At 37.4% G+C, this 72,089-nt stretch overlaps 1 long non-coding RNA gene and 1 pseudogene across 1 annotated transcript; both read left to right on the top strand.

Annotated features, from left to right (window-relative positions):
• The first annotated feature begins 13,042 nt into the window (after positions 1-13,042).
• Positions 13,043-27,844, top strand: LOC129534427 (uncharacterized). The gene is made up of 4 exons (XR_010134329.1): positions 13,043-13,186; positions 19,044-19,222; positions 20,255-20,610; positions 27,705-27,844. It is a non-coding gene; the product is annotated as an uncharacterized lncRNA (long non-coding RNA).
• A 28,414-nt stretch (positions 27,845-56,258) lies between these two features.
• On the top strand, positions 56,259-56,858 carry LOC101131830 (peroxiredoxin-2-like; annotated as a pseudogene).
• Positions 56,859-72,089: the final 15,231 nt, after the last annotated feature.

A 72,089-nucleotide genomic window follows, 5' to 3' on the forward strand; every position in this document is an offset into this window, starting at 1 on the left:
CATATGAAATTGTCATTTTTGTAACTCAAAATGGCCAAATGTTGGTAACTTCAAGTTTTAATAATATATTTCATAGAGAAGCATATAAGTATAGAAAAAATAACATCCATAGAAAGGTCTGAAATTTATTAAAATTAAGTTAAAAAGGCAGTCATGCCCTATTCTTGCCACTTTTCTTTTTTATTGTAACTATTCTAAAAAATACACTGTATATTAACTTTTCCTTTTATGAAATTTATTATAAACTAGTTGTTTTTCATAGACTCAACTTGCTCCAAACACTTATATTTATTTTAGTATTCAAATTGTGGAAACACCTTTCAAGTTCAACTTTAAGAAGCTCCTTTGTTATTTAAGCACCTTTTTTTTTCTTTTTTTGAGACAGAGACTCGCACTGTTGCCCGGGCTGGAGTTTTGTGGTGTGATCTCGGCTCACTGCAACCTCCGCCTCCCAGGTTCAAGCAATTCTCCTTGCCTCAGCCTCCCAAGTAGCTGGGATTACAGGCACCTGCCACCACACGCAGCTAATTTTTTTTTCTTTTTTTTGGTATTTTTAGTAGAGATGGGGTTTCACTATGTTGGCCAGGCTGGTCTCGAACTCCTGGCCTCGTGATCTGCCCACCTTGGGCTCCCAAAGTGCTGGGACCACAGGCGTGAGCCACCACGCGCAGCCTATTTAAGCACTTTTAAAAAAAGTATTCTTGACTTTTCAAAACAACAATGTATTACAGACCCATCTGGATATATTCCTCATTCAAAACACAGATTCAGCCACTGTCACACTCACCTGGTTCCTTTGGAGGGAGAATGGTATTGGAGACTAAAATCTGGGAACTAAAATGCATATCAGATTATTATAAGTGAAAACCATTAGTGGGAAAAATGCTTCTGTTGTGAAGATATTATTTAAACTTTTAAACACTTTTTTCTATACATCAATTGTCCACTTCTTTGGTGACAATGAGATACTTGACATTAAGATGTCTGACATCTTAATGACTGTCTGACAGTGCCCACTGATATAGCACATTACAGGATGTGACTATAAGCAATGGTGGCTGAGGTGAGATGGAGGGCGAGATCGTTGAGAGTGAGGATTTTGAGGAACTGAGCGTCCAGGGATGAATGGATAATTTGTGCAACATCATCAAGAATGATGATGAAATTAGCAGTAGAGAAGATGGTAAACCAGGAGATAAAATCTTCAGTGAGTTAAGAGGAGTGACTGAAGTTCTGTAGATGACTGTAACAAGATGGAATAGTGAGTTATATTCATATATAATGCACATCATAGGATTTGTGGTCTTTGAGGAAGGAGGAAAAAGAGTTGATCTAAGAGAATACTTACATATCATATTACCAATATGATAGGTGAAATGATATTTAATTGTGCTTATATTCATTTCTTTGATTAATAATGAAGCTTAAAATATGCATTTGAATTTTAATTCTTTTATAAATTGTTGGTTTATTATATTGTTGTCCATCAATTTTTTTTTATTGATTCCTTTTTTTTTTTTTTTTGAGATGGAGTTTCGCTCTTTTGCCCAGGCTGGAGTGCAGTGGCGCAATCTCAGCTCACTGCAACCTCTGCCTTCTGGGTTCAAGTGATTCTCCTGCCCCAGCCTCCCGAGTAGCTGGGACTTCAGGTGTGTGCCACCATGACTGGCTAATTTTTGTATTTTTAATAGAGACAGGGTTTCACCATGTTGGCCAGGCTGGTCTCAAACTTCTGACCTCAAATGATCTGCCCACCTCAGCCTCCCAAAATACTGGGATTACAGGTGTGAGCCACCACGCCCAGACTATGTTTCTATTATTGATTCTTAAGAGCATTTTTATTATATAAGAGATGTTCAACTTTATCTGCCGTAGTTTCCTGGATTGTATGTGTGCATGTATGTGGGTGTATGTATGTACATAAAGGAATTTGTTATGGGAATTTGGCCCTCTGCAATTGTGGGAGCTAAGCATCTGAATCTGATGCTGGAGCTTGAAATCCACAGAGCAGACAGTTGGGACAGGAGGATGACTATAAGGTAGGACAGAGCAAGAAAAAGATGGAACCCACAGGCAAAATCTGGAGTCACTGGGACTAACAAAAGCCTCGGTCTATTATTATTGCATTATATAGTGCCAAAACTTGGGTGAGGTAGATGTGGCTTCTAGGTTGCAAATTTAGGTAGGTCCATGCTTTCTGGTTTGCGCGAGCATGGGGCAGTACTTACACAAATCTAAGAGTGAGGGCCCCCTTAACTTTTATGTCCTAGGTGCCTGGCTTTTCTCACTCTAGTCCTGGTCCTGTCTCAGGTTTTGATGGTATCCTGCAGAAGCTAGTCACCTTTGTTATGGCCCAAGAGTCACATACACCTGGCCCAGTAGTCCGAGAAGCTGAAGGAGAAGGTGCAACAGTTGTAGGTCCAGCTGCTGCCTCCCTCATAACAACAGAGTGAACCAGCAGATAAGAGATAAAGTGTGTGAGCTACAAAATGTCCGTTGCTTCACCTCCAGCCCCAAATCTCATCCAAGCTTCTCCCTGAAAATGTATAAGAAAGGGAATTCCAGGAAGTGTAGTTTAGCCTTGCCAAGCTGACACATCACAAAGCCACCAGAGGGCAAAAATTAATTCCACTGAAATTCACCTAGTCATTCACTTAAACATCCAATAATTTTTTTTGGAACTTGACTAAGTGTTTTATCTAGAATAATATATTAGAACAGGGGTCCCCAACCCTGTACCAGTCCATAGAACTGGGCCACACAGCAGGAGGTGAGCGGCGGACCCAGTGAGCAAAGCTTCATCTGTATTTACAGCTGCTCTCCACCGCTCATGTTAGCCTGAGCTCCGCCTTCTGTCTGATCAGCGGCAACACTGGATTCTCAAAGAAGCACAAACCGTATCGTGAATTGCGCATTCGAGGGATCTAGGTTGCGTGCTCCTTATGAGAATCTAATGCCTGATGCTCTGTCAGGGTCTCCTATAACCCCCATATGAGACCATCTAGCTGCAGGAAAACAAGCTCAGGATTCCCACTGATTCTATATTATGGTGAGTTCCATAATTATTTCATTATATATTACAATTTCAAACAATAGAAACAAAGTGCACAATAAATGTAATACACTTGAATCATCCCAAAACCATCCCCCACTCCACCTATGGTCCATGGAAAAATTGTCTTCTGTGAAACCAGTCCCTGGTGCCAAAAAGGCTGGGGATCACTGTATTAGAAGGGGAACTAAAAATATTCTTTAAGTGTAATAAAATTTCTCTACTCACTAGCTATTAAGATACATCAAAAAGCTATAGTTGATATTACCACTATAGACAGAGACAGGCCAATTATTCTAGAGAAATTACAAAAAGATAACCGTGTGTATATAAAAATTTTGCCTAAAATAAGACAGGTATTTTAACTAACTGAGCAAAATAATGATTTTTTCAACAAAGGATATTGGGACAATATTTTAGCCACTGGAAAAAAAAATTAATCCCTATCTCCATCCTCATACAGAAATCAATCCCTTATGAATCACAAAATTTAAATGCAAAAAGTAACATAATAAAATTATTAGAATTGAGTATTTTTCTAAGCATGTTATGACATAAAAGCTATAAGTGTAAAATTGACTACATAAAACTTTGACTACATAAGCTACAAATTTTCACAATTAAAGAATACTATACACAAAACTGAAAGATAAGTAAAAAATTCAGGAAATTATTTTAATTAAATATGGCAGACAAAATTGACCATCCTAATATGTATTTTTAAAAATACGATCTTTAAAATCAATAATAGAAAAGAAGATGACTAAGAACATAATATACTGACAATTCACAAAAGATTAAAAATTCACATTAATATTTTAAGCTTCACTATTAACCAAAGAAACATAAAGCAATTACATATCATTTTCACTCAGGTGGACAACAATGAAAAAGTTGATGAAACTTGGTGTTTGCAACAGTAAACAGTGTTAGCAAAGTAAATGAAGTAGATCATGCATTGCTTTGGGAGTAAACTGAAAAAGCTCTTCTGGGGGGCAGTTAAGTAATACGTATCAAAAATATAAATGAATAGTCTTTTTGTCTCAGAAACACCACACCTAATAATTTATCTTCAAGAGACAATTGCACCAATCTGTCAATATGTATACTGAAAGTTGTTTATGGAAGTTTTATTTATAATAACAAAACATGACAAACATTGTATATCCATCAACCTAAATGTACATACATCCAATATAATCTTATGCAGTCATTTAAACGTATTTTTGACATTAAACACTCATAATATATTGTGGAATGAAAATATATTGCATAATACGATCCTACATATGAAACTTGGAAACACAATTTTATATGTGCTTATGTATGCACAGAGATGGAAGGATGCATACAAACAAGCTAAAAGTGGTTGAGTGGAAAGCTGCCAAGTGATTTTTAACTTTTGTCATTTTCCTTTTTGATCTTTTTATTAAACAGTAAATAATTGTAATCTTTACAATGAGCAAAGCAATACATTATTTTCATTTCAAGTAAAAATGCAGCTGTATTAAAATATTTTTAACTTCTCTTGGCAGATGTTCAAAGGTATAGAAACAACTTGAGGACTGGTAACATCTCTATTGGGTCATTTATGCCACTTCCTGGGTTAGTATATATTCAATTCCTATGGCTTTCAAAGAAAATATGACCTGTCATAAACACCAAATGTACAGAGGCAGGATAGATTCTCCAATATCTGCCATGAAAGAGCATCAAAAATAGATTCTGATTTGCCTGTCACTATCATGAAAAGTAAAATGGAAAGATTACTTGGTGTTTAACTTCAGACATCTGATATCAATTGGGCAGAATCCATCTTTCAGTTTAGAGTCGTTATCCCTCAGCCTGCTTTCAGGCCTAATCCCTTTTAAAAAAATCTTAACAGTTTCCAGAGTTTGGTCTTTTTCCAATTTTCAGGACATAAGCCTTTGGGAAAACTTTAGATCTAATCTTCCCTTACTGCCTTTCCCTTTCCTAAAAGAACAGAGTATTTCTTCACATGTTGGATTTTTGTGGTTATCATTTATCACTTTAGGCTTTCAACCACAAGTTCACCCATTATTTTGTAGACTTCTTAGTCTTTGCTGCAGTGTATAGGAGCATTCTTAAAATAGTTTTCTAGACTAGGACAACCTAAAAAGTAACATAAAAAGCTTCGGAATTATTAAAAATTATCCAATGATAAACTCCAGTGATGTAAATAAAAACAAAGCATTATATACGAGAGACATGGTTCTTTGAGCAATGAGTCATGTTATAAAATATTGCATTCGTTCTATATGAGAGGTGAGCTGTGTTTAGACCAAGGAAAAGTAATAGGCATACCCTGATTGATTTTAACAAGCCTTTAGATTCTCCTTCACCACCACCACCTACTCACCTCTTGGCAGTTTTGTCTATAAGCTAAAAAGATTAAGTCTGGACCTACCCACTGGTGGTGGGTGCATAACAAGCTGAAAGATTACCCATTAAGAATTGCTCCTCAGAAGCCTCTCAAGGGCTGATTTCATTTAATAGCTCTGACCTGGATAAAGAAATTGAGATTTCATCACATTTGCTCATGACACTAAGTTAGCTGGGGCACATAACACCTTCTAGAATTTCCTTGATATATTTGAGAATGGTTTATAGACCATGTTGCAAAACAGTTCATTTAGGGACTAACTTAGGCTGCTCTGGGATGGAGAAAATCCACACATATGCAGCCAAGTTCTGAGAGTCTTATCAATCACTGTGAGCACAAGGCAAGAATGCAGCCTTTATGAAAAATACAAGATAAAATTTCAACATATCCAGAAAATCATTCATCCTTGATTCTTGGCACCGGTTTCTATATTCTCTTTTCAGTGCAGGAATGAGAGTGAATCTGGGCAGGGGATTCAAGTTGATTTAAAAATGAGAGAAATAGATCCTTTGAGAAGAAGCTAATAATCTTGCTTTACTTGCATTAAAGACTGAGAAGATAATATCTTTGGGAGACACTCACTGTATCAACAGAATTTGGCTAGAAAAAAATTAAGCTAAACAAACACTGGAATGGGCCAAAAAGAATTATTGAAGTATTTTTGTCCTTTGAGATCAATTAAATGAAGAGAAGTGGTCATTTGTTTGGAAGTAACAAGGTGAATTGCAATCCTTTTGAAGTTCATTGCCTGCTCAGAGATTCTAGCAAATAACTTAGTTACTGTGGGTAAGATTGAAAAATGCAATGAATTTTGAAAATGTAATACATATTAAATTATTTCAATAGATAGCATTCTTTTGTCAAAACATTGGGTTCAATTAATATCTCTCAATCACCAGTGATATTCAAGACACTATATTATTGATTTTTTGATACAAAAATTTGTTACATTCATGGTAACTTCCTTAAAGAAACTTAAAATTTTAAAAAGAACATAGAATATATATATATGCTAATGTATCAAAGCAATGTGTGATAAGTACCTTATCACAAGATAATACCAAATAGTACTACAGTTTAATAAAAGACCAACTTCTTAAATTATAATCGTGAACTAATAGCAAATGCTTGCATAACACTTACCATGTTTCAGTCATTGTTCTAAGACCTTTCCATAGAGTAGCTCATGTAATCTTCAAAACAACCCCATAAAGTTGTTATTGTACCCATTTTATAAATGAGGAATCTGAGGCATGGAAAGTCAAGTAACTTAACCATTCTTATACAGCTCTCTGATAATTAAAACTCAGAGAGCAGTTGGTCAATCTAGAAAACTGGCAGAAATTTTGACCAGCAAAGTTGGAATAAGATTAAAGAAAGGAAAGAGGGCTCTGACAGAGCTCATCAAGAAAAGAGGGTGATGTTAAGAAGAGTGTGTATTAGGAAATGAGTGGTTCTAGTTATCTAGGAATGGTGTTCTTATTATGCGAGACTGAAAAGAGACACTGGGCTAGATGGTGGTGGGTCTTGGATGTGAGAGTAAAGGGTTTAGACTTAATTAAGTAGTCACTGAAAGAGCAAAGAAGCTTTTAAAAAAGAGGCACTTTAGTAAAAATGGATTTAAGGAAGACAAATTTGTGACAGAATGAGAGAAGTGGAAAAATCAGAAAGTTAAAAGTTACTGATAATCTATAATTAAAATTATGGAAATTTACTAATTCCAGAAGCACTTGGGTATTTTTTATGATTTTGTAATCAAGAATTAGCAGTATGGAATAACATGCGCAATAACATTCTATTGACAGAACATTATTCCAGGAATGAAAAAAACTGGGTTTCTTCTGGCATTTTAAACCTAACTAATTTATAGTAGATGCTTGGAGAGCTGTGTTGTGAAAGACTGTGAGGCCACCTCCAATGACAGGAAAGAGTGGAGAGTGCCCAAGTAAATGTCAGTGATGTTTCATCTGCACTCTTTGCCTTAATGCCTAAAGTTGTGATGGGTATGGAAGATTTATGTATCATTTTACCAAAGTTGTGCTCATGTTAAAGTTAATCCAAATAAAACATAGTACATAGAAAGATGACTGAGTATACTGAAAATATTACCAAAAAATGTACCCAGAGAACTGGATTTGAATTGAACCTTGTTGTTTACTATTTGAATGTCTAGAGTAGGGCACTTAGCCTCCTGAACTGCAAGAGTTGTTTTATGAATTATCTCAAGTAGGAACTACATAAAGCTCTTTGTAAACTGTAAAACACTGGTGAAGTAAAAGCTTTAGATAGTAATTTACCATATTAATTTATATATTGTCAAAATTTAAATTTGTGTATTTTTGAGAATTTTGCTTGTTGATAGCATGCTAGGCTTAAGCATACTAGGTTTTTCAGCTTTAAGCTTCTTTTTTGCAGAATTGGGTGTTATGGAAGAAAAATCTATCTTTTTTTGACGGGTAAACTCTACAATCCCATAATTAAAAACTACATCCTTCATAAACCCAATGCCTTGTCATAGATCAGGTGGCAATCTCTAGCTAAAAAGTGGACATAGGCAATACACTATTATTTGTCCAATAGAAACTCTCTTTTTTAGGTTCAAAGGAGCTTTTGTTAATTAAATATTTGAGACTACCTGTGCAATACCAATACCATTGGTAGATCTTTTAGTTTTTTTTAAAATATCAATTTATAAAAAATCAGTTTGGTGGGAAGAAAATACTAAGTTGATCTGCCAATTGAATAACATTTAGACTAGTAACCCCTGTTAGGCAAGTCCCAAGTTTATCAAATTATCTTAGTCCCAATATAAACAGTTGTAATTGCTTCACTTAGTACCTTAGCACTTGTGTAGTTATGAAAAACATCATTTAATAGCAGCAGCGAGGAGAGCAGAGGGAATTAGCTGTTCCCATGATGCCATATTTGGCTTACCTGATGAAATACAAAGATATAATCCAAGTTCTAGCAGCAAATAAAATATTTAACTGCCAAGCATGACTCATAGCTTCCACATCTTTAATGACTATTTGAAACATCAGTAGTAAGACTCTATTTTTAGAAGCTAACAAATGTTAAATAATTGTGGTTTGCATTATTTTCTAGAGGAAAAGGCTTGAAAATATACCCTCTAATTCTAGTATATTTTACCTGTGTCTGCACATAAAAGGTTTGATAGGATTTAGCCAGAGAGCAGAAGCAGAATAACAAGACCAGTAAGTTTCTATCTGTAAGCATTTTGTTGCTATGATTCCAATAGTTGAATGGAGTCTCTGGTTCATTATTGGATTTACGGAGCTTTAGTGTGGTAGACATACAGCCTAAAAAGTATATAAATTATAAATTATTATTAAAACCTAGATATGCACCTGCCTTGGCCTCCCAAAGTGCTGGGATTATGGGCGTGAGCCACCGCACCCAGCAAAACCTGGTCTCTACTACAAATACAAAAATTAACCAGGCGCAGTGGCACACGCCTGTAGTCCCAGCTACTCAGGAGGCTGAGGCAGGAGAAACACTTGAACTTGGGAGGCAGAGGTTGCGGTGAGCCAAGACCAAGCCACTGCATTCCAGCCTGGGCGACAGAGCAAGACTCTGTCTCAAAAAAAAAACAAAAACCATAACAACAACAAAAAACCTAGATATGCAAAGTCTCCTAGTCACATAATGATAGTATTCACTTATAACCATATTTCCTTTTCACAAATAGCAATCTAATCTTCATGTTGAATGACTGAATGTTTCATTACATGTAAATTTTATTTTATTATATGATCCCTTATTGTTGGTTGCTTAGGTCCAACTTTGAGAGATGGTAACTGTCCTGTACACACAGTTTTACATCCATCCATTTCTGGGCCCAGTTGTGCTCTGACCAGTAGAGTATGTATGACTGTTTACACAGCAACTCCAACTCTACATGTAACCATTCTTTTTAAAATCTTTTTGTAAACTTTTAAGTTCAGGGGTACATGTGCAGTTTGCTACATAGGTAAACTTGAGTCATGGGGGTTTGTTGCACAGATTATTTCATCACTCAGATATTAAGCCTAATACTCAGTAGTTATTTTTCCTGATCCTCTCCCTTCTCCCACTCTCTACCCTCCAACAGGCCCGAGTATGTGTTGTTTCTCTCAATGTGTGCATGTGTTCTCATCATTCAGTTCCTGCTTATAAGTGAGAACATGCGGTATTTGATTTTCTGTTCCTGCATTCGTTTGCTAAGGATAATTGCCTCCAGCTCCATCCACGTTCCTGCAAAAGACATAGTCTCATTCTTTTGTTTTGGCCTCATAGTATTCCATGGTGTATATGTACCACATTTTCTATATTATTCCAGTCTACCGCTGATGGGCATTTAGGTTGATTCCATATCTTTGCAATTGTGAGTAGTGCTGCAATGAATATACACATGCATGTGTCTTTATGACAGAATGATGTACATTCCTTTGGGTATATAACCAGTAATGGTATTGCTGGGTCAAATGGTAGTTCTGTTTTTAGGTCTTTGAGGAATGGCCACCCTGTTTTCCACAATGGTTGAACTAATTTACACTCCTACCAACGGTGTATAAGTGTTCCTTTTTCTCCAAAGCCTCACTAGCATCTGGTTTTTGTTTTGTTTTGTTTTGTTTTAAATAAAAGCCATTCTGACTGGTGTGAGATGGTATCTCATTGTGGTTTTGATTTGTATTTCTCTAATGCCGAGTGATATTGAGCTTTTTTTCATATGCTTGTTGGCTGCATGCATGTTTGTCTTTTTTTGAAAAGTGTCTGTTCATGTCCTTTGCCCACTTTTCAATGGGGTTGTTTATTTTTTTTCTTGTAAATGTGTTTAATTTCCTAGATGCTGGATATTAGACCTTTGTCAGATGTATAGTTTGCAAAGATTTTCTCCCATTCTGTAGGTTATCTGTTTATTCTGTTGATAGTTTCTTTTGCTGTGCTGAAGCTCTTTAGTCTAATTAGATACCATTTGTCAATTTTTGCTTTGATTGTAATTAGTTTTAGCGTCTTTGTCATGAAATCTTTGCCCATACCTATGACAAGAATGGTATTGCCTAGGTTGTCTTCTGGGATTTTTATAGTTTTGGGCTTCACATTTAAGTCTTTAATCTAATTTACATTAATTTTTGTATATGGTATAATAAAGGAGTCCAGTTTCAACCTTCTGCATATTTCTAGCCAGTTATCCCAGCACTATTTACTGAATATGAAGTCCTTTTCCCATTGCTTGTTTCTATCAACTTAGTCAAAGATCAGATGGCAGTGCAGAAACTTTTTAGTTTAGTTAAGTTTCATTTATTTATTTTTGTTTTTGTTGCATTTGTTTTTGGAGTCTTAGTCACAAATTCTCTGCATAGGCCACTGTCCAGAAGAATTTTCCCTATATTATGCTCTAAAACTTTAAGGTTTTCAGGTCTTAGATTTAAGTCTTCAGTCCATCTTGAGTTAATTTTTGTATACGGTGAGAGACTAAGATCTAGTTTCACTCTTCTGCATGTGGCTCTCCGATTTTCTCAGCACCATTTATTGAATAGAGTATTTTTTCCACAGTATATGTTTTTGTCTGCTTTTTTGAAGATCACTTGGTTGTAGGTATTTGGCTTTATTTCTAGGTTCTCCGGTATGTTCCATTGGTCCATTATACCAGCACCATGCTGTTCTCATTACCATCACCTTGTAGTATAATTTGAAGTCAGGTAATGTGATGCCTCTAGATTGGTTCTTTTTACTTAGGATTACTTTTGTTATTCAGGATCTTTTTTGGTTCCATGTGAATTTTAGGATTGTTTTTTCTAATTCTGTGAAAAATGACATTGGTATTTTGATAGGAATTGCTTTGAATCTAGATTGCTTTGGGCAATATGGTTATTTTCACAATATTGCTTCTTCCAATCCATGAGCACGGGATGTTTTTCCATTTGTTTGTGTCATCTACAATTTCCTTAATCAGAGTTTTGTAGTTCTTCTTATAGAGATTTTTTCACCTCCTTGGTTAAGCATATTCCTGAGTATTTTATTTCTTTTACAGCTTTTGTTAATGGGATTGACTTCTTGATTTGAGTCTCCGTTTCATTGTTATTGGTGTATAGAAGTGCTACAGATTTGTGTACACTGATTTTGTAACATGAGACTTTACTATTAATAAATTCATTTAGCAAATCTAGGAGTCTTTTGGAGCAGTCTTTAGAGTTTTCTAGGTATAAGATTATATAACTGGCAAACAGAGATTATTTGACTTTCACTCATCCAGTCTGGATGCCCTTTTTTTATTTCTCTTGTGTGACTGCTCTGGCTAGGCCTGCCAGTACTGTGTTGAATAGAAGTAGTGAAAGTGTGTTGCTACTCTGCTACTCTTTTTTATTAATGATTTTAAGGGTATTAACCCTACTTTTAGAATGTAAGTTTCATAAGGGTAGGGACCTATCTGTTTCTTCTCTCTATACTCGGTAAATAAAACAATGTCCACACACAGTAGGCATTCAATTAATACTTATTTTTTAGAAATATTTTATTATTTGGGGGGGCGCAGTGGCTTACGCCTGTAATCCCAGCACATTGGGAGGCCTAGGCGGGTAGATCACAAGGTCAGGAGATTGAGACCATCCTGGCTAACACAGTGAAACCCTGTCTCTACTAAAAATGCAAAAAATTAGCCAGGCACAGCGGCGGGCGCCTGTCGTCCCAGCTACTCGGGAGGCTGAAGCAGAAGAATGGCGTGAACCCGGGAGGCAGAGCTTGCAGTGAGCCGAGATCACGCCACTGCACTCCAGCCTGGGCGACAGAGTGAGACTCCGTCTCAAAAAAAAAAAAAATCATTATTTACTATTATGGTTAATTTTATTATTATCTATAATAATAACCACATCAACTACAGTGAAGGATTTCCCTCCTGCCTCATACTTGCTGGCAAAATAATTAAGCCATTGAGACCAAGACTAGGAGCAGATTTGCCACTAGGTCATGTGAACTGTAGTAGAGTAAAGGAGGGAATGGGGGAACTCTTCAGCTTGCAGCAAAGTAAACTCAGAGCCCCAGGTCTGTGCTCCAAGCAAACGGGCTCTGTGGTGGTTTCAGAGGGCAGATCTGGGGCCAGTGCCAGAAGGTAGAGGGAGGTAGCTATCACCTACATGTGTAACTTGCAGAGCTGAATGACTGCAGTGGACTGCCTCAAGAGACGGTTAGTTAATTAGAAAACATATCTAATAGTAGCAGTCAGCTACTTATGAGCTCTTACTGTATGCTTGAAGCTGAGTTTATCATACAGAATCTAATTTAATTATCATAACAACTCTATTAGACATACTATCACCTCCAGTCTACAGATGAAGAAACTGAGGCTCAAAATTTGGACAATAGTATTTTGCCAAAGGTCCCATAGCACGTAAGTGGTGATGTGGGATTTGAACCAAGGCTGTCTGTGTTCAAAGCCAGAGCTCTGATCCACTATATTAAACAACCTCTACTGCCTTTCAGAAGCACCTCATATGTCCAAGGCACTGTGCTTCAGATGCTACCTCACTGAGTCCACTGACAACATATTAAGGTAGATGTTACTATCCATATCTTACAGATTTCGGAACTGAGGTTTGGAGGGATAAGTGGCTTGCTGCAAGTTCCACAAGACAGAGAGGCCAGATTTCAATCCAGTCAGTCTGACTCCACCCATGACAATCCAGAAGAGGCTAGAGGCTCATTGACCAGGCATTCTAGAAGGGATTCCTGCAGTGAGTGGAGGCTCCTTCATTCTTTCACTCAAAAACCTTACAGGGCCGGGTGTGGTGACTCACACCTGTATCCCAGCACTTTGGGAAGCCGAGGTGGGAGGATTGCTTGAGCCTAGGAGCCTGAGACCAGCCCAGGCAACATAGTGAGACCCCATCTTTACAAACAAAAAATTTAGCCAGTCTTGGTGGTGTGCTCCTGTAGCCCAAGCCACTTGGGAGGCTGAGGTGGGAGGATCACTTTAGCTTAGGAGGTCTAGGCTGCAGTGAGCCATGATCAGGCTGCTGCACTCCAGTTGGACAACAGAACGAGACCCTGTCACGGCCCTTGTGCAGTATGTCTGCCAGTTGAGCTCTGGATCTTGTAGGACATTCAGGGCCATGTTGCAGGTTCCAATGGCCATATCCTGCTTTCCTAAGTGGAATATTTTGGCCGGGTGATACAGGATGGGAGGTTGGTTCTTGGCGATCTCGAAGGCCTTGCCAAAGCAGTCCAGAGGGTCGGTCTCCGAGTACTCACAGTATGGATGCCCATGGTGGTGATGGATAAGGGGTCCTTCCTCTCCAGTAGCATTCTGTTGCAACATCAGGCCAGGGCTCGGTAGTGGGGGGGGCGGTCCTCAGACTTGAGCACTTGCTGGAGCAGGGCCAGCATGCAGTTGAAGCTGGGCAGCCTTTTCTGCTTCTCTCTGCCCAGCTCCAGGAAGATACCATCTAGCCTGATGAAGAGCATTGCCATAGTGAAGTACCAGCCCCTTTTCTCTTCCATTTGGATCTGCTTCCCCCTTTGGCACCATCCCTCCACCTTCCTGAGAAAGCCCCTTTGGGCATATTGAGCCCAGCTCAGCTGAAGCTCAAGACCCCCGTGAACTGTTCTGCCATTATTATTCTTGCCAACCTTGCTGTGCATTCAGAACGACTGGGGCTTCAATTAATATTTATTATTAAACACGTTACAAATAGTTTTTTTCCCAATTTTTACATTACATTTTAACATTGTTAATTGGTACGTATTGAATTTATAGAAATTGTAAGTCAATGTGTTCTTTACACCTTTTAGTAAATATCTGTTTCTGAAAAACAGAAAAATCTCATTTCTGTTCTTAAGATTATCTGAGATTTTTAATACAATTTCATTAGCATAACTAATGCTTCAGAGCCCTGGCTGGTGGAGGAGGGGTGAGTGAAGGAAGACATAGGCTTTAATTATAGGCTGCCACTTACAAGCTGGTCAAATTATTTCACCTCTCAGCCTGAGATTTCTTATCTGAATATTAGAGTATTAATTATTCCTGCTCAGATAATCACTGTGAGAATTAAATAAATGAGAATCTTTGTAAAGTACTTAGTACAATATGCAGAATATGCAGTCTAGTAATAATGTTACCTTGGTTCTGATAATAATGATGACAATAACTTCTCTACATTTCAATCTTCATCTGTAAAATGAAAATAATGATGCCTACCTCATGTGAGTATTGCCTGGAACATACTAAACACTCAATAAGTGACAGTTATAAAAAATAAAAATTAAAAATTACACAAAACAAGAGTGATTTTAGAATTCTCTCTCTCTCTCTCTCTCACACACACACACACACACACACACACACCCACACAGAGAGAGATTCCGATATGCTTACATCCTTAGGAAAGATAATCGAGCCTTCAGATCCCTACCTCCTCTCCATTGAAGATGACTGTTTTAACATTTTTAAAAATAAAATCTACTAATCTTTCCCTTTGAAGGAATCTGCCTTTGAAGTCAAGCTAAAGAAGTCTATACTCATACTAAAATTTGTAAAAAAAAATACTCATCAATCCTTTATTGTAGTTTTCTAACTTTTTTTTCAGTTAATTTCTAATTCAGATGGAATACATTATGGTAAAAATTATGAGGTTTCCAGTTGATTAGCAAAGTGTCCCAAGTGTCTTTTTGTTGCTAATAGTACTTCAAACTTTATTAAATTATTTCCAGAGAACATTATATCATCATACATTTTCCACATTTAGTAAGTATATTTTAGGTATTTATTTTTGTGTTGTTATAAATAAGACTTTTAACTATTATATTTTGACTAATTATTGATATTTAAAATATTTTTTTGTGTTTAAAAGGTCTGTTGTCTTACCCATAACTTTTTAATAAATTACTTTTAATATTTTTTCAATTAATGGAAGCTTTCAAGTATGTAATTATATTACTTGCAAATTATAATCATATTTGCAACTTTTTGTCTAAAATAACTTTGACTTGAACTTCCATTACTTTGTTAAATAATAATGGAGATAAATATTCCTGATACTCTCCTCAGTGTCCTCCCATCAAGCGTGACATTGGCTGTTGGTTGGAAATAGATTTCCACCTCTCCCGCACAATAAAGAAATATGTTATATTTCTATGTTATTGAGAATTTTAATCAGATATAAATTTTAAATGTCATCTTTTTTTTTGAAATCTATCAAGATCTGTCTTTCCTTTTCCCACCCATTTGTATAATAAGATGTATTTTCATCTTGCTAATTGTATTAGTCCATTATCATGCTACTAATAAAGGCATACTGGAGACTGGGTAATTGATACAGGAAAGACTCACAGTTTTGTGTGGCTGAGGAGGCCTCAGGACACTTACAATCATGGTGGAAGGCACCCCTTCACAGGGTGGCAGTAGAGAGAATGAGAGCCAAGTGAAGGGCGAAAACCCTTATGAAACCATCAGATCTTATGAGAACTCACTCACTATCATGAGAACAACATAGAGGAAATCACCCCCATGATTCAGTTATCTCCACGTGGTCCCGCCCTTGACATTTAGGGATTATTACAATTCAAGATAAGATTTGGGTTGGGACACAGAGCCAAACCATATCACTAACCAATGCTAATATTAAACAATACTCAATGGTACTGAAATACATCTCTTGTGGTGATTGGGTTTTTGTTGTTATATTGCAGAATTGTATTTTAAGATTTTTGCATCTACATTCAAAACTATATATTTTGTCAAATTTTTTTATTATATACCAAACTCAAAAGTGTTTTCTTTATCTCTATATTCTTCATCTTCATTCTCTCTTTGTCAGGTTTTGGAATTAAGGTTATAATTGCTTTCAAAAAATTGGAAGTTTCCTTTTCCTTTCTGTTCTGGAAGTGTGTACAAATAGCATGAGACTAATTGTTCTTTGTGAGTTTTAATGAATTTGGACAAAAATCTTTCTGAGCCTAATGCTATGTTTTCAAGATTGTTCTTTCAAAACTGTCATTTTGTTATATTATTAATTTGTGCAAGTTATTGTCTTTTTAAAGTAGAAAATTATTGTAATTTATATTTTTCTTAAAAATTATTCTTTCAGAATTTCAAATGCAGTTAGAAAATAAAATATTAGTAGTGTGTATAGTTGTAACTGGCTTTATTACACAAGGTTATACAAGAAAAGGGAAGAACACAAGCAAGAATTAGCACATTTGCAAGAGAAGGGATAGGGAATAAAGTCAGTCCAGAAACTGGACTTAGAGGGATTGGAAATGCCAATGACTCATAGGTCCTAAATGAGAAGATGCAAAACTTTAAAAGCTTTTAACTAAGAAAAGCTTGTGAATACTTAGCCTTGAGGAAAATACCATATTAAGATTGTGGCCTTTCTTCCTAAGTCTGGTGCCCTCAAGGAAGATGCTTTAAATTGAGAGAGAGAAAAAAAAAGGTATGAGGGTAAGGAGAAAAGCAACAATCTGAGCTCGATAATTATATCTAGAAACATGAATTTCATTAGCTTTCTATTGCTACGTCATAAATTAACACAAATTTAGCAGCTTTGAACAAGGTTTGTCCCAGTTCCATCGACCAGAAGTGTAGCCAGATTATCTGCTCAGCTCTCACATGACTACAATTAAGATATTGGTCTCATCTGAGGCTCAAGTTTCATTTCCCAAATCACTGGTTGTTGGCAGAATCAGCTCCTTGATGTTGGAAGACTGAGGTCCTCACTTCCTTACTGGCTGTCAGCTGGGGGTTGCTTTCAGCTCCTAGAGGCTGCTCTCAGGTCCTTGCAGGTGGTTCCCTCCATCTGCAAAACCAGCAGTGGGGAATCCTCCCTATGTAGAATTTCTCTGACTTTAGAAAGGGCCCTTGAGGGACTCACCTGATTATGTCAGGCCCACCCTGAAAAATCTCCCTCTTTTTTCTTTTTAGAGACAGGGTCTTGCTCTGTCACCCAGGCTACAGTACAGTGGTGTGATCTTCACTCACTGCAGCCCTGAACTCCTGGACTCAAGTGATCCTCTTGCCTTGGCCTCCCAAAGTGCTGGGATTACAGGCATGAGCTACTACACCCAACATAATCTTCCTTTTGATTAACTTAAAAGTCAATTGATTAATAACCTAATCACGGAAATAATGCCTCATGATATTCACAGGTCTGCTTAAACTCAGGGAGGTGGCATTATATAAAGCATGCACACCACAAGGCAGGAATCTTGAGGGCCATCTTAGAATTCTGCCTACCCCTGGAGCTGACAGGAATAAATAAGTTAGAAACCTGCTAAGGTATGGAGAGAATTTTGTCTATGAAACAACAAAAATAAAACAAAAATTTAAAAATATGTTTTGAGACTCCTAATTTGCACAAGCAATAAATACTGGATGTCACAAGCCCAGGACCCAGAACCACACAGAAGATTATAGAGCCTCAGTCGACCCAGGTCTCCAAATGTTTGCATGGAGTAGGTGCCCAACCTTCCCACAACCCCTCCCAGGTCACTCTCCAGACTTAATGCACATGAGAGCTGAGTGTGTTGAGCCATGAGATGTTTGATTTAGCATTCCCAGGTGCTAGTATCACCATAAGCAAAACAATACTCTGAGGACAGTGAAGCGACTAAGTAGAAGGAGCTTCGGGTTCCTAGATGACCCAGTGAAGTCAAGTTACATACCTTCACTGGACTGTCTTTCCTGTAGTGTTTAAGGCTTTGAATTCTTAGAACTCTCTTTCTTTTACAGTAGTTTTGCCTAATTTTTATAACTCTCTTTTGTAGTAGTCTTGTCTATACCCCAACTAATAAATACATTTTCTTCTAAATAACTTTTATAGTTTTGTATTTGTACCACTCATTCAGGAAATCTTAGGTACTACCTTTAACTTCTTATCTATATCTGCCTTGAATTGTTATTTACATCTTTTATTGTTAATTACTTTTCCAAATGTTTATACCATTTCCCTCTAAAATTTTAAGTCCTGTAAAGAACAGAAACCATCTCATATATTTTTATATTACGTGATCCTTAATACTGTTCCCTAGAAACAGATGAGTTCAGTATATGTAATTTTTGGCTACTCTAAAGCTCTTGTTTTCTTTTCTAGTTGCTTATAATTCAAGTTTCTGTCTCCAAATACATAATATTTTCTTCTCTTGAAACAATGACATGAACAAAATATGTTATTAGTCTAAGTTTTAAAAACTGCATTTTTAGTTTTTTTTGGTCTATTTATGTTTTGATAATGGTATTCCTGCCTTTAATAGTGAATGTATTCAGAGCTTATCCAGCCACAATGGCAATATTTTATGAGCAAAGACAGTCTTAGATAAATCTCTAACAGAACCTCCCCAATTATTTTGAAAATATTCCTTCCCAATCACTTAACAGGACTGTATTCCATAAGAGAGAATGCGACCTAGCAGTACTAGGAAGGATAAATTGATCTATCAGGATAAAGGGCACATTTTTTATCCTCTCAAATGCGATGAAAACAAATTTACATTTACTCTATGAAGACTTCAGTTACATGAAATCAAATATTCAGTTGAAGTTTTTAAAAATTAATTTGATTTCACCATTGGGTGTTACTTTCTGATTTCATGAAGGTGTTCTCCTTGATATGACATACGTAGACAGCTCCAAAGGACAGAAGACATGAGTTTGGAAACCAACCGAGATGTCTCCAGGTGGCTCAGGGTCCCCATCAAGGTGGAACCAAATGCACCACTCGCTCAGGCTGCTGATAGCCCCCATCCATGAACTCTTTCAGGGTCCTTAATTTCAGGTTGGTTACAAAGACCAATAAAATGCTGCATTTTTATATATAAAATTTACTTTGAGCAAAGATCCTAAATTTATGAGGTATAATTTACTGAGATTATTGGATATAAATTACCTATGTAACAATGATTTAAGTAGAAAAAACAATAAATCATATTTTTAACTTCTCACATAACTTATTCTTTTATTATTATGCAATGCCAGTATATATTTTGCTTTAGTTTTCTGAGAAAAAAAACAAACATTATTTAGCTGTAAAATTTGGTGGACATGCTGAAACATAAATTGAGGTTTCATCTGGATGAATGAAAGGATTTTTGAATAATTATAACTGTTTTAATCAGTTGCTGCTTTCCAGCAAGTACTGATCATATTTCAGTTGGGTGGGGTGGGAGGACTTATCTTTTTACCTATTAGGTTATATAAGTTAATTCACTAAGTCAGTGTATCAACTGCATAAGGTTTCTTTCCTCTAATAAGTACTAAAAGGCTTCAGTATTTAGTATTTTCTGGAATATGGATTTATTACACTCTTTTGGTTTTCTTTTTTTGTTTTACCATGTATATATTCGCAGTTTTAGACTTTGATCTGAATGTTATTTCAAACTATAGTGCCACCTAGTGTTTATGCAATTTATCTGGGCCACCCTTTCTAAGAAATAAAGTGATAAGAAGGATAAGTATTTTAAAATATGAAAGCAACATTATTTCCCAAATTTTTCATATCAATAGGTTCTAAGCAAACTAAACTTATGTCTTAAATAAAACCAACCTTCTACTTTTAACTAAAAAAAGCCAACCAGCTATTTTTAGTAAGCTTCCCCTAGGTCATGCTTAGTATTCTACAGACTTAACTGAAATGTTTGGAATTCAGAGTGTCACACATTGTCAAGTTCCAAGTAGCTTGTTAGCAGACACAGTACTTAAAATCATAGACTGCTGGAACTGGAGTGTCTTAGCTGAATGGAGATAAGGGACAATGGTGAATAATGAGCATCATTATAAGTATGCCACACTCTTGTTTTCTTTTCACCAGCTTCCTTATTTGTCCACGTGATTTCAAATTCCGCAACCACATGTAACTATTCCAAAAGTCAAAGAGGAGAGATTTTAAATAAATAAAACACTTACCTGAAGATAAGATGTTATCTAAGAAAATAATTGATCCTGGCCGGGCGCCGTGGCTCACGCATGTAATCCCAGCACTTTGGGAGGTCGAAGCGGGCAGATCACCTGAGGTCGGGAGTTCGAGACCAGCCGGACTAACATGGAGAAACCCCGTCTCTACTAAAAATACAAAATTAGCTGGGTGTGGTGGCGCATGCCTGTAATTCCGGCTACTCAGGAGGCTGAGACAGGAGAATCGCTTGAACCTGGGACGCCGAGGTTGTGGTGAGTCGAGATTGCACCACTGCACTCCATTCTGGGCAAAAAGAGCAAAACTCCATCTCAAATAATAATAATAATAATAATAATAATAATAATAATAATAATTGATCCTAAAGTTAATTCTTTACAGACATCAATCCTTTAGAAAGAGATACCAGAATATTTGCTCCTTCTTTTTTAGAAGAAAATGTATCACTTAGTTAGAACTGATGATGAACCTTCAGCCTAACTTTAGATGTCATAGAAACTAGAAAGATTATTTCAGAAACTTCTGATTGTTGTTTTGGTAACTTCTCACCTTCTTTTTGGTTGATGGTTCTTGATATTGTTTCAGTTGGAACACTTTTGTCTCAAATGGTAGAAAACCCATACAATCAGTTGCCTGTGTAATAAAAAACTTACAGGGCTGGTTTGATCATAACTTTGGCTATGTTTCTTCAAGTTCTCTTAGCTCTGCTCTCCTTCCTGTAGGTTTTGCCCTCCAGCTGGCTTTTCATAGCCTGATAATACAGTCAATCCATTACCCCTGCTGTTACTTCCTACTGAGGAAGGGAAAGCTTCTCCTTCCTTCCCCTTGAACAAAGCTCTAGGCAGGGCTTCACTCTAATTGGACAAATTAGATCATGTGTTTCATTCTGGGACCAGGTCAGGAGAATGGGATTATGCTAAATGGTTTAATACCATTAGCAGTTTTCCTTGGGGTACAACTGGTATGAATTGCAACAAAAACTCATGCCTGAGAGACTCAAGGTTCTGTTAAGAAGTGGGACAGGTATATTTCATTCTTTTCTAGAAATGTGACAATCCTACTTAACTGTAGTCAGGTCATTAGTTCAATCATGGCTTATTCACTTTAGTAATTCCAAAACACAGGGCTTCATACAAAGTAGGTGTTTAATAAATGTATTTTTAAAGATAAATTAATGAGAAGTTACATGATGAATTAATAATGGCTTATTTGCTATGACTTAATCTTCTTGGTTTAGAAATGTCTTCCTAAAGCAATGGATTGAGAAAGTGGTCATATTTAAATGGAAGCAAAAATTATTTTGGTTATTTTTGCTATTGATTGTGATAATAGCTACCATATGTTGTTATTACCCTATACAACTAAACTGAAAGTTGGAAACCTGATTCATGGAAGAAACTTTACCCTAAATATGGGGATTAAAGTATAAGGAAGTGGAAGACAGCATAAAATGTTCATGTTATTACTTTTCAAAATTTGTTTCAGATGTCATCACAAGAAGTAAAAACAATAAATCTGGATATATTCATTGAAAGTATGTGACTAAAATCATGTTGATATCATCTTTTAGCTGAGTCAATGTTAACAAATAAAGTTGGAAACCTGAGACTTTTTAGGTTGCTAATGTAAGGTATTACTTTGCTGGCAAGCCACAGTGAATAAAACCAACCACATCTTTTAGTATAGTCCAAAGATATGGTCACATAGAAGTAGCTTTATGTTAAGCCTAGCCCACAGTATCATACCGACCATGTCTTCAGAGATGAGATGTCCTCTGCATCAACTGTTCGCAATACTTTTTCCAGTGAGTCATCTGTTATAATTGACTGCTGTAAATATGAAGGAAGTATACAAAATGTAAAGCCCGGAGTTTAGTTTATTCAAGGAAGAGCTAGCCATCTATGTAGCTAGAACCCCAAAAGTAGTTTCCAGTTTTGTTCCTCAGACACCCAAAATTTGGCGTAGCTTCACAGACTGACATGATGAAGAGATTAATAGTGGACATGTTTCCACCTTTTTACCTCTTTTGTCTGTTTTATAAATTCAAATTTTGTATGTTGAGATTCTGCATCTAGTTTAAAAAAAAAAAAACTTTGTGGCTAAAAAGTTTTGATGGTCACTGACATGCACTACAGTTGAGTACCCATGCCTGGAGGGGAGAGCAGCAATAACTATGGTAAGGCGGTGAACATTTCAGTACCACAGGAATGCCGAGGTCTATACGTTAACAAAACACTTAATGGAAAGAATATTCTCAGTTCATCATCTGGATGGATTATTTGCCACTCTAATATTACCTGTATATGACTCTAAATTCTCAAGTAAACATATGGAATATTACATGATTTCTAAAACAAAAAGCCATCTGATGTTATATATCATTACAGATCTGCCAATGATTTCTGTGTGGGTCGATAGAACTTCTTGAAAGAGTTCAGCACATTGGGTTAGTGGCTCTCTGTGGCATTGTGACACAGGAGATTTAAGTTCTCCTTTAAAAAATCTCTCCTAGTGACTTGTGACTATTTTCAGAAATTCTCATGTTAAAAATTCACTTTTCTGGATTAAGACATTGTCTTCTGTTAAAATGCAAATAATTCCACTCAGAAAATATAATGTTTTACAAAATACATATTAAAGTTTCAAAAATGAAATTAAGAAATACCTGCAATTAAATTCATTTTAGTGTATGAGTTCCTGCTTATCTTCAATAGCAAAAAATTGAATCTTGCCAAATTGAAATAACTCTGTCACTTCTGATTTTAAATTTAATATTTTTTGGGGGGGACTCACTACTCAGCCATTCAAGATTCTTTCCCACCTTCTTCTTTCTCTGTAGAGAAATCTGGGTTTATGGAGGTTTATGTAAGGGAATTGTGGTGCATTTTCAAGGGTGCATATCTGGCTTATGGTACACCTGCTCTCTTATGCCTTCACTTGAGGTGTAACTAGTCCCACTAGATCTTGAACATTGACTTCACCTCATTCCATGTGCCACTGATGCTTGCAGTCCTGCTGTGACCTCCAGTTGCCTATTCCATGCATTTTGTGTACTTCTCAAGCCAATCACAGGCTCTTTAGTCTGTCAATCCTCTCAGACACTTCTCTGCCCTCTTGGGGACCGGGAACTTTTGACTGGCTTCCCCACAGCAAACTGAGGTGAGTAGGAATCCGGGTGGCTTCCCTCAGGCCTATGGCCTAGATGAGAGCTATAAAAAGTGCGCTATGTAAACCCAGTCTTAGTATACAAATTATTTAAATTATTAGTTACTGACTCATTTGGATTGCTATAACATAACACCATAGTCTAGGCAGAAAGAAATAGCTAACACTTATTTCTTGTAGTTCTGGGGCTGCAAAGCCCAACATTGAGGTGCTGGCAGATTTGGTGTCTGCTGAGGGCACATTTCCTGATTCATATGTGGTGCTTTTTACTGTGTCCTCACATTGTGGAAGAGGCAAGGCAGTTTTTTGGGGCCTCTTTTACAAAGGTACTAATCCCATTCCTGAGGGCTCTGTCGTCATGACCCAATCACCTCCCCAAAGACTCCACCTCTTAATATCACCACCTTGAAGTGAGGATTTCAACATAAAATTCTGGGGGGACATAAACCTGCAGAGCATCACATTTGTTCTCTGTGAAATTAAGTACAGAAATTGACAGTAAGAGTTTAGAACTTTCCGTAATAATTTAACTTAGTAATTAAAACTTGAATTTAAAAATTAAAGAGCTTGTTTTAAAACAATTCAGGAGTTTCATTTCATGTATATGGTCATTTATTTTATTATTTTTATAAAAAAAATAACTTCCCCTTTACCACAGTAAGCTTAAGAAGCCCTGGTCTGGACTATTCCTTTTTCCTGCTCAGGCACCATGTTGGACCTGACATGGGGCTTCTCTGTGAAACATGTGTTGCCCCCAGCTTCATCCTCGGAAGTTGCATCTGCCCACCCTCAGCCAGGCAGTGAGTGCCACTGACTCACTGAGAGAAAAACCACAGGCAAACCAAGAAAGTATGTAAAAAGAAACCTCAGTTAATGTCTGAAATTATTATCCACCTCATCATCTGTGATTTCCCTGGACAAAAATTACTGTAGAGAGGAAAAGAGCTACATAAACTTGGAAAGTCATTTTACCTCTAGGGAGCTTTATTTTCTCAATAACAGAAGGAGAATAAGCCCCATTTCATGGAATGTTGGAAGGGAAAACATAAGGAAACTTAACACAGGGCCTGGCACAGAAATGTTAATTGCCTATAAGGTAAGTAGAGTTTCTAAAACATTTTGCATTTCAACAGTTTTCTATCCATGTATAAAACATAAACATTTATTCATATAATCTTAATGTTATGGAGAATGTTGAAAGTTGATAATTATACAGGGTTATAGTTGTAAGAATCGTATTTATATACACAGTAGTCCCCTGTTAGCCATAGGGATATGTTCCAAGGTACCCAGCAGATGCTGGAAACCATAGACAATAATGAAACCTATATATACTATGATTTTTCCTATATATACATATTTATGATAAAGTTTCATTATAAATTAGGCTCAGTAAGAGATTAACAATAACTAATAATGAAATAGAATAATTATAACAATATACTGCAGCAACAGTTATGTGGCTATGATCTCTCTCTTTCCCTCTCTTTTTCAAAATCTTAATTTTTTTACTGTGGTTGATCACTGGTAACTGAAAGAGCAGAAAGTGAAACCTTGGATAAGGAGTGACTAGAATTGTAAGAATTAAATAAGAGAAGAAATGTACATTGGTTAAGCCTTGTACATAGTAGGTGTTTAATTAATGATAGTGCCCGCATACACACACTCATTTACCCACTCACGTACACACATATGTATATATTCATACATACCTACCATACTCAGATACAAGATTCCGAAGCTGTTTTCTTTTAGTTGGTAAACTACAAAAGCACTTAGACCTGCACATCTGTCGTGGATGACATTTTGCTGATATATTTAGTGAATGGGTTTATTAAGTAGAAACAAGGGGAAGAAAAGACTGCTGTTTCCTAATGATTTTGTTCTTCAGCTTTCAAACAGTGACTCTAAATTTGCATTTTTTTCCTGTCTTGCCATGGTGTGATTTTTGCAAAGTAATTATGGTAGTGAAAGTTGGTTTAGACCTCAGAGGTTAAATATTTCACTTAAATACTGCTGTGTTTTAATTAAATATAACCCTGGAGAACAGTGTTTAGTTGCACAGATGAAATGGGCTAAGCCTTGGGGCACTGTGACTCCAGTGGAGAAAATTGAACAGCAGAGTCAATTGGGCACAAGCTATGAGAAGAGTGAAGCAATTTATCAGGCCGACTGGAAGTTAATTATTTAGGCAAAACGTAATACGTCATAGTATGACAAACACATCGAGCTACATGGGGCAAATACATAAATGTGATGACTATTGATTACCACCAAATGAAGGCTTTGGCTGTTTAATCAGTTATGTATTAGTTTTTAGCACTTTAAAATCAGTTAAAATCTAGTGCAATTTTAAAAAAAAGGGTTAGAAACAGAGAGACCAAATAATTTCAATGTAAGCAATTAAGTTTGGGTCATATAGTCCCAGAAAGTATGGTGCCAGAGTAATGACTGAGTTGGGCTGAGTTTTATAGGAAAGATTCCTCAATGGTATAAATAAGACCAGTAAACAAAGTAACAAAGACAGTCATTGTCTTCCCTTTATATATCTCTCATGCCTCAAAATTTACACGCAGTGCTAGACAACACATACTTTCACATTAATACTGGGAATAAAGTGCTGCCGGAAAATGGAAATGGTGCAGACGAGAAAGCTCCACATTATTAGGGACCTGTTTTAAAATGTACCCAGCATTTGTTTTGATGAGGTATAGTAAGACACACAGACATGGAAACGGCTGCTATGAAGAAAGACTGTTTCATATTCACAGGTCCTGGGTGATGATGTTGACTTTCTAGGAGTCCAGGCACACCACGTGGGGCCACATGGGGAAGCAACCAGGGTTAGTCAGGGGACAGAGAAAGAGTGAGGGGAAAGTGTGGGTAAGAGCCTTTATTGTGGTTTCTGCAGGAAGAAATAGGACAGACAGGAGAAGCAGGCTTGGGATTGACTAACAGAATAATTTCAGTGGGCTTGTAGAGAGTGGAGAGACTGTTCCAAGTTGTCTGATACTTTGTCCTGAGGGGATTGGGGGAGGAAGCAGTGGCTTGATGTGAGTCAGTTCAGTTCAATAAAGGAGGTAGTTGGGGGGTGTGGGCTCTGGATTGGTTGGTTTGTGTATGAAAGGCATACTTGCAGATCAGGCTTCTACTATCTTTAGGAATTGGCTAGTTCTAGGTGGGGAAGGCTCCCCATAGGGGAAGTGAGGCTCCAGATGCCACGTCATTAAGAATAGAGAAAATTAAAAAATATAATTAATATAGGACCTTCCAGTCTCTGTGTTCTGGAGATATGCAAAATGTTAAAATATTGAAAACACCAGGGCTAACATCCCTCAATATGTCACCTCAACTGTGATAAGGGCTGTCTTTACCTCTACGCTCTGTTAACCATTCAAAGATGCTATCTGAGCTTTGCAGATGCTGGCAATGCATTCTTCTTAACTACAGATTATTTTGCAGCTCTGCTGCTAATCATGTTTTCTTCAATAGCAAGAAGGCTTAAAAAAGTTAAATAATGAGAAAATGACTCTTTAGACGCCAGTGATCCTGCTGAAGTTCTCTTGAAAACTCTTCACTTATGGAGCAATGCCTAGGAAGGCCGTCCACTGAGGGTGTCAGTGATGGTATTAAGAGATCAAGCATTGTTGAGGAAAGATGAACATCCCATTGTGGCACAAATGGAATACATTCTAGAAATTAGGGTTTTCATACTCCAAAGAACTGAAGAATATCTTTAGACTGAACTAGATGGAAATGATTTTCAGATCACTGTTTTATACTTCATACACAGAATAAATGATGAGCTAAACTGTAGCTAAATATACAATTTCAGAGGTGTATTTTACTTTCATTTACTTAATGCAATCACTAAAATGCCTATGGTTACATTTGTGCCAAATTTTCAGTTATAAAATTTGATTTTCAGCAGATTAAATTTAGTAATAAAATGTTCTCTATGCTAAAGAATAAAAGGAAAGTCCTTGGGCAATAGTGTTTTTTCAATCACTGGTTTTTGAAATGCATTTGGTTGTAATAAACACAACCGCATATGGTAAAATATGACAACTACTTTTTCATTGTTAGCATTTTCATCTGTAAATAAGGTTGAAATTTAGCCAACAATTATTTTTCTCAAGAGGTTAAGAAGTGAAAACACAACATTTATTTTTTTTTTTCACAGAAATTGACACCACATTGATCACATCTGAGCTCTGGAAAAATAACAAAGAACCAGTCCTTTATCTCCAAGGGTGCTGCTGTCAAACAGTAACTATTCCCTACCTGACCACTGTGTGGTGCTGCTTACTTTTAAATTGTGTGTGCGTGCGTGTGTGTGTGTGTGTGTGTGTGTGTGTGTGTGTGTGTGTGTGTGTGTGTGTATCTGGGTGTGTGCGCATATGTAGGCTTGTCTGCGTGTGCATCTTTGCTTTGTACATTTAGATATTTCTGATTTCAAAATGTAGCATACATTCAAGTTTGGAAACATCAAGTGCTGAGATTCTATTTAATGACTACAGATTGAAATTGACCAAATAATTAATCTCAAGCTTGAAATTGCATTTACTTCCTGCTTAACAAATGACCACCATGATGGTAGCAGAACTCAACCTAAGCATATTGCTAATTAATCTGATTTTACAAATAGACATAGATTTGGTGCAGAAACATTGCAAATAAAGAATTTTCCAAAATCTGGAAGCATTTAACTCTTTGCTTCTTCCCAATCGACATTCCGATGTTTCACTATTTTTGTGAAAGTAGGATTAAACAAAACAAACAAAATTTTTCTACATGGGTGATAATACAGACTTTCTAGTTAGAGTTTGGTAGAAAACGAAAAAAAACCCCACAAGCCTACTGCACTGGCTTAAACTAACAACGAGTAATTTAAAGGCTACAGCAATAGCTTAAGGAACATGAAGAAAGAAGATGCATTTTTGAAGGTGGGAGCTGGGAATTGACAGTACTCAGGAAACAATAGAACTGCTATCTCTATTCATCTGAAGTCGTATTTCCTCATTTATTCAATTTGGTTTTCTCCGTTAACGTTTGGCCTGCTTCTGGCTTTCATGTGCCATGTCACTATACCTGGCCCTGCTTCTATCTGACCTTTCAGTTTAACCCCCAGCCCCTAAATTATTGTAGTGTAGGTGTCTCCGTGGTCAATTTTTAGGGAGAGACAGTGTGGTCAATCAGTGGATTGATGCCTTTCTATTATGTAGTCATCATGAAACTCTTAAAAATGCTAATCAATTCAGTGCAGTTCAACAGAAAGTATTAAGTCATCAAACTGAAATGAAGAAAAAGACCTGAGTAGTATTAGAATACTCTTGATAATATAGTTCAACCCTTTATACTGGAATAAGATCAATCCTAATATATATAAAACCAGATAGTCTATTCAAACTATATCACTTTATGTAAAGAAATGTATTATGGAAACTCTCCAATTTTTACCTCATGGGATTTTATTGTGCTTAAATACAAAAAAGAAGAGAGGAAGGCATTTTTTCATAGGCAAATAATCTAAAAAGAATTTCATAGTAGAAAAGTATTCTTTGGCATCAGGAGTTTTATTGCCCATCTTTGGGAAAAGTACACAGAAGAATCTAGTGATTGAATGACCAGGTTATTTGCCTATTTCCCTTAGGAATCTGAGGCTAATGATGTGGGGACAGAGGGAGTATTTGTTTAAAGATGTCTTCCTCTCCAGATTCAACTCCAGAGAGGTTGGATAACTTTAAAGGACCTGGTAAAATACCCTACTTTAAATAAATTTCTAAAGGAAAAGGCATCATGAATATTGCTAGGTTGAGCGAGTCAACTGCTAATGCACAGATGGTGAATCTGGTTCTGCCTTCTTCACCATATCCTCCCTACTCAAATTTCTGCCATGGCACCTCTGGGACAGGTGACGGAATAAAGGAATTGCCTCCTCAGTGTTGGGGACAAAAGAGATGCCATGGCTACCACTGCTGGTTCCTCATCAACATTTTCTTTTGCCTCTTACGTTGATGGTAGAAAAGAAAGGAAAAATATATGTACATATTGTTATTAAAAATGTAAGCCCATTGATGGGGCTATAACATTTATTTTAGATAATGGCACTTCTACCAGATAACAGGAATTGCTCATTTCTAGAAAGAGCTCTGAACGATAAATCAGTGTTTCTAATTTTGTTCCATCACAAACAGACTTTGCTAATTAAGGGGCAGGTCTCCTCATTTCCCTAGGCCTGAGTTTTCTTTCCTGTAATATATTCAAGTCGTTTCCTGCTCTCATCATGCATGTTTTAATACTTTTCATTATTCCCATGGAACCTTCTTAAGGTGGCTGTACCCATCACCAAAGCAGATGAAAAGCTTACTTTTCTAGCCCAAATAAAGATGTAGTTTTGGAGCAGTAGACCTGTCAGTGTTAGCTTTATAAGAACAAATAAATTAAACAAACAAACAGCCTCCCTCCCCACATAAGATGGGCTTATGTCAATCATTTGTTTATTTTGAAAAGAGGAAAGAGGATCCAGGCAATTACTTGCTATTCAATGAAATTAAATCATCTCCATCCTCCCTTTCTCTCTCCTTCACCAGCACACACCATGATTCCAAGCAAACTATGCATCTGAAACCCATATGGAAAGTCAGGAGAGTGCAAAGAGTGTAAGGATGTAGACCCTGAGTCCAGGCTGCCTAATTTCACAGCCAAGCTCTGTTGTTTGCTACCCTTTCACCCTGGACAAATTGCTTAACTCTGGCCACGTTCTCCCCATCTGGGAAATGAGGATAATAATGGAACCTTCATCAAAGGATGGTTGTGAGAATGAATAAAAGCACTCGGAATAGTGCCTGGTACATAGTAAGTGCTGTGTAAGTGTCCTATAATTAATATAAGCAGTTCTATAATTGTTATCTGAATTAACTGGTAAGGAAAGGGTTAAGAGTCAGTGGGCTTTGCTATGGTCTGGGAATGCTTCAAACAAAGAAAAATGAATTACAGACAGACTTTCTCTGGCTTCCTATGTTTTTCCCATTTTTTCCTATATTTCCTATTTTTTCCCATGTTGCCATGCCCCTCAAATTTGTCCTTTCCTAACAAAACATCATCTGATTGGCAAGTAGCTTCTCATCTTCAGTAAGTCCCCAAAAACAAAGATGAGAGAATATTTGTAGGCAACCCCAGATGATTGCCTTCTTTACTTGATCACCTACTTTAGCCCCTTGTTTTATGGATAATCACCTACCTCTGCTGAAGAAAAGGGAAGGAGGAGAGCTGAAGGAGCCACTTCCCATGCAGGGCAGTGCACAGCATGGAGAAGGCACTGTCTCAGATATTCTAAGCAGAGGGGAGCAGAGAATACAGGAGAGAGCACCCAAAAGCAGACAAGGAGGAAGAAGCATAGAAGTTATAAGAATTTCCCACCAATAGCTCCAATAATCATAAAGGCTGGGAACTGAGAGATATCAGTGGAGCAGGGATCTGTTGTGTCCTCAGCATTTATAGTAGCTCAGATAGACAGTGTCCTAGAGACCTAACCTACTGCACAACTAACTCATGAGGGTCTCGTGAAGAAGATGCTCAAGAAGACAGAAGAAATAGGCTGAGATGGGTTAACTCTTCAACAAGGAGGGATATGTGGAGGGAAAAAAATGCAGCTGCCAACTGTTTAATCACTTGCAGGTACTGTAATTTTTCAATATTTTATTTAGCTGTCTAATAAAGGTGGTTATCATTTTGTCCATATTGCTTTGGAGTTATTCTCACACAATGTCTCTTTGTTCAAAATTCTGATGTAAGAACTCTAATTAGTTTTTGAAGAACTACCTGAATCTGGAGGGACTCTAATGATCAGCAGCTGGTTGCTCTGCTGGTGCCCAGAGAGAGAAGGCCTGCCCCTAATTGGATTTACCTGCATGATTTAGTTATAAGAAAAGAACTAAAGGAGAAGCGCTTTTATAGAAAAATCACATAACATGCTATAGAAAATACGTGAAAAAAGGACAGGTATGTGTGCATAAGAGACATAGTCAAATATCAAAGCTGGGCTTTCTGTTGTATTTATAAAGTTTAATATTGATACCATACTCGACAGAGATTTCATAGTTACCTAGCCTAATTCCTCATTTTTTTAGATGAGGAAACTGAGGCACAGCATGGTTTAAACATTTGCTCAACGTCATCCAGTCTAATAAGTGGTCTTTGTCCTACTTAAGGCTTTTTACACCGTTATCCCACCATCTCTTGTGGATGTTGTTTAATCTTTGTCTTTGGTGGAAAAAGGGTTGTTTTTCTCTTTGCTTTTATTGTGTAAGCTGAAAGACATTTCAGTAGAACATACTAATGAAAGTTGCTGTTAGCTATTTTCTAAGTGAAATTCTTTTAGAATAAGTATTTCAAAGATATTTTCCAGTTAGAAAAGATCTTTGCAATTATGTGTGAGGCAGACACGCATTTTGAACATCCCAGGACTCATTTCCTATGGAGAACTCAGGATATGGGCCAGGAGGCTGGAGCAAAAGCAGCAACACTTTGTCAGAAAGGAAAGTGTGTTGATGAGTGGGCCAGGGTAAATATGTGGGGAAATGCACACTTCAAAACTAGCTGAAGGGAAGGTGTGTTTGCTCATCTCAGAATGGCCAAATTAAGGGTACGACTAGGCCAAGTGACTTAGACTTGTCTGAAACAAGAAGTAGCTTATCCAACTACCTTTCAGGAAAGTGTCTCTTCAAGTTTGTTGGCTTGTCTCTTCAATGCTCTGTGACTCTTCAAGTTTGCTTGGGCTTTTAAAATAGGATTACCAAGGAGTCTGACAGCAATGGGAATAATGAAGTGCCCAGAATAAGCAGCAAGGTGGCTTATGTCACATTGTATGCAGCATCATGGATAAGAGGTGATTTATCCCTTTCATCAGACCAAGCTCTTCACAGGCAAGAAAACTTATTCAAACTGTGGCCATAATCGCTAGAACATAAATAAAACTCCAAGGCAACCCAAAACACCCTCGACCAAGTATAATTTAAAATTAGACTGCATTCATGTGATTTTAAAAATAGACAAATGTTTCAGGAAACCCAATATTTTATACACAGTCTATAAATGATATCATGGTCTTCACAACTTTGATATGCAAATTTCAGTTGATGAAAATGTTGCTATATTTTCCCAGGGCTTATGGGAAACATGAAAAGAATCGTAAGCCACTTGAAGCCAAGGAAACTTCAGAAAGGGCGGGAGTGTTGATATTTCCTGAGGTTCTGTGGGAAATATCAGAAGGGAGTCCCTGTATAATGTAAACAAGATAGAAATTTTAAGAAGAAAAACAATTTGAGGTTCTGCGTTTAATTATTGTCTTACTTTTGAAGAGTCTCAAGCTTCTTTTATTTTTCCTGATGCAAAATATGCATGTGTGTAGTCTCTGCAAACCCGATCTTTCTTTTTACGACCTATAGTGGGTAAGAAGCATGAAGTGGGTCATTTTTAGACCAAAAAAATGCCTCATAAATTTGTCTTTTATTATATAATAACAAAACTCCCAAAAGGTTTTATTTGTTAGTTTAGTTGAAGAAAAACTGATATTGTATGTTATATTTATCTACCAAGTAAAGCCTTTAATGAGATCATTGAAAAAGACTTCCTAATTCCACTGTGCTTATTTTTTTTTAAATAAAATTAGGGGAAAGGCTCTCATTGTAACCTCTGCCCCCTGTTGTAAATCGACCTTGCATACGCCTGTCTGGTATGTGAACCGTGAAAAATCTTTATGGAACTCTTTCAACCCTCTCTCTTTGCTCGTTGTGGTACTTAACGTCTACAATGAATGATACACATGTAAAAGGCAAACGACAACACTGCTCATTAATTAGAGCACATGATATGAATTTGTAAGAAGATTGAGGCTATGAGGATTCATATGGGTAAGTTGTGGGCAATCGGTTTATGTAGCGATCTTTGTTTTTTCTATGACAAAGTAGTAAGGGACATGTTGCAAATACCAATAGGACTATGTTCTAGGGATCTTTTTTCTTGGCTCAAAAATCAGTTAAAAAGCCAGAATGATGGTAGCTGTTGCCAATATTATGAAACTCCAAACAAATTTTCCAGTTTTTTTCTTAAGCCTTTTTTTAGGGGAAGTTTTTTTTTTTGGTTTTTTTTTTTTTTTTTTTTTTAGATGGTGTTTCACTCTTGTCACCCAGGCTGGAGTGCAATGGCACAGTCCTGGCTCACTGCAACCTCCCTCTCCCGGGTTCGAGCAATTCTCCTGCCTCAGCCTCCCGAGTAGCTGGGACTACAGGCACACACCACCATGTCCAGCTAACTTTTTTTGTAATTTTAGTACAGATGGGGTTTCACCATGTTGGCCAGGCTGGTCTTGCACTCTTGATCTCGGGTGATCCGCCTGCCTCAGCCTCCCAAAGCGCTGGGATTACAGGCATGAGCCACCGCGCCCGGCCCCGGGGGGAAGCTTTTTAATGGAGTGACAGAATGAATATATTTCTCAACTGCCAGTTTTTTAACTCTGTATTCTTTTTTTTGGGACTTAAAACTACGCTATCAACTTGGTTTATTTGAAATAAAATTTTTTTTGACTTTTTAGAGGTTAAGTAGTTTAAATGACTCTGTTTCCTTTTTCAATGTAACTTGGAAAACAAAAACAAATACAAACAAAACAAAACAAAACAAAAACCTGAGCAGATTCTTTCAGAACATCCCTCAAGCAAATTTAGGTACTACAGACACCACACCAAAACGCACTATTTAAACGACAAAATGTGCTAAGGTTAATAATCAGTGTAAACAGAGTCTTGAAATGGAAATAGAATAATCAAATGAATACAACAGGATGATCTTTACTGTGTGGTTGTTCACAGGGTGATTTCTGGTGTTAGACTCCAGGTGTTTGAATTCTGATCTGGCATCCACTACTGTACAATTCTGGGCTAGTTAAATCCCTGTAAGTGTCAGGGTGAAATGGAATAACAAGGACTTCCTGAATGGGCTGGGAGGACTAAATGAGATGATGTATCTAATGCATCTAACATGGTACTTTGTTTATAGTTACCATTATTCTATTATTGCTTTTTAAGGTTAGTGATATACACATTCATATGGTTAACTGTTTATCTTGAAATCCTCATAATTCTAGAAGTCTGTATTGGCAGCTACACTATGTCATATTTTATTTCTGTTTTCAGATGAAGAAGAAAGACAGAATGGATAACAATTTATTTGGTCATTGAGTTAAATATTAAAATATTTTAAAAGTATCTGATATTGGGGCATAACACAATTTGGAATATGAGTCAGTATTCATTATATCTTGTGACTAAATTTGTCAAGAAGCTCAACAATTGCATTTTTCCCTTTCCTTTTTTTTTAGTTTTGCAGAATAAGCTGATCATTTTGCTTTTTAAGTGTCATTTGATAGGAATATGTCTATACTATACTTCTGGCAAAAATTTACCCTCTCTTTTATGGTAAAATATATTCAATTCAGCCAACTACTTTGTGGCCAAACCATCTCTCTGTACTCACCAGACAAATGTTGAATCAGAAAACAGAATGGCCATATTACAAGTCCTTGGCTCAATAAAAATAAACCAAGCCAAAAAAAAGGCAAAGGCAAAGAAATTTCTGTGAGAGTTGATTGGATTTATTTCAGCTAATTTTGCATTCGTTTCACAATCATTTTTACATTCTACACTATAGAAATAAAAATGATTAATTCTGAAAAATCTTGCTCTGTGAAGGGGCTGATGATGGGCACCCACTGCATGGGCCTTCCACAGTGGCCCAGGGCTCTCTAGCAATGCCACTGTTAATTGTTGGTGGCTCTCAACCACTTTCCAGCAAGTACCTCTTTTTCCTTTCTCCTGTTTTCTATCTCATTCCTCTACATTCCTTAATCAATAAGTATTTCCTAAATGCAAGAGACCAGCTCCTGTCATCAAAAAGCTTATTATTGAATAGATGTGCCTTGCAGTGATCCTGATGGACTCCTTCATGCGGCTGTCATTCTCCAATCAAAATGGTTTGCGACCCATCAAGTTTATCTACATTTTATGGGTCAATTAAGTGCCTACTGGGTAGCACTTTTGTAGTATGAGAATCAGCAACGAGAGAGAGCATATTTTTTCATGATTACATTTTCTGGAGGGAAAACTTAAAAGATGCCATTTTATTTTCCTATATGTAAAACTGTGTTTCCAATGGAAATGAATTTAGCAATCCAAGAGAGCTTTTGTAACTGCCAATAGAGTTCCAGGTTGCTTGGCAATGCAAATAAAGATCAGAAACCATCCCCACCCAACAAAATGAAAAACAACAAAAACAAAAACAAACCAAGAAACCCCATATGTGTATCATTCCAGAGATGCACAGTTGAAAGGAGCCCAGAATAAAGCTTTGAATGAGAAACAAAAAAATGTGAGGGCAACACATGAAATGTGTTTCATTTTTTTAAAGCAAAAACAAAATAAACAAAAACCAAGTTGTTAATGTATTATTTCCCATCAGAAGGGAAAATACCAATAATGGGTTTGAGGGTTGTGGTGCCAAGTTCTCTAGGGTTATAAACTAGACTGATGCAAAGCAGATGAAATTTCATCTGCGGCTTACAAATGAAAGCTTTTTAATGGGGAAATGGAACATTTCTGCCCCATAGATGTGCTGAGACCTCAGGTTCAATAGAAGTTCAAGTCCTCTTTTTCTCAGCATGCCAGAAGCAGGCACCTTGGTGAACATCAGGCTAAAGAATTCATGGAGAATGCACTAAAGGGTTAATGGAAAGGGCTTCTAAAAACCAAGGAATACCCCCCCCCCAAAAAAAACCCAAATTAACAGTCTACTGTTTAAGATTATTTTTTAAAAATATATCAACCTAATGTACAAAGAACTAAAGCTTTAGCAAAGGGGACCAGTCAATAAAGAACACCTTTGGTGATACGTCACGTTGTCTTTTCATCTGTAAATGATAATGAATTTGGCAACCATTTTGCCCCTTGTTGCAAATTTAAGAATAGCATCCCATCCATTCCTAATTCCTGTTTTCTGAGCAGGATTTTTAGAGCGCTGTTGTCCTAACATACAGAATTAATGTTGAAAGAATTGGTAGAGTTCGGGAGAGTTGGAGAGGTTAGGGTTTTATAATTATTTTTCTTCGATTATGTCTATCTTTTAAGTTATTTACTCATTTCATGTCAATTTCAACCTCGAGGAAATAAAAACCTTTTTTCTTTCTCTAGGCATTCTATATTGTTCATGGGAAGTGGAACTGTGTAAAAGGCTCATGTGAGTCTAAGCAGTTACCAGTGAGGAGAGTACAAAAGGACACCTCACCCCAGTGCCTGTGGCATCTGACACTAAAACATATGGCTGAAAAATGTAAAGTGCCATCAGTTACCAGGCTGCTTGTCTCCCTGTTCTGTGATATCCCAAACCAGAGAGCTTGGTTTCTTTACAGAATAGAATGATTACTACCACTAGTCTGCCCTTGCTTGGTAAAGGCAAAACTCCAAATGGGCAGAAAAAATCCTCCAGGTGGCAGCACCTTCATAGCTTTCAAATCCTCCTCTAGTGTGTTTTTAATTAGAACTAAAAATATAGTAACTACCAAAACCCAATTGATCCAGGAATAAACATCTATATGGTACCTCCAGTCTGGAACTAGTCAAGATGTATTAAATTATTAATGATCTCTTCCAGCTTCTGACTATTGCTTGTTTTGACTTACATATTTAAATACTCCCTTGTAAGTAAATATGAAAGTTTATAGACTTAAAACAACATAGAGTTATAAGAATGAGGTCATAACCTGTGACTTCTGGATTAATGTAATTCATTGTGTCTGCTTGTTTCTCATTACCAACTAGCATTTCCAGTCCTTCATATCAGCCATGTTGTGCTGTTGTGACCATTGCTCTAATTTCTATGTCCTTATGCTTAAGCAAGAAACCATTACAGAAGCTTTGAGCCAAGGTAATAACAATAAAAAAGTGTTTTTAAGCCAGAAGCAGAAGGGGAGAAGGGAGTAACAGACATTCAGAAGGCTGGCGAAAGGTGAGCAGGACTTCCCCGGCAGAAAGAGCTTATTGTGTTTAGGGAAAATGGCATGGTGTTCTTCGAAAAGTCCTTTTTATTTTTGGCCTTAGCAAATGAACCTATGAAAAGCATTTACTAATTGGACATACAGTCAGATCAACCAGCAATCTTTCTGTAATGAAAGAAAATATAGGAAAGGTTAGCACTTTCCACAAACCCTAATCAGTCTCCTCTTTCTGTATTTGTCGTTGAATGTCTCCACAACATCAAAAACAACTAGATGAAAAAGGAAATATTCAAAAGCTTGCTGGCTCTTCTACATACCAGTTTGATTTTTTAAAAACTGTATATGCTGAATTAAATGAACTGACTTTGAGTAGCCATCATGTCAATGTTGTGTAGTCTCCGAGAAAGTTAAGCCTATTTGAAGATGCTTATGATGTTCTTGTCTATCAATATTTTAGTCACCTAGACTCAGAACCTGAGATTTACTTATTAGTCACCCATTCAAACACCATCCGCTGAATATTCACTGTGGCAGACACGATGCTGGGACCTGATCTTCAGCACTTCATTTTCTTCAAACTCTGTCAGATCGGTCCTTGCCTCATGTTTTCAGTTTTATTTTTTCTTTCTGATTCCGTGGACTCTACCCTAGACCTTAATCACTTAATGGGTATATTACTGTGAACACCGTCCTCTAAATTTTCATGTTTGCAGATGCTCTTTCTTTGAGTCTATTCTACTTGCTACTGCTCCCAACTGGCATGATTCATTTCACTGATTGAAAAACCTACCATGACTATTTGTTTATAAGATCAATTGAAAAATTCCTGTTTCTAGGATTAAAACTTCTTATCATCTGGCCCCTCCTAATGGGGACCTCATCTCTCAAGGGTTTTCACTGCCTCCCATCATCTGCCATGTTCTCTTGCCCTCTGACATTTCACTCAGGATGGCCTCCCTACCCTCTTGCCAAATTCAAGGTCTCCCTTAACATCCCTTCTCTCTTCATCGCAATATCTACCACCAGCATCTATTATTTCTACTCCATATTCTACCTTGTCTTTCTTTCTTTTTTTTTTTTTTTTTGGTATTTATTGTTTTTTCAACAAGATTACATTCCTATTGTTGAGGGACTTTTCCTTAGTTTGGCTAAAGACGGGGTCCTTGTCACGTGACCACAAAAGATTAGGCTCCCAGACAATTTGAAGGGTGAGAATAATGGGATTTGTTGGGTGAAAAGGAAAAAAAAAACAAGAAACAAAAAATAGGGAAACATGAATTCTCCACAAGGCTGGGGTCCTGCTAGTGTGCTTCCTGCCTCACAGTTTGAATTCCAGTTTCCACCCAGGAAGAGGAGGGGCCAGGCTCCTCCCCACTGCAAATAGCGCGAACTTCTGTGGCTCCGCCCAAGTGCGCACTCCTCCCAGTGCACAGGCTGGTTGGAGTTTCTGTGGGGACCACTTCCCACCTGGCTGTCTCACTATAAAAAACATCCCCTGAATCCTGTACTCATTTCTTATCACTCACTCTGTTCAACACATAGTAGGTGGCCAAAAATACTGAACCAAGAAATGCTTATTAAGTTGAATGTTTTCTCTATGCAAACTGGTCAACTAATACATGCCCGTCATGGTCATCAGCCCCCAAAGCAGCACTTCTCAGAAAGACTAAATGTCATTCTATTCATAAAAAGAAAAGATTCAATTTAACAATGTTCCTAGCATGTACTAGGAAATGTTGAATCCTCTCATTTTTTAAAAGCCACCTTTAGAGAATTACATGATTGCTAATGTAACAGAAAAAGCTTATATTTGATTTTCATTTGAAACAAAAAGGTCAGGTTACTGCAACATTTTCTCTGTTGTGATGACATGTTTAATACAGGACAGTTTGACCTCTTATTCTATCTTAATACTTTTCTTTTCTCTAATAACACGGTGTCTATAATGGTGAATTATGATATTTAGAAATGTTTTGAAAACTTCCTCGAGTCAAGTGAGTAATTCTGACCACGGAAGATGTTTTTCTGCACTAAAATAAAGGATTGCAAGGCAGTTGCCCTTTGCCATCATCCCAGTTGACTTTGAAGAGCATAGTGACATAGCAAACATGCTTTCCTTCATAGGACTTGTTAAATGTGTGTCTTGCCCATATCTGAGCGTCTCCATTACTGATATTGCCTCAGCCCCTTGAGACTCTGGAAAAAGAGGATGATTTGGGTTAGTATTTCCAGCTTCACAGGCAGTATTTGCTTTAGAGACACATTTATTTCTGAATGTGTCTCCTGAAGAAAAAAATGGCACAATTTTATGACTTAGGAAAAACACAGGATATTTAGAAACCAACCTTTTAAAGAGTGTTTGTTCTAATACCACTTCTGCTTGTTGATATATTCTCTAACTTGGTATAACTGCCCTTAATTCCAAACAGCCTTCAAATTTGCAAAGATTTTCTTCTACTGACTAAGAAGTTAACGGGTATTGATTTCCTGGTACTGCACAGGGATTTACAAATGTGGTCCACAGTAAAAGGCAGGAAAACCTCTCAGCAGCAAAGGCTAAAACCCCAAGAAAGGGGAATTGCCCATGGCTTCTGTCATTGGCTATTGACACTTCCAGCCACTGCCCCAATTCCATTTTTCTACCATCTTGACCAAATAGTCTGTTTGGCATAACTAGTATATTCCATGTCTTCTCGGCATTAACACACAGGAAAAACGTGGCAACCTGAATTTTCTAACTATTATGAAAATTATATCTTATTTGGTGAGCTTTAATGAAACACTTGCACTGGAATTCAGAGTACACCAGATAGGAAGGGCTTTCCTCCCCCATCTGCACCTTCTTTGTTGGGGCTGGGGAAAAGGTCTGGCTCATTCCTCTCCTTGAGCGTTGCCTATGTCAAACCAGAGCAACAGAAATAGACATTTGACACAGCAGAGAAAAGGGGCCATACAATAATAACACCCTAGCATTATGTTGAAAGAAGTAGTCTATACTACAAGAGGCAGAAGTGTGTTTACCTAATAAACATTTTACTTCAAAGGAACTGAAGAACTTAAAGCCCTCCCACTTTCCCTCACTCTCCCTGGCTCTATGAGAAGAAGGTGAGGAATCTAGATAGAAAAACATGATTGGAATCCAGTACCTTGGAATGGGGCTAGAGGAATGAAAGTGTAGTCAGACAAAAGGGATGGAGATGGGAAAAAAAGAGAGTAGAGAATCCTTGACAACGAGCCGAGGTGACATCAGTATAGCATGATAAGCAATTTCAGAGGAAAAAAAAAGGGTTGTTCTGCTCCATCCTCTGGTCTAGATGTATGCTTGATTAAGTAGCATATTATTTCCTTTTTGATAATATGTCTTTTATCCCTTTAAAACATTAGGCTATAGAAAATATACACACAAAAAAGGAACAGAATTCCTGCAGTGGCAGTTCACTAGAAGACAGTTCATAAATGAAACACAAGTATTTTCTACAGATGCATCTGAGCAATAGTGCACTCATACTCTTCCTCCTTTTTTTCCTAATATCATTATTCAGTACTCAGTGCCTTACACAGCCTATTTTAGAAGTTCTCTGCTCTATTTTACCCACTTCCATAATGGCTGTAGATACAAGCTGAGAGATCAGAAAAGGTGTGTGCTGGGGAGAGTAGCAAAGGGCCTGTCCCTTCTTTCCTATCTACTTCTGCCTTACTGTTAGTCTGCATGCTCAAAGCCTACAGATTTTGTAAAGCTTTTCAAGGTGCAGAAGTTATATGTACTATCTTATAAAATGTTTATTTAAGAAAACATTTTAAAAACTCTCATTCATATGGGCTGTAGGCTGCTTGAGCAGAGGGGCAAATTAAAAAGTAGAAAACACAACAGAAAAACAGACTGGTAGAAAACCAGAAACAGCCTTCTGCAGAAGGAACTGATGGTTCTGAAGTCTTTCCTGGCTCTTTTTCACTCACTGGGGGCCTGAATTGGTTTCTGATGTCCGTCTAAATTAACCCCTTGTTACTGAAAGTCAAGACCCATTTGTAGGAGTCAAAAAGTTGTTCTCCTGAAATCCTGGTGCCATGCAGCTATGCAGGAGCAGGCCAGAGTTTCTAGTGAGGTGAGAACATTGATTTCCCTGCTGCTCACACAACTCTTTTTCACACTCCAGAAAAACCTGCCAGAAAACATGTTGGTGCTCAGAATCAAGTGACTGAATTAGAGTTACCATGAAACCTTATGTATTTTTATGTCACTTGCTATCATTGATGTAAACAGAGAAAAAGCTAAGAGGAGAGGAAGTTAGATGTCATTCTAGGTTGAATCATAATACATGAAGAATGATCAAAGATGATCTATGAGGGATCTGCACATGCCTGTGCCTTGGAAAGTTTACTCATGCCTCGGGCTCCAAGTACAACAGTAGTTCTTTAAGCCCCTGAGCCCAGGACCCCAGCTCGGCAGCTCCTCTGAGAACCTACACCCTGGAAACTGGTACAGCCGTGGCTACCTGTGGGCCATGTCAGATCTGGTGCCAAGAGGCATCCCCTTGGCTAGAATTTTCCATTGTGAAAAAAAAACCCAACCAATCTCTACCACAAAGGATCCCAACAGCTCATGCTACCATTGCTGCTGTCACAAACACCTGCAATCTTTGCCAGGACTGACTTCAGCTGATAAAGCTGTACAGAGATTACACTGCTGCAGCTGCCCACTCAGAACCAAAGCTGCTGCACTCCCGTCCAACCAATAACCTCACACCCACCTGCAGGTAAAAGTTTTCACCACTGAACCCAGACTGTAAAGTCTGGAAAATGTGACTACTCCATCAAATGCACAGACATCAAATGCAAGGCCATAAGAACCACGAAAAAGCAAGGAAGCATGACACCACTAAAAGAACACTGTAATATTTTTAGTAATTGATCCCAAAGAAATAAAGATCTGAAATTGCCTGAAAAGGAATCCAAAATAATTATATTCTCCACAATTTTTGAAATTCTATTCTCTTCTATATCTCTCTTTCTAACTGCAACTGTTCCAACCAGCAGGGCAGATGAGGACAGAATAGATAAACAGTAACTGTGTGGTGAGTTGCTGTTGCATAATTAAAAACAGTCTTTTCCTAGGTTGTGCTGCAAAAACATTTTGTAGGCTAGAAAAGTATTTATTAACTACCAACTCTGTGTATAGATTGGCGATAGACACTGAGGATACCAAAAAGACCAAAGGAACAGGTTCTGTCTTTGAAGATCTTAAAATTTAGCTGGGGGTGATAAACATATAAACAAAACTAGAGGTCAGTTCAAAGCAATTCACAAAACTGTAGCCTGTGCAATGTGTTTCATAGCCTATAAGCAAGCTTTGTAATGGCTCCAGTCAATGAAGGATGGAGAAACGTGCTTCATAGTTACCTAGTGTCTTTTGCTAGTGCCCAGCTCTAGGTGTCAGGTGTAGTAACACACTCTTTGAATATGTCCCTGGAATATTTCACTTATATTGCATATCCATAGCATGTCCACATACCACCTGTATGTCTTGCACCTCTTTATAAAATCTAACCCTCTTCTGAGTTTCCATAATACATTGGAAGCCCATCAAAAGGAGAGAGACTTTCTCTGCCCTGGTGTTCATATATCAAGTCTTGCACATGGAAGTTAAGATGGAAACTCTGCAGCCAGACTGCCTGGTTCTAGTTCTCATTAACTGCGTGAAATCAGGGAAAATTATTAATTTCCCCATGCCTCAGTTTTCTCACCTGTAAAATGAGGATAATAATAGTATCCACCTCTCAGGCTGTTATGAATATTAATTTAGTTAATGTATATAAAAGCACTTTGAGCTGGCCTGGCTAATAGCTGACAATGCCTGTTAGCTTGTTTTATTATTTTCCCTTTCTTCAACAGCAAGATAATTCTCTAACTTTTGGAATGACTATATATTTTTAAATTGTATTCTGTCATTCCTTCTTTTACAATATCTCCATCATTGCAGAGAATTTATTTACCATATATCATGTTCTAGCCATGCTGTGGGAAATCAAAAACAGGGTCTTCCGTGGGACATTTCCTCTCCATTCCTATGACCACCGATATCAAATCTGGGCCACTGTAATCAGATCAGTTTCTCTAATACCTATCTCTAATGAAGCCATCCTACTCAAGCCTCTATACTATTTCCTAATGACCACTAGCTTGAGCTTGAACACTGGTTATGTGTCTTTCTCCATGGATTCCACCTCTTTTTGCTTCACTCTGATGACAATTTTCCTCCAGTCCAACTTCCTTGGTTGTCAGTGGAGACACCATGCTTCTTTTATTCTTGTGCCTTTATTCTCAATTAGATTCTAATTTTTTTTATTGGTAAACAATGATATTATGAAAAGAACACAGGCTTTGCACTGAGACCTGGCTCTGGCACTACACAGCATGGCAGTTAGCTAACTTGTCTGAGCCCCTGTTACTTCATCTATAAAAGAGAAAACGTCTAGCACAGTGGTGGGCATATAGTAAATGTGAGTTTCCCTCGTTTTTCTGTCATCTCCAGCTTCTATTAGAATGCTGAGTGATAAACAGGTGTGTTGGCTAAACACTCAAGGAGTATGTAATTGCATAACCAAAGAAATTCATCTAAAAGTTGCTTCCTTAGCTCCACTTTCTCATTGAGGCTATGGGAAATGAAGAAACCTTCCCTCTTTTGTTAGAATCACAGCCTCTGTTTAACACTTCCTCTATACTATTACTAGGACAAGAACTGCAGTCTGGATTTTTCCAGCAATTCCTCCTGTAATTTTTATTTCTGATGTCTCAGATGGAGCACACATACTGCCAGAACTTCAACATCAGCTTTGGAGGATATCCAAAAGGCCTTTTTTTTTTTCTTTTTTTCTTTTTAGTAACCAGGACTCCATGCTGCTGCACAAATTGCCTGGCAGGAGGGATATGGTGCATGAGAGTCCAAATCTTCCAGATGGAGAACAAGGTGCTGCCTGGCTTTCCATGGGCTTGCAGAGTGGACCTCTATGGCCAGATTGGATATGATGCTGCAGCTCAGTGGTGAGTTGGCAACTACAGTGTGAGAGGATCGGCTTAAATTATTAATGGTTGAGGCTGTGTGTGGTGGCTCACACCTGTAATCCCAGCACTTTGGGAGGCCAAGTGGGTAGATCACTTGATGCCAGGAGTTCAGGACCAGCCTGGTCAACATGGCAAGATCCTGTCTCTAATAAAAATACAAAGTTAGCCGGGCTTGGTGGCAAGTGCCTGCAGTCCCAGCTACTCAGGAGGCTGAAGCAGGAGAATGGCCTGAACCAGGGAGGTGGAGGTTGCAGTGAGTCCAGTTGATGCCACTGCACTCCAGCCTGGGCAAAGGAGTGAGACTGTTGTCTCAAAAAAAAAAAAAAAAAAAAAAAGGGTTCCTGTGAGCAGCCCCAAAAGAGTCCAGGGAGTTTAATCTTGCGTTGCTATGGTGTTGAGCCTAGAAAACTTACCTAGAAAATTCGAGGGCTTGTTTGTGCCAGAAATTCTAGGAGAAATATCTTTCTTAGATGTATTTACATGAGCTGAAAAACCAGATATGAGGCTAAAAGGAACAATTAGAATCATTATTTGAATAAAATTATTAAATATTATATTAAAGAGATGCACAGTAAGTTTCAGCATAGATTAATGTGAAATATTTTTGGCACTCTACCTTATTTAAAAAACGATGGAAAGTATTACTGAACAACATGACACATAGATGAATCTTAATGGGTTAGTTATTCTTGTGTTAGTCTTACTTGAAGATACTGAGAATAAATGAGAGAACTCCTGATGTTTTACTCTAGATTTATTATTCTGCAGGTGATGTTGTCTGGTTTAATATAACCTAAATTTAGGGTCATACCATTCACAGCGGGAGAATATATAAGCATTTTCTTCCTTTCTTTTTCTTTCTTTCTTTTCTCTTCATTTCTTTCTTTTTTGAATTTTGTGACAAATTTTCTATTTTGTGACAAAAGGAGATTCATGAATAATTGTGGGAACGTATTATTGAATGACAAAGTCAAGAGCTATAGAACCTTGGACAACAGGATATCCTTTCCAAGAAGTTTTTAAAAAGCAATTAAACAAAATATCATTTAGGCATAAATGTGATTAAAACCACATTTTAAAAAGCATGGGGATCGTAGATAAAGACAAGGTTCAGGATAGTGGCTCCTGTGCATTGGAGGCAGGGGAACTGGAACACATAGGCTAATCTATTTAAGTTACTGGCAATGTTCTAGTGTTTGTGTCAGGCAGTGTGTTCACAAGGGTTCCTTGTGTTTATAAATAAATAAAATGTTTTTAAAATGTGACTATGCATGAACCAATAGATAATGTGTCTCAAAGTAAGAATTTAGATCAGTCCAATTTGGTACACCTGAGGTTCATTTTAAACAACTTTTTTTTTTCAAAAATAAAATAATTTTGGAGGAAAGAATTACACTTTTCAAACTTTTTTTAAAGGTTTCAGACTTTTAAAAGTTTGAAAAAAAAGTTTAAAAAGTTTAAAAAAAGTTTAAGTTTTTTTTAAAGGTTTTCAAACTTTTTTTTAAAGGTTTCAGATTTAGGTACATACATTTTTATCACTACAGCTAAAATCATATAAATTAGGTAAGGGATAATTTCCCCGAAAGCAACCAGACCTGGAACCATACACTGTGGTGGGAGGCAGAGGAGGAGAAGGAAGGGACTGGAAGAGAGAAGTGGAGACTAAATTAAGAAAGAAATGGAGGGTCATTCCATCTGTAGATGAAGGGTCCATCTGTAGAGATGGAAAAATGTCCAGAATATAAAGTCATGAATCAAAAAAACCTATTGGCTGACTGTGACCTCATTGGCAGGGCCATTACATAAGACATGAATATGCAACTATCTATTGAACATCTATTATGCTAGATATGAGATACAGTTACACACCTCAAAGAGGCTTACAGCCTGAAGGTAAAAGGCCTAGCAGATTCTCAGCTTCAAAGAAACCATTATCTTACCTCATCTGAGTAAAGAAATTAGGGAATAAATGGGGAGAAGATCAGGGTACCTGTTTTGTATAAATACACTGGACATAAGTGTGGGAAACTTGATTCAATTTCCCGTAGTAAACCCACCACATTTCCCCCCCTCCCCGATAGTCACAGGACTTCCTTCCTTATAATTTGGTAGCAGAGAACTTGGTAATAAGGATGATAGAAAGCTCTTTGAAATGGGTACTTTCCCCTTCGTATCTACAGGACTCATTTAATTCACATTCTTGGTTGCCTGCTCCATGCAAGGCAAACAGGCATTGAATTAGCAATGAAGACAGTTTTTCCCCCGTCCCCCCGGATAAGACAGTCGCCTAAAGCAGTTTTAAAAATTGAGCCTGTCCGATTTTATTCCACCCAGTCATGGCATACCTCTTGTGAATATTTAGGTTTGCTTTTGATTTGTGATGCCTCGCTAGGAGCATCTGTCCTCGCCACTTGTGGGCACCCTCCCCCTTTATTTTGTAATATATATTACTTAGGATTGGGACTGAAGGACATCTGTAAGCAGCATGTTTCTGTTCATATACAACAACTTTACTGGAACTGCAATCTGTTTTGCAGTAAAACTTACTTTCTGGTATTTACTGACTTCTTTAGTCTGAACACCAATTCTAGTAATTAGGCTGAAACCATGACATGATTGATTTAGAGAGGCTGGTGTTAGCTACTTACATCAGCGCATTCTAGGGACTTTCCATGAAATAATTTTACTGCAAACTGCCATCACCTTATAGTAGGTGAAAAACAATGTCCATAGAAGCCCTCTGACGTACTTCCAACTTTGATTATTCATGGTAATGAAGGCTAGGCAGACAGCCCTGCAATTCCCAGTGGAACATCAAGTTAAACGCTGATGGCCTAGGAATCATGGCAGCCCCTTGGTCAGTACGCCCAGGGGCCAGTTTGGCATTCATTAGTGGTACTTTCTGCACTTTTCCTTGGATGGGAGTTTAGCATACCACCTACTCAACAACCCATCTATCTCTATTGACCTCAAATGATGCTGGGACTCCAAAATCACCCCAAGAACCACCTGGAGTTCCAGCTCTTAGGCAACGTAGCTTATCTTCTCTGTGGAGACATACTAGCAGCCCTGGCATTCAATTACGGGGGTAGCCTGCCTTCATCCCCTTCCTACAGCCTTTCTCTGAGTGTAAGTAAGGCAGAGCCACTGGTAAAGAAGGCTCCACCGGAGTCGAGGGAGCAGCTGGCCAGGTGTAGAACGTGCTGTGTGAGGTGGGGGCTCAAAGGAGAAGGGACCCAGCAGGCAGAGGAGGCAGGTGTTCCATTCCAAAGGGGCCAGGCTGCTGACTGTGTCCCTGTGGGGACTCCGGTGTGGAGAAAGTACTTTCTCTTGCTCTCACTTCTTATTTTGTAGTGCAACAAAACAATATCACAGTCCAGGACATGGCGCTAGTCACTTATTTAAGAATTCTTATTTTGTTTTTTTTGTTTTTTGTAAAGTCACTAAGAAGGGATTATGTCCCAGAGTGGGTTGGATGTTGAAAATAACTCAGTAGCTTCAGCGAAGAGATTGAATCTGGGAGTAAATAACACGCTAAGAGATGGTCTTAGATTTCCAAGAAAAATTGGGAAAACCCTTCTTCAAGTAAAAGCTGATGGGAAACATTCTATTAATTAGTGTAAATGAACAATGTAGTTTGGATCACTTGTAATATATCAGCAATGCCATATACATTTAATAACACATATAAAACAGGCATGTTTTATAGTTATTATTTGATCCTAAAATGGTCCTGTTGGGTACTATTGACCAGGTAAAGCAAAACATGAACATCAAAGAAGTTGTATGACTTGTCCATGAAAAAAAATTTCGTGTAGCTAAGGAGAATGGCGAGGAAAGGCAATGCTATATGATGGAAAGTGCTCAGGTTAAGGATAAGAAGGTCTGCTTTCTAATTCAAATGGACTAACTGATTTTCCAACAGTAAACAAGAAAATCACTTACTTGCTCAAGAAATTCCTCACTCCGAATGTGATGGAGTTTGAGAGGATTAGTTGTTATCATCGTTAACTTCTCTTTTGATTCTCCGTCTCCCCACCATTGGAGAGTTCTTTAAAATATTAAGTCTCAGACTCCAGATTTCACTGGAGTACTAATTAATTAATTAATATTAATCTGTGTACTGGGCCCTCAACCATTGCCATTTGTTTGTTTGCTTGCTGGTTTGTTTGTTTCTCAGCTGTCTATGTGGTTCTATGCTGCAGCCAGCATTGAGAGCCCTTGAATTAGATTATTTCTGAGGTGACATCTAGCTTTTACATTCTAAATTAATTTATTTTCCAAGCCCCCTATTTAGGGCCAGGTGTTTTGAAGTCCATTTGCGTCTCGTTGCTTTACCTATCACAATGTGAAAACTTGATGAGAAGCTAAATGGAGTTGTTTACTCACAAGAGCAAAGATGGGATAGAAATATGTGCATCATAATCTTGCCCCTCCCATGCTGTTTCCTTTGATATCCCAAAGGCCCATGGAAATGTTAGTCTAATGGAAAGAAAGAACTCAGTTGTATAAGAAGAAAACAGTAAATTTTCATTGAAACATAATTTCGATTTAAGGAAATGATAAAAGAGAAGAAACAACTATTCTTTTTCAGTTCTAATTATCAAAAAATTGCTGGCAAGAATAACCATCTTTTAAAAAAGAAATACTACAACTTAAAATAGTTCATCTTGTCAAAAAAAGAAATGATACTAATTCTCATATCCTTGGTATCCACAAGGTACTGGTTCCAGGACCCTCTGCAGATACCCAAATCTGTAAATGCTCAAGGCCCTTATATAAAATAGCATAGTAAATGCATATAACCTACACGTATCCTCCTGCATACTTTAAATCATCTCTAGATTACTTATAATACCTAATACAATGGAAATGCTATGTCAATAGTTGTCATACTATATTGTTTAAATCTGTATAATTTTTTATTGTACTGTTACTATGTATATTGTTGTGGGTTTTTAAAAAATATTTTTCATCAATGGTTGGCTGAACCTACAGATGCAGAACCCATAGATATGGAGCGCTGACTGTACTTGTTTTTTCAATAAGAAACAAATAGTAATTTTAAGCTATATAAATTTGATTTACAATTGATTGAAGATCCTAAAGGCCCAGGAAATATTTCACTTTTGTACTTTTCCTCGGCACACTAATATTAACTATCTGGCATTATTTGTTAGATATCATCTAGCCAGTGTTTGGAATAATGAAATCTACATTGCATTTTGACTTAATGTCTATTTTAATTCTGATATAGGTGTAGCCATCCCTGTTTTCATTTATTATTTGCATAGAACATCTTTTTACTTTCAGCCTACATGTGTCCCTAAATCTAAAACAAGTCTCTTGTAGACATATAGTTGAGTCTTGTTTTTTTTTTTTTTATTCATTCAGCAACTCTATCTCTTTTGATTTGGGTGGTTAATACATTGACATTTAAAGTAATTATTGACAGGAGGGACTTACTATTGTCATTTTGTTAGTTATTTTCTGTTGATCTTGCAGTTCTTTTGTTCTTCTTTTCCTCTCCTGCTATCTTACTTTGTGCTTTACTGATTTTTTTAAAATAATAATGTGTTTTGATTTCTTTCTCTTTCTTCCCTGTAGCTTCTTTTTTGGAGACAGGGTCTTGCTCTGTCACCCAGGCTGGAGTGCAGTGATGCAATCGTAGCTCACAACAGCCTCAAACTCCTGGGCTAAAGTTATCTTCTTGCCTCAGCCTCCCAAGTATCTGGGACTATAGGGGTACACAACCATGCCTGGCTAATTTTTTTAAAAAAATTATTTTGTAGAAATGAGCTCTCACTATATTGCCTCAGGCTAATCTCAAACTCGTGGTCTCAAATCATCCTCTGCCTTGGGCTCACAAAGTGCTGGGATTAGAGGCATGAGCCGTCTCTCCCAGCCTTCCTGTTATCTTCTATAGGTATTTTCTTTGTGGTTACCATGAGGCTAGATAGAACATCTTACAGTTGTACCAGTCTATTTTAAACTGATAATAACTTAACTACTGTCACACAAAAAAATTCTACTTTTACTTCTCCAACCACTCACACTTTATGTTATTTATGTCACAATTTACATCTTTTATGTTGTGTATACATTGAAAAAATTTGGTAGTTTTTCTTTTATAGTTATTCTTAATACTTTTGTCTTTTAACATTTATACTACAGGTGATTTATATACCACCTGTACAGTATTATAATATTCTGTATTTATCTATGTATTTACTTGTACCAGTGGGTTTTATACTTTCATATGCTCTTGTGATACTGTTTAGCATCATTTTGTTGCAATTTAAAGAATTCCCTTTAGTATTTCTTGAGATGCAAGTTTAGTGGAGATAAACTTCAGCTTTTGTTTGTCTGGGAAAGTCTTTCCCTCTCCTTCATTTCTGAAAGACAGTTTGCTGGTTATAGTATTCTTGGTTGATGTTTTGTCATTTTTTTCCAGCATTATTTTCTTTATTATTCTCCTCTCTTCTGGCCTGCAAGCCTTCATCTGAGAAGTTCACTGATGGTCTGATAGAGGATCTCTTGCATGTGACAAATCACTTTTCTCTTGCTGCTTTGAAAATTCCTTGTCTTTGATGTTTGGCAATTTGATAATAATGTATTTTGGTGTAGATTTAATCCTATTTGGGTCTTTTAGACTTAATGAAACTGCAGTTCCATATATCTCCCAAGATTTGGGAAGTTTTCAAGATTATTTCTTTAAATAAACTTTCTACCCCTTTCTCGCTCTCCTTCTAAAATTTACATAGTACATAAACTAGTTTGCTAGAAGGTGTCTCATAGGTCCTTAGATTTTCTTTACTATTTTTTCTTTCTGTTTCTCTAAATAGATAATTTCAAATGGCCCATATTTTTAAATCACTTCTTCTGTTTAATCAAGTCTACAATTTAATTTGCTGAATTTTTCAGTTTAGATATTAGGTATTGTATTCTTCAGCTCTAGAATTTCTATTTGGTTCTTTTTTATGGTTTTATTTCTTTGTTGATAGTCTCATTTTGTTCATGTATAATTTTCCTGATTTTATTTAGTTGTCTGTGCTGTCCTGTAACACACTGAGCTTCTTTAAGATGATTAATTTGAATTCTTTGTCCGGCAATTCATATATCTCTATTTCTTTATGGTCAGTTGTTACACATTTATTTTGTTCCTTGATTGTGTCATACTTTGCTAATTTTTGGTGCTTTTTGTAGTTTTTGTTGATGCCTGCACATTTGAAGAAATAGCCACCTCCTCTAATCTTTAAAGACTGGCTTCAGTAGGAAAAGATCTTCACCAGTAAACCCGGTTAAAGATTCTAGGAGCCTCCCAAACCTTCTCTATAGATGTGCATTGCATTCTCTACTTCTCTGTCTTCCTCCTGAGGGATAAATTGTAGTGTTGTGCACCTTCTCTCAATTGCAAGGAACGATGCTGGCCATGGTAAGCTGCCAACCCCTTTTCCCTAGGGCAGTGCAATAAAAGACCAGGGCATTGGATGCATGCTTCACTCTTCTCCCTCATCTTCTGGGAGAGAAATATTAGGATTGTATGCCTTCTCCCAGTCCTGCAGAACCATGCTGGCTGCAGTAAGCTGTCTACCCCATGTTTTTTGTTCTTAGCTGTCCCCAGGTGTTAAAACTATGCTGTGGTTTCTTTAGCACTCTGAGTGAGGTAGAACAGAAACAGGTCTCTCAGCACCCCAAAAGACTGAGAATGTTGGGTGCATACTCCTTTCTTTCCCTCCAAGAGAGGAGTCATGGGCTGAAGCAATCTTTCTTGACACTGAACTGTGCCTGAGGAAGGAAGTGATGTGAGTAAAGCGAAATTGCTCTTTTGCCTAGTTCAGTGTGGTATTTTGGTTTTATGTGAATCTGAGTGACTGCAACTTCTTAAGTGAATTTTGAACTTCTCATAAAGATATTTGGATTCATATATCATTGTTAAATTGGTGTTTCTGTGGCAGGATGAGGGCTAACAATTCCTATTCTGCCATCTTGTTGACAGCACTCCAAACCTACATTGTATTTTAAAGCTAGCATATAATTTGCTAGTCAGAAGGCAGCTCTTTTTGTGCTGTATGTTTAACATATAGTAATGACACAGATACTAGTAAGTGTGTTTTAAGCAGGAAACAATAAATCAGTGTTTCTTACATTTATTTTTGGAACACTTCTTCCAAGAGGAGAGGAAATGATTCTCTGTCGAAATAATTGTGGAAAACACTTGAATAAAGTTATGCAGGTTACTTTACAGCAAGTTTATTCAGCCCATAATATACTAATAGGCCTTGGATATCTCCAAAGGTGAGTATGCAGTGCAGCATTCTCCAAAGTCATCTCATCCCAGAACCATTTTTATGTGGAGCATCCTATGAACTAGGCATTTTTAGAACAACCTTGGAAAACAATAGACTAGAGAGAGAAAGATGTACCAGTTCTATCATTTATATTGAATTTTGCTATTGTAAAGCATTTATGTTGAATTTTCTTGTTGATTTTTTGCATAAGATAATGAAGATGACAGCAGAGTAAATCATTCTTTCTCTACTTCTAGTATATTGAATGTGTTCTACAAAAACTCTCAGTAGTGATAACCTTAAATACCTGTTTGACAACAAAGATATCATGAAGGTAAAACAAAGCAAGAAGAAAAAAGAGCACAGTTTCAGAAAGAATAATGGATGCATTAAAGTAAGTCATTTGCTGAGGGGCAGATAAGTCAGTGGTATGTTACAGTCAGAAATAATGTACCATGAGAAGACTGAAAGGACACTCAAACACTTGCTTAATTTGGGTAATGATGATTATTTATTCGAAGAATGCTCTATGTCTACATTAACTATAAAACTGTTTTTAGTTATGAAAAATATATTCACAAAACTAAATTGAAACTCAATTTTGTTTTGATAACATTACCAGTTTAATTAACACATTCACAAATGATGAAATTATGGGCAGCATATTTTAAATTAAGATTGCTAACCTAAATTTCAAGAAATAGAGACAATTTATGCTTGTTCAGAATTCAGAAAAAGCATTTAAAACTAGATTATGTTATTGCATGAAACTTTTTCCCCACTCATGGTGAACAGAGTTCTTCCCTAGGGTTGGGAATAACAAGGATGAATGAAATCTTCAGATAATTCAAAAGCTTAATTTTAGTTCACAGTTCCAATTTCCTTCTCTAGTAAATCATATCACTACTGCTAAAAACTAGAAAACATGACTAATTTTAGTTTAGTTATTTTTCCAACTCCTGCTCACACATTAATTTAATGAGCAATGAGAGTTCATAAAGCATAGCACAGGAGAGAGAAGAGGGGAAAAAAAGAACATCAGGAAAAAAATAGTCTACTGGCTGGGTAATCACTTCTTAAATTAATGAAGAAAGCACTGGCAAAATTGGAATTCAAAACAATGCTGACAGAGTGAAAAGCCTCTTTTAATGGTATTGTTAAGATACCTACTGAAAGAGTGACCACTTTTTATTTACAGACCCAGGCTGTTTGGAAAACGTGCATATGCACACTACTTAAAGTAAGGGAAGCAACCAGTGTACATGTTGTTGGTAATGACATTCTGTGGTAGGATTTTTGGACTATTCCTTATCTTAAACAAAAGGGATTAAAGGATTCCAGAAGAGCAGTCTGGACCCATATTGCCAAGCACCAAGTAAGTCTACAGCAATTGCCACTGAATGGATGAAAGAATGACAAAATGAAGAAATGGCAGAAAGAGGGGATGCTGCCTTTGATATTAGTTCTTATTTTATGCCCTAGTTGTTCATTTGTGCCTAATTTCTTTTTAATTTTGTGAACTGCCTAATATGTTATTTCCCCTAGGCCTAGTATCTTTTCCCCTGTCCCCTATTTTGCCTTGCTCTTGCCCCCTACTGATGGACTTCCCTGATGCCAACTGCCTTCCCAAATACCTGGTTTCCAAGTTTTGCCTACTCTTGGATCCTCTTTTATACTGTGACTTCTCTCATCTCCCTGACTACCATATGTAGGGCCAATGAAATCTGTAGCTACTGATTTCCTGCACACTCATCTGTTTTCTTTTCCACTTCCTTCCTGTTGGGTCTGGCTCCACGGTCTATCTCCCTGTCTCCAGTTTATCTGCCCTACCACTCTGGAGTAACCTGAGGGCGTACATGGTTGCCTCAAGGTATGTCCATGGATGTGAACCTATTTAAACAACTAGATATTTTTAAGTAAATATTAATTGCATCAATACTATCAGTCCAAGTTTGTGGACATACTCATAATCCATGAAAAGACTCCTCACATATGGCCAGACGAGGACTATAACTGTTGGGGGAGCTCTATGTGATTCCAAGTTCCCAGAGGTTCTAGCTTCAACTATCTGGTGTGAAGATTCTCATGCACAGTCAGGCTCAGGAACCACAGGCTGTGTGTCATATTTTTTACACTGAACTGGCTTCTGAACACCAGCTGTGATTCATCTGACTAAAGCAGCTTGGATAGATAGCAGTGCTGTGCTGTAGTTTCTGTTATTTCTTACTTCAGATATTCTCTTACATGTTAGACTTTTGGAAGATTTTTAAAAAGAATCCAACTTTTTTTTTTTTTTTTTTTTTTTTGAGACGGAGTCTGACTCTGTCACCCAGGCTAGAGTATAGTGGTGCAATCTTGGCTCACTGCAACCTCTGCCTCCCAGGTTCAAGCAATTCTCTGCCCCAGCCTCCTGAGTAGCTGGGATTACAGGCGTGCGCCACCACGCCCGGCTAATATTTTTGTATTTTTAGTAGAGACAAGGGTTTCACCATCTTGGCCAGGCTGGTCTTGAACTCCTGACCTCGTGATCCACCCGCCTCAGCTTCCCAAAGTGCCGGGATTACAGACATAAGCCACCATGCCCAGCCTAGAATCCAACTTTTTAATGGAGAATTGTAGAAAACAGCATGGAGATCCCTTTAAAAAATTAAAAATACAATTACCATATGATCCATTCCACTTTTATGTGTATTCCCAAAAGAATTAAAAGCAGGATCTCAAAGAGAGATTTTTACACCCATATCCACAGTGACATTATTTACAATAGCCAAAAATGGAAGCAAGGCAAGTGTCCACTTATGGATAAATGGATAACTAAAACGTGATGTGTGTGTGTGTGTGTGTGTGTGTGTGAGAGAGAGAGAGAGAGAGATGGAATATTACATATATAATATATATACAAAATATTCTCTCTATATAATCACTATTCAGCCTTTAAAAAGAAGGAAATCCTGACACATGTTATAATATTAATGAACCTTGAAGTCATTATGCTAAGTGAAATAAGCCAGCACAAAAAGACAAATACTGTATGATTTCACTTATATGTGGTGCTTATAATAGTCAGATTCATAGAATTTGATATTAGAATTATGGTTCCCAGGGGCTGGGAGGAAAGGGGAATAGGGAGTTATTGTTTAATGGGTATAGAGTTTCAGTTTTGCAGAATGAAAAAAGTTCTGAAGATGGATAGTAGTGATAATTACATAACAATATGAATATACTTAATACCACTGAACTTTACGTGTAAAGTTGGTTAAGATGGTCAGTTTTGGTCCTGAGAACGTGAGTCCACGCGTCTGGTTGCCCGTGAGTCCAGCCTTAGCCCAAGCAGCTTTCAGTCATGGCCTCCGTAATCGCGCGCATGGCATAGCCCGCCCCTGACTTCAAGGCCACCACCGTGGTGGATGGATAGTGCTTTCAAAGAAGTGAAGCTGTAGGACTACAAAGAGAAATACATGGTCCTGTTTTTCTACCCTCTGCACTTCACTTTTGTGTGCCCCACGGAGATCATCGCGTTCAGCAACCATGCCGAGGACTTCCGCAAGCTGGGCTGCGAAGTGCTGGGCATCTCAGTGGACTCTCAGTTCACCCACCTGGCTTGGATCAACAACCCCCAGAGGGAGGGAGACTTGGGCCCCCTGAACATCCCCCTGCTTGCTGAGGTGACCAGTGGCTTGTCTGAGGATTACGCCGTGCTGAAAACAGATGCGGGCATTGCCTACAGGGGCCGCTTTATCAAAGATGGCAAGGGTGTCCTTCCCAGATCACTGTTAATGATTTGCCTGTGGGACGCTCCGTGGATGAGGCTCTGCAGCTGGTCCAGGCCTTCCAGTACGCAGAAGAGCACGCGGAAGTTTGTCCCGCTGGCTGGAAGCCTGGCACTGACACGATTAAGCCCAACGTGGGTGACAGCAAGGAAAATTTATCCAAACACAATTAGGCTGGCTGACGGATAGTGAGCTTGTGCCCTTACCTAGGTGCCTGTGCTGGCTGCCCACCAGTGCCGCCACCTGGGTGCCCTGTGCTGACCCAGGAAAGGCCAGACCTGCCCCTCCAAAGTCCACAGTCTGGGACCCTGGAAGGCTAGACCAAGGCCGTCTCATGCCTCCACCTGGGAACTAGTGAATAGTGATGCCCTCCTACAAGCCCACCCAGCCGCACACAGGCCTAGAGTTGACCAGTAAAGTATAAGCGACAGAAAAAAAAAAAGGTCGATATTCTGTTATGTATGTTTTAGCATAATTTTAAATATCTTTCTTGGTCTTTGGTTTCTAATTCCAAGATACCATGATGCAATAGATACAGTTTGAAAAGTCAAAATGAACTTTTTTTCTTTTCCTTTTTTTTTTTTTTTTTTTTGAGACAGAGTCTCACTCTGTTGCCCAGGCTGGAGTGCAGTGGCGGGATCTCAGCTCACTGCAAGCTCTGCCTCCCAGGTTCATGCCATTCTCCTGCCTCAGCCTCCCGAGTAGCTGGGACTACAGGCGCCCGCCACCACACCGGCTAATTTTTTGTATTTTTAGTAGAGACGGGGTTTCATCTTGTTAGCCAGGATGGTCTCGATCTCCTGACCTCGTGATCTGCCCACCTCGGCCTCCCAAAGTGCTGGGATTACAGGTGTGAGCCACCGTGCTTGGCTCCAAAATGAACTTTCTAAGCTAGAGTAAAAATATTGTTGTCAGACCTTGATCAAATAGTGTAACGTTCAATTAATATCACTGAACATCGATTATATTCAAGGCACTATGTTAGATACTGTTGGGAGGGACTGCAGGGTAGAAGACTGTATGGGACAGAATCTCAGGCATAGGAAAATTTTAAATCTACTTGAAAGGATAAAATATATACACTAATAACTACACTTTCACATGGTATATAAAAGAGGAATTACACATCATGGGAAAATACAGAAGGAAGAGTTTGGGGCCTAAGTGATGGCTTCATGGAAGAGGTGACGTCTCATCTGAGTCTTAAAGGCTGGGGCGCACATTGAGAGGCAGAGATTTTGGATGGCCATTCCAAATGGAAGAAGCAGTAAGTGGAAAAATATGGGCAGTATTCCAAGAACAGGGAACTGTCAGTTTAGGCTAGAGTGTAAGAGAGACATAGTAGCCTTTTGGAGATAGGCAGGCAAGGTGGGTTGGATCTACTTTGACCTCATTTGAGGCAACAAGAAGCCTTTGTTAAAATAACCACAAAAAACACTTTTAAATACATTTTTAACATGTAATCTGCAGTGGTTATCTTAGAAGAGATTTGTGCATGCAGGTGGGATATGAGCCAGGAAGCTATTACAAAGCTGTGTGAAACTCAACAACTACTTGGAATACAAAATCAACTATAGAAATAAAAGTAAGGGGAGAGGGGAAGATGTTGTAGGAGACATTAGAGAGGATATGGAGTGGTGGAAGGAGCACTAGGTTGGGAGTCGAGGCAGGTTCTAATCTGATTTTATTAGCCCCTTCTTTGTACAATCTTGGAAAGTCATTTGCCATTTCAGAGCTTCAGTTTTCTTAACTTTAACATTTGGAAGTTAGACAGGACAACTTCAGTGGCAACTTTTAGCACTAAAGTTCCAGGATTCCATATTGAACTGATGGTTTGGGAGAGTCATCCCAAGAGAAGTAGTGGTGAAAGCCTAAATCATCCAGGAAGAGAAAGTCAAAGAGAAGATATAAGCTATCATAAAAGACTCTTATCTCTCTTTTCTGGGTATGGCAAACAGGCTATATCTCATCACCATTGGGTTGATGAAGGGAATTGACAGATAAAAATATAAGAAGACGACAAAGAGAACAGTCACGTGCATTAGGGAGTCCCACATGTGCCCCTCTTTAACACTCAGGCTACACTTTTTCTCCCACAGGAAGTTAATGAAGCTGAGTCCAACCTGACCAAATTTACTTGTGCCTCCCCAGATAATCTGTCTGTCTCCTGCAATGGTCTGCACAGTTGTGCGACAACCTGGACTGGCCATAGGTTTGGCAGGACGGCAGCACCAGGGAGGGGAGCAGCTGAGCTTGTGAGGGCATGTGTCTGTTTTTATGGTCCTTTCCTCTTGGCCTGAATGACGGCACCATCATCACTCTGGCAGGCCTGGCAGCAGGTGCAGGACCATTGTTTGTGATTCCCAGTTCTGCAACAATTAAAGCAGGGCCAGGGAAATGGCAGCTGCTCAGCTGAGCAAGGCTGTGGTTTGTTTCTAGATGGCTTTGCAGCTAACATCAGACACAAATCATTATTTTTTATGAAGATGCATTCTCCTGTCATTTAGCATTCCACTCCTGAACAAAAAGATTAAAGGACCAAATGAACCCAGTATTTGGTTTGGTACTGTTCTTACCTTTAGTCTAGAACTTCAAGAAAGCACAGTCCAAAGCTGCCTAATTTGTTCCATGCACGGCTGCTTTTAAGCTCTGCTATTAATGAACTAGACTTAAGAGCTACTAAAGAGAATCCAAATGGCCCTCACATTCATTTCATCCCAATGGCAGTAACACCCTACCTTATAATAGTTTTTTCCCACTGTTATTATAGTATTAATATAGACCCTATTACATTTCTCAATTGAGAATTCATATCTATTCCAGTTTATGAAAAAAAAGTCATTCTTACTGGATCTCAATAAAAAGTTAGTTATTTCTGCTATTTTTTTTTTTTTTTTGAGATGGAATCTCCCTCTGTCACCCAGACTGGAGTGCACTGGCGCAATCTTGGCTCAACGCAACCTTCGCCTCCTGGGTTCCAGCGATTCTCCTGCCTCAGCCTCCCAGAGTAACTGGGACTACAGGCACGTGCCACCATGCCCTGGTAATTTTTTTTTTGTATTTTTAGTAGAGATGAGGTTTCACCATGTTGGCCAGGCTGGTCTTGAACTCTTGACCTCAGGTTACCAGCCCCCCTCGGCCTCCCAAAGTGCTGGTATTACAGGCGTGAGCCACCGTGTCCCGCCTTTCTGCTATTCTTAACATCCCTTTTGGAACATTAGTCTTAGGAAGCTGTGGATTTCACAGTCTGGGTTGAAAAGGATGTACTGTACAGTAAATTCCATATGAACAGAAAATCATTTTCTATTTTGTTTATTGATGCCTAGAATTGGATTTGATGCTTAGTAGGTGTCCCATAATTGTTTGTCAGGTGAATAAAAAAGATGGCTCATGATAGTAGCCAGGCCTTCATTGCAATGATTGCAGGTCAGAAACCTGTTAACATCTGTTAACAACTCTTGGCTAAATGTTCTAATTAGGACCTCTTGACTCACACAGAAGCAAAGTTCTCTATTAGCAACTATAGTTGTGGTCCAATAAAAGTATGTTTCAAAGGAAACACACCCAATAGATCTTAGGACTATTTGATGATAACAATTATGTAGAAAAACTAAGGGAAGCCCAGAGAGTTCATGATAACATTTACATCTGGGACAATTTTGCTGGTGGCCTTGCAGACACAAGATAGAATGGGGCCTGGCATACTTGTGTATACTTTGTGTTCAATGATAACAATATTTATATATATTCATATATAAAATAACACCCAATGAGTTCTAATGACCATGTGTCCTAATGTTGGTTAGCCACTTACATTCTAAACAGAGCTATATATGAGATACAAGCTATAGATATGGTGATTCATTCTGTCAAAAAATAATTTTTATTGTATTGTTTTGATATTTCCTTAATTTAATATTAGTCTATTGATTTGTTTTATTTCCTCCCAGCACCCAGCAGTTCATATCCAGAAGGAATATTTTTATTCGTGCATCTTTAGCAACTGATTGAAAACAATTTTTCCAACTTCACTTTTGGGTGGATTAATATAGGCTGTATATATCAATTTAAAGAACAGCTTAAACTTTACATTAAGTGGCATTTACACAACACAGAAAATATTGAAGTAGATAAAATGCCTTCAATGCAGTAGTTTTTAGTGATGTATAGGGCCACCTAAAATCTTTAGTGGAAGTACAGAGATCTCCAGAAAAGAGATAACTGATATGGGATAAATTAGCATACCAGTCTATGCATAGATATTTCAGGCAGGATAGAGAGGATCATAGTCTTAGTGGCCAAAATATATGCATTCTTTACTATTATGGAGAATCAAAGCACAAGGCATTGCAGACTGTAACATTACATAGACAGCAAGGCAACCCAAGAAGGAAACTTGTTGAAAGCTAATATAATTGATAATCACTAAAGAATCAAATGTGACTATTGGAAAAGTATATGGCGAACAAACAGGGTCCTATCAGTACAACCACTCCAGGATGAGGAGGGATAAATATGGAAATGAATAAAGTCAAATCACTGGGTGGAGCATTCATGCATCTGAAAGCTAGATCTCGGAGAAAATGTGACATGAAAGCGAACAGATGGGGTAATCGAGGACCAAAAAAAAAAAAAAAGTGCTGCAGGGCTTTCTGTGATACAAATATCTTCTGTTTAGCTGAGCAGCACCTGATAAATTAGGGCATAATTTCATCTGTATAAAATGATATAAATCCTTGGAAGGGAGGCATGAGAATTATCTAGTAAATATGAAGATTTCCAAAATAAGGAGTACTTATTTTGCAACAGGTAATATTAGGCAAGTTCTAGGTCATCAAATTGCCCTTTTAAAATATTTTCTTATTTTTTCTGTGTGTGTGAAACTTCTAAGGTTTGACTTAAATGGTACATTTGGTATTTTACCTTTACCTTACTGCTTGAAAAAAATGGGAGGACTCTTAAATTTCAAGGTAATGTACTTCAGTCTAATTAATTACTAATTATATCAGAAAACATTGGAGATCCAGACACATTAAAGAATTTAATGTAAGAATAAATAAACACATATATACATGAACATATAGCTGAATACTTTTGTGGTTTTGGAATATAAAATTACTTCCTATACTGGGTTGAATAATTTGATATTATTTCTAAAAATTTATGTCTACCTGTACTTGTGAATGCGACATCATTTGGCCTCTGCAGATTACATCTGCAGAGATTAAGATGAGGTTATATTGGATAGATATGTGTCCTAAATCCAATATGACTGGTGTCCTTATAAGAAGAGGGAAATTTGGACACAGAGTCGCAGATATACAGGGGAGAAGACCGTGTAAAAGTGGAGACAGAAACTGGAGTGATGCATTTACAAGCCAAGGAGTGTCAAGGATGGCCGACAGAACCAAAAGCTAGGAGAGAAGCATGGAAGAGTTTCTCTCTCACAGTCCCCAGAAGGAACCAACCCTACCAAGATCTTGGTTTTGGACTTCTAGCTTTAAGAAGCATGAGAGATAAATTTCTGTTATTTTAAGTCACCCAGTTTGTGGTAATATGTTATATCAGCCACAGAAAAATAATATACTTCCTAAATAATAAAAAGAAAAAAGAAAAAACCCTGTACATACAGGTTAGTTATTTGATTTAATAACAAACTTAAATGTCTGTATGTAAAAAAATAAAATAAAATAACCAAAATTAAATGACAAAGAACTGAGGGAAATATTTAAGACATTTATGCCAGACACAGGGTTAATACCCTTAGTATATAAAGAGTACATAAATAATAACCAAACACTCATTGGGAAGTTGTGCTAAAGATATAAATAGGCAATTCATGAGAGAAGAAATAAAAATGTTTAATAAACATATAAAAATACATTCCATATTCTTAATAACTAAAAACAAAATAAACTGCTTTTACTTACCATATTTGCAAATAATAAGAGCAAAACTGTGTATGACATTGCCTTAAGTACTTTATATACTACTAACTTATTTAACACTTGTAACAATCCTGTGAGCAAATAGGGTTATTGCTAGGTATTATTATCTTCGTTGTATGAATGAGGAACCCGAGGTGGTATATTAATATCATTAATATAAGGTAATATTACCTTCATGTAATAAATGAGGAAATGAGGCCATAAAATAACAAAGGTGTACTGAAATAGTCATTCATATACACTACAGATGGGAGGGTAATTGGGCAAAATGTCTCAGGAGTTTTAAACATCTCATATCTTTTGACACAAGAAATTCTCTTTTAGGAATTTGTCCTATAAAAATAAAACTGGAGGGAAACAAAGTGTTAACAGGTGTTATCTCTGTGTAATTAAGATACAGTTTATGCTCTTCTTATATTCTTTATAAGAGTTTTCCCAATTTTTATGTTATGTTTCCTAATTTTTAAGATTTCTAGCATGTAGTCTGTGAATAGTACTCCCTAGAGTTTGGCAGTGCACAACTTGATGGCCCTAATAATTTTTTAAAAGCAGATGAGAATTTCTGTATATAATTGACACTTTCTTCTGTTACTGAGAAATTAGACCTTGAGGATGGGAAGGTTGGTGGTGGTGGGCAGGGGACAGAGGGGCGGTAGAAAGCAGTGGGAGTCTTTACAATATAAGCCTTTGTCTTTCCTTTAAAGGAGTCATACCCATTTAAAAATTATTTGATATTATTTCTATTTATCCTAAGTAAGTATCTGGTAAACATTTTTTCTCACCAGTTTTTAGGTGGAAAAAATGAGGTCTACATTGTTTGGCTTACTTAGAATTCAAAAACTCAGCTTGGAGTCCAATTATGACCTGCTTCCAGCAAGAGTGTGTGCATGGATGGCATACATCATCATATCTGTTTCCAACTTACTTCCCTATGTTCTCTTTGATTTTCCCGCAATTTATTTAAATGTATTTTATATTACCAAAATGTAGGCATTTTTATAGACCTCCTTAAGTCTTTTCTGTGAAATAAGGTAGAGTATAAATAAAAAGTTAGTTTTTTAAGAATTTGAATCCAATGCTCATTAGTAAAACTGGGGTGTCAGGGAGATAAACCATGTTTTTTTTTTATACACACCTACATTTTTAAAACTGGGAATCAAATAAAATATAAACTAGTAAATGAGATATAATGAAAACTAGTATAAGTGACTTCTAGATCAATGTGAAGTGAACATTTTTAGTAAGTGATCACCAAGTACCACTGAAAGGCGAATTGTGTCATATTTCGAGAGCCACTCTGTTGTAAGCCCTCTTAAAATCTGGGTCCCTTGGGTTGTTCCTTTCTTTTAACAGTTACACTTTGGAGACAGGTGATGGTGCGTTCAATCTCCATGGCTAAATGTTTGATTTATTATTGGTTTGGGAATATTTCGTGTATGAAGTCAAAAAGAAACAAATGAAACAATGACATTTGGAGAGCAGTAAAAATCTAGGGGTAAGAGTTCAGAAGAAATTAAATATGCCCTAATAGCTACTAAAAACAAATAGAAATTAAAAAGCACAAATGCACTTAGAAAAGTTCAAAAAGTAGAGTTTCACATGTCTAAGAGGAAATAAATCATTTTATTCACTATGGCCTCCATCAGGTGGCCCAGGGTATCATGTGTAATTTTCTGCTTACCAAAAAGAAACATCAATACCTTCGCTAAAATCCACAGGGATCCAAAAGAGGGAAACCAAGATGATAAAAGGATAAAAGAAATGAATCTATGAAGAAAGATTAGAGAAAATTAATGTGTGCAACGAAGAGCAAAAGAAGAGAGGGGATTGAGAATTTTTCTCAAATACTTAAGAAAAAGTACTACAAATGAAAAGTTGGAGACTCCGACAGGAATTAGGCAGAGTGGCCGGGAGCGGTGGCTCATGCCTGTAATCCCAGCTCTTTGGGAGGCAGAGGCAGGCGGATCACGAGGTCAGGAGATCTAGACCGTCCTGGCCAACATGGTGAAACCCCGTCTCTACTAAAATACAAAAAATTAGTCGGGTGTGGTGGCACATGCCTGTAGTCCCAGCTACTCAGGAGGCTGAGGCAGGGGAATTGCTTGAACCCAGGAGGCGGAGGTTGCAGTGAGCCTAGATCGCGCCACTATACCCCAACCTGGTGACAGAGCAAGACTCAGTCTCAAAAAATAAAATATAAATAAATAAATAAATAAATATTTTTTTAAAAAAAAGGAATTAGGCACAGTAAGCACCCTGCCTAGGGCCCAATATACTTTTAGGGGCACACAAAAAAGGGCTAAGTTCTTTTAAAAATCAGAAGGAAAAGTGAATGTTATATAATAATGAATATATAAAAATGAATCAAGCCTGAATTATCTTTATACCAACAGATTTGCAAAACATAATTTTTAATATTTTTTGGAGGCAGAGGCCTACAAGAGTAAATGTGCCTAGTGCCTATGGAAAAGGTGGCCCTAAAACTAACACTGCAAAGTTTTGAGAAATATTAGGTCAAAGTAATCTCCACAGAAGTTTGCTCAGTGCTAAGCACAGATGATTTCGGGAACTGACAGGGAGACACAGTGGGTTGAGACTAGAAGGAAGAAGAGGCTCACCAAAAAAACCAGTAAGACCCTGACCACTCTGCATCTGTGAAAATCCAATGGCACTGTCTTGATGTCTTTCCATGTGTAAAACTCTCACATAATTAATGCTCACAGTAATGCCCTGAGGCAGGATTTGTTATTTCCTTTTTACAGATGAGAAAGTTGGAACTTAGAAAGATTGGATAACTCACCAATGTTACAGGTTAGAAATGGAGGTATAGTCAGACCTGGATCCGTTACTATGAGCTGCCAGTCCTTTCTCTTGTCAAGTTAACATGCATCACAACACACAACTAGAAAATCAAATGGGCGTCATTTTCACTTACCCCACACCACCCTTACCCAACTCCTCATCACCTCACCAAGGCCCTTCTTAGGTTTCTAAGCCAATGCTCGTTCAGTTTTGCAAGTTACTTCTTAAACATACAGTGACATCTTTAATAACTACATTTGCAAATCCAAATTTCTTTGATATTGTAAGAAAAGAGCATTTGTCTTTGAATAGAAGCTCTTTCATTGACTGACTCTGTTCCTTTAAATAATTTAGATCCCCTTACTATAAACTTATGAGATATAAAACTTTCTAAGGCTTTTTAATCTAAAAACTGGATTTACTCTTAGGGGGTGTAGTGGAGAAGTGATGATGAGTAATTAAAGGTCATTCTCAAACAAAAATATGTATTTAGAATCAGGTCTTCTAGACTGACCAAAACATATGTGGCAATGTATACTTTGATATTATAATTGCTTGGAGTTTATTTTAGGAGACAATTCTCCAGAGAGTTGATGGATATCTTTGTGCATTATCCTATTCCTTGGCCTTTCTTACTGTGTAGTTAAAGGATATTAGGATTGCTCAATCAGAAAAATGATAGTATTATTAAAAGAAATGGAGAATTTTTTATTCTACAAAATTTCTCCTAGGGAGAACATCATATATTTTTAGGAAAAGAAACCTTTTGGACAAACTTCTTAGTATGGAAGATGAGATCCCTATGGGTTAATTAATCATCCTACAAAGCTTGTGGGACTTGTCCCTCTAGCCCTATGGCTGAAAGCCCTATATGCCGGGTTTGAGTACACCATGTTGGCATGGAAGATGGGCAGAGTTGAATGGCTCTGCACAAAAGATGGGGGAATGATTTGAAGTTTCCAGGAGAAGATCCAAAAGGAAAGAAGAGTAAAAACTAGCCAGAATGATCAGAAAGAGAGAAGAGTTGGGGGTGTCTGAGAAAGGAGCTTGGGAAATATTTTATATATATATATAATTTTTATGTTGTTTTCTATGAAGTTTGCAAAGCAAATCTCCTTTTTCTCTCCTCAAGGTCTTCAGTAAAGTCTATCTTAATAATGCTTTTGAGAGGGAAGCTTCTTTTCAAGGAACTGCAAAAGGTGCTGAGGAAAACCCAGAGGCTGCAGACCTGGAGGCAGGAGCTGTAGGGCCAGGAGCAGAAATACCTTGGTCCTATTTAAATTTTACTCCAAAGGCAATACCACATGTTGGGAAAAGCAAAAGCATCCACATCCTGGCCCAGCACTGAATATAGAAGGAAATTAATGTTTCTGACAGGGAAATTATTTAAAAGGTCAGGGAACATTTTTCTTTCTCTAAAATTCTAAAAACAGAAAACTAAAATATACTAAAGAGATTCATTTTCCCTAGTGATTTTTAAATCAATATTATAATCATATAAAGCCTGTTGGTATGACTTTATTTTGATATATGTAAGGATTTTAATGTTATGATTCAAGTCAACATTGTAGATAAATACTGATTTTTGTCCAGTGATTTTTATTATTACTATAATAATACAGATGAGACATATTATTTTATTATCAATCTTTTGGGAGGACAACATATCAAACACTGATATGACTAGGACAGATGATATGATAATTCCCCTCTAAGTGACTTAGGTACAAATCCTTGGTGTGGTGCACAAATGTTTTCCACACTTGCTTCTATTATTTAGCAGTGTACTCTCCAAATAAACTATTTCATAAGATTTAAGTTGTTTATTTAGTCCTTTATGTTTTCCTTTGGAACTCAGCAGATTACTCTGAATAGGTCTAAGCTGGCAAAGTAAACAATTAATAGAGACATATAATCTTGGTAATACATGTGTCCAAAACCTCTTCTTTTTCCTCATATAGCTGGTCTTTATAAGAATTACTGTAGGTCTCCACTTTCTTTATTTTACAAAATAGCCAAGAAGATAGTTGAGTTTTAGCATGTAATCCCTGGAGCTCTGTTTGCTTTCCTGAAATGACCTGAAACCACTGGGTTACATCTAATTAATATGTTGTTGGCAGAACACACTAAACAGAAGTTGTCAAAACCAAGTGATTAGAAATTTAGACTCAGGGTTTAATTACATGTGCGGCTTCCCAAGAGTTACTGCAAAGAATATAACTGCTTCAAGTCTGTGAGATCCAAGGTTATTTTTTAAAAACCTCATTAGTAAATTTTTTAAAAATCATAGAGTATGCTGACAGCAAATATTTTCAAATGGAATTTCTTTTAATCTTGTCAAGTAGTAAATATTTGGTGTTTCATAAATTTGAAACCTCTTCCCATAAAAATGAAAGAGAGCTGTGAGATGAAACATTCTCTCAATAGTTTTGACCTAAAGGTTTTGATAAGAAAAAGCAAACTTTGGGGCCCATATTATTCAAATTGACTGTCTACATTAATAAAGCTCACCGGGTAAGCGGGGCTTTTTTACTTATCCAATGTAAACACACTCATAGCCCAATATCTTTGCAAATTTCACACTATATTTGCCAACCATAAAATCTCTGCAAACATTGGACAGAATCATCTCTTGCTACCTGGTAACGATGTTTATAAATGTATTTATTCAGATAAGATGACAAAGTGCATTTAAAAAATATTTCTCAGAAGAGATTTTAGAAATGTTTTTTAGCAATCTGAAATCTTCATTCCCTGTTCTGCATAGATGCTGCCAATGGCTAGATATGCAAAAATGGGGAAGAGTCTGAGGTAGTTAGTCAAATAATTTTTATTATCATTATTTTGCAGAATGCTTTCATAAGATACATGAATGTAACTGAGGCAAAGTGTGTGTGTGTGTCTTTTTTAATCATTAACTTTCGGAATACACGTATGACCATACTGTCAATGTGACCTGAGGACTCTGTAAGTTCCTTCCATTTATTTAGGGTTCATTTGAAGCAATTTTGTTCTCCACTCTGTGGTGCTAGCTCCATCTAACTTTTTGTCTGCCTCAGCAGTGGAGCTTATCTGGATTCTGCTCTAAGACAATCCCATGAGATTTTACCAGTGACTAAGGTTCAGTTCTTCCATTTGTCTTATCCTTGGCCTTTACCTACTTGGGGTCTGGAGCTGGGGGTCAATCCTATGTGATTTCTAAGAATTGTTCCTTGACTATGTCCCTGTGAGTGTTGCTCCAACCCAGGCATCTTTCCCAAACAGAGCGGGTGCCTTCCTCTCCTTCCAACATCATGGCCACAAGACTCCAATAGCTTCTACCCTAGAGCTTGGCTCCCTTAAGGTGGTCACTGACTGACGCTTGGTTACTGAATGAGGCAGATCCAGTTTAACATTGTTCCACTGTGGCTAACTAAATGCTGCAGAATGCAATGCCTCCTTTTGAAATTATTAATGTCCTTCCCTAATTCAGAAATATGTAATTCAATTCTCTGTTTTTATTGGTGTTGAAACAAACAAACAGAAAACTCCTCAGGGATGTAATTCAAAGGTTTATAATTTGTGAGAAGTATATATTTGGCATCATGGATTTGTGAAGTATAAAAGAGAAGTGCTTGAAATAATGCAGAAGAAAATGAAGAAATCAGTTATAATTCCTCCTTGACTAATGAAGGGATTAATCTTCATACTTTTTCCAGAAACTGACATAAATTCCTCCTTCACTGAATGATTTGTTTTGGTCTAAAGAAAGATATTAATAAACAAAATTTGTATTTTTACAAAAGAGAAGCACAAATGAAAAAAATTGTGGAAGTCAAAACTATTGCTTATGATACATAACAAATATCAGCAACTTTTAGGAAATTTGTAATTTTCAATAAATAGCCATAGTAGATAGTTTTATAATTTTGTTAGTCTCTTTTATTAATGTTCATAGTTTGCAGCTAATCTGGTTATATATTCTTTAATCCATAACTCTAAATTTCATGTACGTAAGCAATAGTATCAAAAGCCAAAAAATCACACTTAGAAGTAATCAGGCAGTAAATCTACATAATATAAAAGAATGATTTTGACAATCATTATAAGCTATATCTTCTTTGATTAGAACATATATGTTCACAGTAGACTACTCATGAAATTTATTGCAAAAAGATAATTCCATTGTATTAGAATAGAAATAGAAAGCAGGAGAAAGGGGGCTAAAAGTGCCTGCACCAGTCAATCAAAATAAGTGCCAAGAGACACTGCAGAATTTTTTCATGCATTTTTTCTCAGTAAACTATTTTGAAGATTATTTACAAACATGAAAGTGTTTTCCTTTTAAATGCCTTAATTTGTGAAAGAGGAATTATGTAAATTATTTTACAACATGAAGTAGTACATAATATGTTTCTTTGAATTAGAATCTTTTGGTTGGAAGAAATTGAAAAAAGCATCCAATTACCTATTTGATGCATCAATCCCAACTTTGCCTCTCCTGATCTTTCTGATTCCTTTCTTCTGAATCTATTCCAGCTTGTTTTTATCTCAAAATATGGCACCCAGAACTTAATCTAATGCTCCAGGTGCAAATTGGCAAATATTTGCCAAGAGAAGATATGGACTCATCTTCTTCTATTTTATTTCCTCCCTTCTTTCCCATCTTCCTACCATTTTTCCTTTGGCAAATACTTACTGAAAGAGCCTCATCTATGTCCGGCACTGTATTAGAGGCTGGAGATAAAAACGAACAAAAGACAACATGTCCCTACTTCCTTAGAGCTTATTGTTTAGTGGAGGATACTGAGAGGTATCAAGTAATCACACAAATAGATGTAAAATTGCACCCATGACAAGTCCTAATAAAAAGTATACAGTCTTATGAAAATCTGTTATAGGAAGATTTGAACTAATCAGGAGATCAAAATGGCTTCTTTCTTGAGCAGAAGCTGAAGGAAAGGTAGACTTGATAGGTTAAGAAGAGAAAGAAGTGTGTCAGGACATGTGCAGTGGGAGTCACAGGAGAAAACCTGATGAAAGTTTGAGGGATGGAAGGAAGTCCAGTATGAACGCAGCAAAGAATTATGGAGTCTGCAGGAGGTGAGGTGAGCCAGAGAGGTAGAAGGCGCCAGAATGTGCAGGATCGTCAAAATCATGTTTTATCATTAGCCTAACACAACAAATGGAAAAACTACTGAGGAACTTTAAATAGGAAAGAGACAAGCTTTTAATTTTTAAATATTACTATGAAGAGTGGATCAGGATTGAAGAGACACCAGAGCATATGCACATAGATTAGTAAAAAGACTATTGCAGGAGCTTGGGTAAGAGATAATGGCAGGATCGTTGGTGGAGCCAGCAGGGAGAGAATGCATTTGATAAATATTTAGGAGGGAAATTGATAAGACTTGGTAATGGATCAGCTAAGGTGGGAGAAGAGTGGACGGGGTGAGGAAGGATTGCTGGACTTTTGGTTTCTGTCTCATGTGACTGGATAGGTGGTGTGCCATTCACTGAGGTAGGAAACATTGAAGAGGGCCAGATTTGGAAAGAAAAATTCTGAGTGCAGGTTTGTATGAAGAGCCATTGAAAAGTCCATGAGAAAATATCAATTAGGAAGTTGGATTATGTGTGTGGAGTGCAGAAGAACATTTAAGGTAGTGATATAAATTTCCGAGTCTTCTCGCATATAGATGGTAATCCAAATCACATGAAAAAAAAATGAAAAGAGGAAAGGCCAGAAGACTGAACCAAAAGAAACTCAACAATTAATAGCCCTTTGGAAGAGGACACAAAGAAAGGCAGCGAAAGGAGCAGCTAGCAGGATAGGAGGAAAACCTGGAGGATGCTGGGCCACAGAAGCAACAGGAATTGAATGTTTCTATTAGGAAAGGGGGCTTATAGTTAAATATTGCTGAGATGTCAAGGATAGAAAGCATCTTTCTAGTTGATCCGTGTAAATTTACTGCCAACTAAAATCCTTAAACATATTTCAGAAGTAAACAAACAACTTCAAGATCCTAATGGCTTGATAGAATCAAGACTTATTCTTGCTCATATCCCAGTCTGATGAGATTTAAGTTGCTCACTTCAAAGAGGTGACTGAGGAATCACACTGCTTTAAACTTGTGGCTTCACCATCTCACCACTTCACAGTCTCCTGGTATCACCCTGCTGGCAGAAAGGAGGAAGAGAACATGGAGAAAGGCACACCTGATCTTTAACCACCTCATCTCAGACGTGACACATGTCACTTCCACTCACATTCCACTGTCAGAACCAGTGAATGGCAAACTTAACTGCAAGAGAGCCTGGAAAATATAAAAGAGCAAAGACATACCAGCGAGCATTTATAATCTCCATATATCCCTGCTCTGCCTTTGTGTAGTTGAAGTCTGGAGCCCAGGTAAAGGATCTGGAATATACAACCAATAGGTCTCTCAGTGTTAGATTCAGCTGATCCATTTCAGCCTACAAGACCTTTGCTCTGCTTGCTAGCTGAAGTGACAAGCAGATTAAGTGAAAATGGGCTTGGCTGAGTTAGAGATGTCATTCTCACCAGTGCTTATACATGGACCTACCTTTGTAGTCTGGCATAGTGAAGGGTTCTCCTAGCTTCAAGCCAATTATAATTCAAATAATCTAGCTCACTCTTTTTGCTTTTGTCATATA

Source organism: Gorilla gorilla, chromosome 5, assembly GCF_029281585.2.
Source record: "Gorilla gorilla gorilla isolate KB3781 chromosome 5, NHGRI_mGorGor1-v2.1_pri, whole genome shotgun sequence".
NCBI lineage: Eukaryota > Metazoa > Chordata > Mammalia > Primates > Hominidae > Gorilla > Gorilla gorilla.